We start from the raw sequence: 72,089 nt of genomic DNA, 5'->3' as shown, positions 1-72,089 counted from the left end.
GGTTTCACAGGCATTCATCACAATCAGCCGGCAAGCAGCTGGCTGTGGTTTTCCATATCCAGCAGAACAGAGTTTTCTGTGCACAAAATGCAATGCATTCAAATAGCATTCATAGTCTGTGGACCCACTGCTGAGTTACATATTTTGTTCCTACATGGAACATTTGTTATCCACATATACCCTAAAGTAGAGGTTAGGGCAGGTGGACACAATAGCAAGAAGAGATTGGAAAACCTCCAACAATAGTAAGAGTTTTGGTAGCTTAAAATAATGCACCAAACAGGGAAAGATGTAGCTGCCATTATTCATGTGAAACATCCTGTTTCTAATAGATACAATTGGAGTTTTGCTATGAGATCGTGAGAGAATGACTGTGAACTGTGAAGAGCAATAAACAAACATTCTTATTTCATTTACTCTTTCCTTGGGAGGGATAGTAATGGGGCGGGGGAGAGGTGGCTTGGTGTGGCGGTACTGATGTCAGAGCCTGATGCTTCCTAGGCAGAATTACGAGACTAATTTTGTATTTGAAATGTGCTTACAGCAGGACCAGGCAAAGAACAAACCTGATAGAAGTAAAAAGGTAAAAGATTTTATTGTTTTGTGCCAGTCCTAGGTGTTGTTCTTGAGCTTTTGTGCTCAAGGTTAGCACTCTACCACTTGAGCCACAACTTCACTTCTGGCTCTTTTTTTTTGGAGGGGGGGATGTTGTTTGATTTGTGGGGGGCAGGGAAGTAGTAGCTTATTGGAAATAAGAGTCTCACAACTTTTCCTTCCCAGCCTCCTGTGTACCTGGTATTGCAGGTATGAGCCATAACTAACCTGCTCAAGGTTTTTATAATGAAAAGGGCTAACCCACGCATAAGGAAATCAAAACATAGATTAAGTGTGAATTTTAACTTAAGAATGGAATTATCAATCATATAAATGTAAAAGCTACAGGGAGTTTTTATTATTAACAATATTAGGTATCTGAAATATCACTGAAACTATTTTAGAAACACAGATGGCCAGACAGATGTATGCTGTATGTGAATATTTGAATAGTAAGTGACACAAATTGTAGCTGTGATAGTCATCTTAAGATCTACACGTATTTTTCAAACTATGACATTGGCTGGAAAATAGATATAGCTCCATAGAATACAATTTTTATTTATGAGCATGATTATGACCAGGTACAAAATTATATGGTTGTATGGTCAGAAATTACAGCTATTGAGTAACTGATGAAGCATATGTAAAAAAATAGTTAACGGTTCATCAGTTACTCATTACCTCATGCCTATAAGATACATCTGTATACTGAATTTTATTGATTAAAAAATTTATGCTGAATAGTATTAAGCTGCTTTGATCACCAATTAAAATGAGTATCAATTAAAAAGATAAGCCTATCTCACAAACCAAAAAAAATAAAAAAGAAATTACAGCTATTTTTATACTTAATACTTTTGACTGTTTATTACATGCCAGCCACTATGAAATTATATGTATTCATTTAAGCTTCACAGACCCTATGAGAAAAAAAAAACACTGACATCTCCATTTTACATGCAAGAAAGCTAAGAAAGGACGAAGTCAAGCAACTTGCCTTTGGTTGCAAATTCAGTAAACGCAACAGCAAAGATTGAATCCAAGTGGGTTGGCTCCAGAGCCCATGCAGTGAGTCAGCTGTGATGCTACATTTCTTCTCAATTAAGAAGGGGGAAATAAAAAGGAAACTAAAAGGAAAAGCTTCTGCTACCCTCAGTGACTTGTCACATTCTGCTCAGGAAAAAAAAATTGTGTTTCTCTCAAATTCAAATGTGGAAGCCTTAACTCTTAGTACCATACAAGCACAAAGAAATGTCTCTGGGAAGACACAGCAGCATGATGTCCATCTGCAAACCAAGGAAAGAGACCTCAGGAGAAATCTAATTGCTGAGGATTCCAACATTATTAGGATTACATTTCAAAAATGCATCCGGAACCAATGCAACAGCAACATACACAAGACAATAAGATGGAAATGATCTGTACAACAAGGATGTACAAAGGATGAAGAGTTAGAGTTCCCTCTGTCTAGCTGTAGAAACCTGAATGTTAGAGAAGTAAGCCACTTGCATAACTAAAACAGGCAATTTGGAGAAGAGTGGTGTAAAGACAAAGGTTCTGCAACCTTGCTCATACTACGTGACTAAAAAATCATTTGGTTTGAAGTACAGAAGAAAAGAAAAAGGATCCACTCAACAGTTACTGTCCTCAGCCTAAACTGGGAAGCAACGCCCAATGCGTTTCTCTTTGTTTAATGCTCATTAATTTTCTTCCAAAATAAAGGCTAAAGCAGAGGGAATCCACTCTAATAAATTAAGAGTAAAGGGAGAGAAAGGTAGGAAAAATATTAGAAAGTGAAATATAGAAAAATGATTTAGCTCAACTGGTAAGTCACATTGCAGATGGGTAAAAAAAGATCAAATATTAAAATAAAAAACATATGTTTAATTTTAATATGCAGCCAAGTTTAGAATGTCTGGAAAACAAGCAAAACACTTGACCATACTAAACAGAAAGGGCTTTTGAGAATGGATTTTTCCATTGTAAATTACATTTTAATACCCCCGTTAGTCAGTATGCTAATATTTGATGTCTTTCCAAATGGGTGTAAAAAAGTCACTATGTCCTTAGTCATTTGTCACTCACGCTGCAAAATTCAAGGAAATATAACTTTTTAAACTGTAAAATATGAGTTGACTTTTTGGCCTTATTAAAAATGAAATGAGAAGTTATGTGTTTTCTTATTGCTCCAAGTGTTTTTGAAAACACTCTATTTAATCACGAGCACACAAACTGTTGACAAAATTTAAAGATAGACATGACTTGAGACACACTCTCTCTCAAAGCATTTTATTGCACCTTCAATTAAGTTTTGTGTCCCTATCATGCATCTCCATAAAGACAATGTATTCATCTCTAATAGAAAAATAAAAACAGGTCTAATGTATATTATATTTTCTATACGAGTGGCAGGTAGAAGAAAATAGTATAAACTTTTAATATTTGGAATTTTAGATACAATTGTGATGCAGGTTGGAGATGTATTTTTTAAAGCTGTTTTTTCAACATAACGAGAGTTTAAGAAATTTCTTTTACGACAGAAAAGCTTTCCTAAATTAGATTTTCTTTTAATACTTCAAGACACTAAAAAAAGAGAGAGAGAACAGCTTGCTTTTGATAAGGATCTTTCTTTTAAATATGACACAGAGAGGTCCCATTTTCCTAGCTAAATGGATTAGAGTAATCCTAAATAATTTAGCCTCCATTTATAGTCTGGGCAAGTTCATTACACGTGAACTTAGAATCTCCTCTCCTTGAACTCTTTGATCATTTAAGGCACACTTCTAACTAGGAAATTTATACCATCTCCACAGACCATTATGTAAGTTATTTCCCTCTTAATTTTATATATGCCATTAGATTTTTTTTAAGTATAACATTCATTGAGACCTAGTAATCTGTTCAGGATTATATCAGCTACTAACCATATAAAATCTCCTGACTTCAATATAATCCTTGATGGTAGCAATTTTGTGATTTTTTTTTTTTTTCGATCAGTCATAGGGTTTGAACTCTGAGCCTGAACCCTGTCCCTGAGCTCTTCAGCTCAAGGCTAGTGCCTCTACCACTTGAGCCACAGTGCCACTTCCAGTTTTCTGGTGGTTTATTGGAGATAAGAGTTTCATGGATTTTCCTGCCTGGGCTGGCTGTGAGCCATGATCCTCAGATCTCAGCCTCGTGAGTAGCTAGAATGACAGGCGTGAGCCACTGGAAATTGTGTGAATTTTATCTTGCTTATCAATATTCCCAAATTCCTAGAACAGAACCTGGATAATAGTATATGTGTTTGATTTTTTTAATATAGTATTCCCTGATATAGATGTAGTGTATAAAGCATCTTAAAACATTAATATACTAGTATGTACAAAAATATAAAGAAATAAGTATCACTTCTTTTCATAAGTGAAAAACTGCTTCTCACTGAGAGAGAGCAAGGGAAGGGATGGGACTGTACAAAAATAAGTGTACTCTTTACTTGACTTATTTAACTGCAACCCCTCTGTACATCACCTTTATAATAACAATAAAAAAATTTTTTTAAAGAAAAACTGATTCTCAAGGAAATAGGCAGGACTTCCCAAAAATCTTTCCGGTAGAAAGTAGTGTTAATGTAGTTAGACCCAGACTTCAGGAATTCCCAAGCAAGATGCTGAAATCTAGGTTATATTAAACAAATGTAAATTCCACTGAATCTCATGAACACTATCTCTCCATATTCATGATGTAGGAATCATTTTCCTACTTTTTTGTTCCATACTCTTGATTCCTTAAAAATGATGATCATTGGGGCTGGTAAGGTGGCTCAGTGGTAGAGTGCTTGCCTTTCATGCATGAGGCCCTGATTCGATTCTTCAGTACCACAAAAGCAGAAAAAGCCAGAAGTGGCACTGTGGCTCAAGTGGTAGAGCACTAGCCTTGAGCTGCAGAGCCGAGGAATAGCACCCAGGCCCAGGACTGGCAAAAAAAAAAAAAAAAAAAAAGATGATCATCTTCGTGTGTGTGTGTGTGTGTGTGTGTGTGTGTGTGTGTGTGTGTGTGTGTGTGTGTGTGTGTGTGTGTGTGTGTGTGTGTGTGTGTGTGTGTGTGTGTGTGTGTGTGTGTGCCAGTCTTGAGGCTTGAACTCCAGGCCTTGACACTGTCCCTTAGCTTTTGTGTTCAATGTTAGCACAACTTGAGCCATAGCTCTATTTCCAGCTTTTCAGCATTTAATTGGAGATAAAATGTCTCACAGACAAGCCTGCCTGAGCTGGTTTCAGACCACAATTCTCAGATCTAAGCCTCCAGAGTAGCTAGGCTTGTACACATGAGCCACTGGCACCTGGCTCTGATATGATTTTTTTTAATTTTTATTTTTTTATTGTGAACATACTGTACAGAGGGGTTACAATTACATGGGTAAGATAATGAGTACATTTCTTATCAAGCATTGCAGCCTCCTCCTTTGTTTACCCTTCACATCCCTTCCCAGCCTCTCCCCGCCCCCCCACCTAATCCCCCACCACCACCACCACCAAAGTTGTAAAGTTCGTTTTGGACATGACAACTTGTACTTCTCATTGTTATAACGGGCCCACAGTTATCCTTAAACGACTTGTTTTTCTCCTTCTCCTCCACAAATTATACCAACATCAAATATAGTGAAAGCAGGGGTTATACTAGTGGGGGAGGAACATACAAAGCAACAAAGAAATAATCTTATCTAATATGATTTTTATATAAAGAAAAAAATGGCAACTCAGCATGATTTCCAGCAAAATGAATTATTTTATTATTCATAATTAAAGGATTTATCTAAGATTCACAATAGCATTGTTATATAAATAGATAAGTTGCATCAAATTTGGAAATTCTGTGTTTAGAGCACAAAACTGGTTTTTACACCAAGGATATAAACAACAGTGGTATTGTACACCTCAGTCCTTAAATCTGGATTGTGTCACGACTTTTTTTCTTGGCAGTAATGTATCTGAAGCTTAAAAGCTGCTCTTGCTAAAAAGCACTTGGCATCCTTGACTGCATTTTGTATCTGTCTTTGTCTAAGACTGTCCCCTTACAGTCACCATGGAACTCAGGAAGGGCAAGTCTTACCCATAACATGTTTACAAGGAGAGATGGAAGAAACTGCCTCAAAGGAAGAAAACATCAGAGCCACTCAGGACCAGAGATAGTTGCTTTTCTGGAACCCCTCCTGAAGGCTGGAGATGTGCTCTGGGGAGGGACTGGAGTGTTAGCTTCCCATGGCATACTTGTGGCACCTAATCAACCTTTTCCACTCTACCATTACCACCTCTTTATTTGTTATATAGGTATGGGTGGCTAAACTTGACACATAGAATCACACAAGTTTGAGCCTGGGGCCTAATACTCTGGTTTCAGCATAGTAGCATGAGCTCCTTACCATATTAAAAGTGCCTTACCAGTAATATGGAAAAAAGATGAGCCACCTGAAAATGTTCCAAGCCAAAATGCTAAACATAGAATAAGACTTTTTTGTCTCAAGTCAATAGAACTAGGGAAGTTTCTAACAGTAAATACCTGACCCACTATTTCTAAAGTTTCTTATATAACCATTACACACACACACACACACACATATATATATATATATATATATATATGATCAATCCTTATAGAAAATACTAAATATCTTGCCTCATTTATTTTGGATACATTCTTTTCAGATTGCATTTTTCTAGAGGTACATCCATTTCTTGTAGGTAATGTTTCTAAGGTCACTACTTCCTTCCTAGTTCTCTGCAGTTTTATTTCCATAGATTCCGTTATTCATGGTTTACCACAGCCCAAAAACATTAAAAGGAAAACTTCAGAAATAAGTTTTAAATAGCACTCCATTCTGAGTAACATAATAAAATTTCATGCCATCTAATTCTGTCCTACTTAGAATGTCACTCATGACTTTGTCCAGCATATCCACATCCTACATACTACCTACCCAGTATTCACTTAGTAGCCATCTTGTTTATCAGATTGACTGTCAGAGTGCTGCAAGGTTTGTGTTTGAATAATACTTATTTACTTAATAGTGGCTCTAAAATAGCAGAATAGTGATGTGGGCAATTTGAATGTGCCAAAGAGAATGTTTAAAGTGCTTCCTTTAAGGGAAAAGGTGAAAGTACTGTAAGATATTCAAAGAGAGACTCCTGGAACTCCTTTCACTATTTAAATCGATTCATTTAATGGATTCCCATAATTTCTATAGATTTTCTTTGCTTTTTACATTCTATTTTCTTTTCCTCCCTCAACTAGCAATTTTGAATGACTAATCATCAAGCTTATTAGTTCTTTACCTAGTCAAATGTGCTAAACTTTCTGCATAATTTTTCACTTCTTTTTTGATCGAGAATTTGTTTTATTCTTTTCTATGGTTTCTATTTTTTAACTTTTTAGTGTGCTCAAATATGCTTTTGATGATTCACTTAGTTGTTTTTATTCTTTTGAGCTCCCTAAGCTTCTTTAAAAGAGTATTTTGAGTTATTCACCAGGTAATCATAGATAGATGTTTTTTGAGGCTTGTTACCAGCATTTTATTTTGCCTCTTTAGTGGTGGCATTTATTATTATTTTTGTGGCAAAGCATTAATGGATTCACATTTGAATAAGTAGGCACTTCAGATTCTTACAAATTGGTTTGGTATAGAAATGTCTTCACCAGAAACTCAGAGGTGCAAATGGCTAGTGGGGACTGTAGGCAGTCTTGTATGATATTCAGGTCAGTGTGTAAGTGGGCATAAAGCCTAGATCTAGAGGGACAAGCCTAACACAGTGGGGTCTTTTATAACAGGCCTGGCCCAGAACCAGCTTCAGTGGCTCAGAAACCCTAGTTCACAGCAATCTGGAGTCCCAAAGGAATACCTTCAGCTTTACGCTATGAATATAAGTTTGTGTGATGTAGGCTTGATATTCTGATTATTCAAGGGTGAGCATGAAGCCTGTAGCCATAGTGGTTGGTTTGGCACTAAGAAAATTCTAGAACCTATGAGAGTCTGTGAAGGTTGAACTATAATGGTGTGATCCTAGAGCCTAAGTCCACATAAGTAAACCTGAATTTTAGGACTGCAGAAGCCAGGCTTGTCCTGTGGTGGAACTAAGTTTACATTTGTGTGATTCACCCCATAACTAGGTATACAAGACCCAAACTGGCAGTACACCATACCCTGAAAAGAAGTTGGGTGTTCACTAATCTCTCCTTCCTCCGTGGAAAGGAATCCCTTTGTAGTAAGCTGTGCAGATTCAGTGAGGCGTTGACATGGATAATGTGGTCTGCCCTTTTTACACTCTTCAATAAGCTTTCTCTTACTCTGTGCTTTATCCAGGTGTTGTCATACCTTTCCAAGTTTCTTGTGAAGGTATTTTTTGTACAGGGATCATGATTTAAATGTAGTTTCTTTAAGGAGCTAATCACTAAAAACTCCTAATCTCCAACTTGTTGATATTAGCATATTTTGGCTGATCACAATACAAGGGCAGAATGTTTTCCATAAAAGTATATTGTGTCTCTTTAAGTCTTTAGCCCACTTATTTATTGGGCAGTTGTTTCTTTGGAATACTGGTAACATTGCACTTCTTGATTTAAGTTATGATTATTCAGTGATTTTTACTCTGTGAAAATTATGACATGCACTTTTCTGTACGTCACATTTAGTGTTTTTATTTCATTATTATTATTTATTATTTGAGATGGGCTATGAGAAGTACAAAAATGAGAGGAGTGTTTTGGAAGCTCTCAAGTTATCCATGATGTGGAAAAGAAGAAGTAGACAGATTTGAGAGATGTTTAGGTGAAAGTCGGTGTATGATTTGGTGACTGACTTAATGTGGAAGTGTTATAATATTTGAATATCAAAAACTATTTGAAGTTGTAGCTGTTACCTCAGAACGTGATGTTATTTAGAAATGCAGTTGTTATAGATGTTATATTACCCCTTAAGTCAACATGACTTTCAAGAAGAGGAGAAAAGACAGAGAGATCAAGATTCATGCAAAGAGAATGCCACATGATAACATTTGAAGATTGGAATATAGTTAGAAGAAGCTTCAAGTATTGACCACAACCACTAGAAAGGAGGAAAAGGTAGAAAAAGACTTTAGTAAAAGAAGTCTCAGAGGAAGGAACATCTGGAAGAATGATGCTCCAAATTGACCAAATTGCATTTTATGTGGACCATCAAATTAGAATTTGAAATTTTAATTAATTCTAGATAATGCTGTCAGCTGACAGTAGAATCTAGTTGGACTTTTTCCCCCTCTTTTCAAGAGCTAGCTATGAATTCAGTTTTCTTGTATTCTCCCTTAGCTGTCTTGCTCAGAACTGGTGCTGTACACTTGAGTCACATCTCTATACTGGCAGTTTTGCTGTTTAATTGGAGTGGAATTTCTTAGGTTTTACTGCTTAGATAGCTTTGAACCATAATCCTCATCTCAGCTACTAGGATTATATGGCTAGGATTATAGGCATGAGCCACTAGTACTCAGCAAGGATTGAACATTTTGAAAGAACATTTTGTTCCTCATTGTGCTCACTGTATTTGCTTCTGGTGCCCCGCATCTTGTATATACATTTTTTTCTAATTTGGGGAGGAGAAGGGTAATAACAAAATGCTGAAACAAGGATAAAGGTTGACCCATTGTAACAATGAGATGTACAAGACACTGTGTTGAAAACAAACTTTACAACTCAGCGGGGGTGGGGGGAAGGAGGAGTTGGGGAGGCAGGGAGGAAAGGGATGGTGGGGGAAACAAAGGAGGGGGTAACAACACTCCATAGGAAATGTATTCATTACCTTACTCATGTAACTGTAACCCCTCTGTACAGTATTTTTACTATATATATATATATATACATATACATATATATAAAGTATATTGTGTCTCAACTGCACAATCTCCAAAGCTCTGTCAAATAGTTTGCAACAACTTCAATGTCACATATCCTCTGAAAAATTCTATCTCGACAATTTTTACCCACCCCCCCAAAAAGGAGGAAAAACATAAATTCATATACTATACTATTCAATATATTCCTTATATCCCTATATTATTCCTACATTAAGGAATACTTTTATATTAGGTAAGAGTATTGATAGGAACCAAATCATCCAATTACAATTTACACATCTGGCTATGAGAAATTATTTTTCCACAGATTAAACTTCTAGACCTAAACATTTCAAACCTTATTTCTGCTAAGCAGTCAAGACACATTCATATCATTTATTTGTACTACTTTGGCCACATACCAGTAAATCATAGCATTAATCAAGTTGGTGGAATGGACAATAGGCATATACCTGGAAGCTATGACTATGCCAGAATATGGAAGTCGCAAGAGAACTATAAGGCAAGTGATAGCGTGAAAAACATAAATTTATTCCACTAAGCTAGAACAAATACATTCTCTACTCAAATTTCCTTAGCTACATCTCAAAAACATATGGAGCTACTACAAAGCCACCAAATAGAGAAGAAATGCAATAGAAGATAAATCATAGTAGGAGGATACAAGCAGATTTAATTGGCTGTAGTTAATAATCTTGCTCAAATATCAAAAACATGAGGTCAAGTGAGCCCATTGCTAGGGTGTTTATCAAAACCTGGGAATTGTTTCTAGTATGTAAAAGACCCTGAAACTTAAGTTTTGTTAGCTTCAAAGAAGATTTGCCTCCAATTTGCCTCCTCTTTCTCATGCCTCTTCTTCTTTCATCCCTGTAAATAGCAGAAAATTCTTCCCCTTATACTCGAGCCTGTTGGAAGGCTGCTTTCCTTACCTAAGTACTGTTTTAGTTTCTGATCACATCTATATTTTTTTTCCTTCTCTTTGCCTCCACACCTCAGAACCTGAATTTCATGGCTGGCAATGCAAGCCACCAGAAAAGATAATTGCTTGAGTGTGATAATGGTGACTGACAATTTCATCTACAAACTATTTATCAGTTCACACTCCATATATCAGGAATCAAGAGAACATGACACCTCTTGTCAGTGAAACAAAAGAAACTTGTGACAGCATTTCAATTGGATTTTTCACCTGGCACTCACCACATTAGCACTCCGTTAAAATAACTCCATTTATTATTCCAAAACAAAAATAAAATCTGATGCACTAGACAAGGTAAATGAAATTATATATATATATATATATATATATATATATATATATATATATATATATATACACACACACACACAAAAGCCAACACTGTACCTGATCCTAAGGTTTCACTCCCTTCCAAAGGAGCTGTCTCCATTTATTATAACTTTTTTTCATTTGTTTCCAACAACAAGTCAATCACAGGTCATTCTTTTATACAAGTGAGTCATTCTCTTCGGCAGAGAATGACTGTCTTGAGAAACAGTAAGTAAAACATGTCAATCTCAAAGTTCAACTTGAAATGTCTCTCAGCTACTTTCTAAACACTGGAAAAGTGTAAGCCCAAATCTCTAAGTAAACCGTCAATTGTCTGATGGCCACTTTTGTAAAATGTTACTCTCAGATTTCTGACAGTTTGTGTAACTTCCCAATGTTACTTGAAAATAAAACAATCCTCTTCAAAATCCCTCTCCTATTTTGTCCCTATGGTCATTTCTTAGCCTTCAGGAGACAGCAAAGTATGGTAATCCAGGTTAGATTGTACACTAAAAAATCAAATGCAAGTTTGTTCACACCCTGCTTCTGCCATGACTGGAGGTATTTAAGAAAGTGCCTCAAATCCTCTTAGCTTCAGTTTTCTTGCTTATAAATTACAGATAATAATGTCATGTTCTTTATAGAGTAGTTGAGTGAATTAAATGAACGGGTATATGTTAGCACACTGGCAAGAAAATATAATTGCTCCCTATTATGTTTCCTATTAATATTTTCCATTATGCATGTCATTTTATTCTATAAAAAATCATTGGAGATTGGCCTGCTCATCATAGAAAAACAAGTCAATCTGTTCTAGGACTTCTATTTTACTATTTTAACAACCTGGGTTGAATCACTAAATGACAAAAGCTTTATGTCTTTCTTCCCTTGTATACCACTTTAGTTTAAAAGGGCATTTCATGAGATTGACTTTATCTTCATAGTTCTGTACACATGTTTTATTCTAAATGTACTTTATACATATGCTCTTCCAAAAGAGCAAATGCAAGGTCAAAAAATTAAATTTAGAGTTGGATGCTGGTGGCTCATGGCTATAACTCTAGCTACTCAGGAGGCTGAGATCTAAGGATCACGGTTTGAAGCCAAGCCAGGCTGAAAAGTCCCCATGAGACTCTTATCTCTAATTAACCACTCCAAAATTGGAGATGACACTGTAGCTCAAGTAGTAGAGCACTAGCTTTGAGCACAAAGAGGCTCAGGCCAGCATGCAGGCCATGAGTTCAAACCTTACAACCAACAACGACAAAAAAATTAAATTTAGCACATCAAGTTATAATGAAATCATTTTTTCTTCTTTGTTCTTCCTTCCTTCCTTTCTACCTTCCTTTCAAAGACTGTTTTTATTCATTTAATTTTTTTTAAATGTACATTGTAGCTAGGTACAAGTGGATTATACCTATTATCCTAGCTTCTTTGGAGGCAGAGATCAAGAGAATCACAGTTTGAAACCACCTTGGAGGAAAGTTTGCAAAGCCTCTCAACAATGACATAAAAGCTGTGCAAGGTGGTACACACTTGTTATCCTAGCTAGACAGAAAGCATAAATAAGGGATGATGGTCCAGCAAGACTATCACAGAAAAACCACAGCAAAAAAATGGCTGAAGGTATGTCTTAAGTGATAAATTGCCTACCAAGCTTGAGAGCTTGAATTCAAACCCCAGTACCACCACCTCCACAACAACAAAAAGTCAAGTATAGTGGGACATACCTATAATCCCAGCACTACAGAAGCTGAGACAGGAGGCTCACAAATTCAACCTCAGCCCAGGTTACATAGTGAAACTTTGTCTCACTATCTTAGTTTCTGATCTGCAGTGGTTTTAATGAACTTTACTGGGAAATTTTGGCATCAAAATTTCCTGTATGCTTATCCAATGATGAAAATTATGTTGAATTCTGGAAATTCAAAAGTGCCTGCCCTGCAGGAGCACCATACAAAGTTAACAACACAGGGCCAAAAAGAAAAACACTCTGTAGAATCTGGATTGTTTAAAATCAGTAAGACAAATAAAAGAGTCTTAGCAGATAAGATACAGCAAATTTAAAGGCATAAGTAAATTTTACACAAAGAAGATAGACTTAAGGCATGATCTCCACTAAACTTGCAACTGTAAACATGGACACTTTAACCACCCACAGTAACCTTGACAAAGGCTGACAATCAACACAGTGACTCTTGTTGGTTACTATGAGTTTTGGGTTTTCTTCTCCTCTGCTGTCCACCTCCTTTATTCCCCTCTATCCCACTGCTGAGCTAGATGGCCAGGCTCTGCTTTCTAAATCCAGGCATAATGTAGAATTCAATGAGGTCAAGATCACACAATTATGTGATCTCTTTGCTTTACAATAAGCGTAAATTGCAATAAGGAATGGAAAAGGCTGGCTAATTCTCACCTTTCTCACTTCTGTCTTCCACAAGATGGCTGAAATTTCCAGCTGTCTTTATATTTCACACTTTAGTACTGGTGACTAGAGTTTTCACCACATGGAAATGCTTAGATACACATGTAACTTACATACTAATGCTCAGAATATTTCTATTACTTTTTAGCCTTTATTTCATTGAGCCTTCTTCTTTCCCAAGTAATTTAAGCCAATTGAGTATACAAAGTTCACAAAGTTCTGAGGAGTTTTGATTAGTTCTCTCTTGTTCTGCTTGGAATCTGAGAATTATATCCAGCAGTCTTTAGGTTCAATATCAACATCCTCTGTTAGTGTATCTAACATACATACTTGCTCTGGGGATTTCTGAGATAAAGATAGCAAGTGAAGCCATCTCAACTTGTGAATTCTCTGGCTAGACTACACACACACACACACACACACACACACACACACACACACACACACACACACACACACACACCCCATATTGACATTAATTCTTTTTGGATTTTTTGTTTGATTTTTGTCTGTGACCAGGACTTGCACTCAGTGTCTAACACTTTTGCTCACTGAGAAGCCCTCTATCACTTGATCCATGCCTTCCACCCGAGACATTAATTCTTAACAGCTCTGTTCTTTTATTTTGAATCTCTATGCCCATCATGCATAATAATAAGTAAACAGGAATATTATCTCCTGTTATAAGTGTAACCTCTTTATGCTTTTTCAAAATATGAGCAATTTGGGGGGCAGTAGAATTGAACTCTCAATTTTCACAACAAGGAAAGCACAGTAATCTGAGAGACAGATGTTCTTCTATATTATGTGATTACACATTGACCAAAACAGGAGGGGTTTTACCTCTCCTGAGAGAGACATTTTTCTCTCCTGAGAGAAAAAAATGTCAGATTCATCTGAAAGATCATAGTAATTTCAATGAATACATTTTTGAAAGGGAAAAAAGTCAGTCTTTCATGTATCTGGTCACATGTTCTCAGCATTGAGGAAGGAAACGTGGGAGGATGCAATTTGACTACACATAGGCTCTATTTCTCCCTCCTGATGGGAAGCCCTCAAGGAGATCATGAGCTTTGCCTGCCTTCATTACAATGTGAGGGATTTAGCAACCCTAATGATTAGTTTTTGGTCTTACTAAAAAAAAATCTAAGACAATGTGAAAGTCCCATTTAATAAACTATTAAATTTATATCATCATTCCAAATTCTATAAGCATCAGTAAAAACAGTGATCACAAGACAAGCCCTAGGAATGCTGAAATTATCAACGAAATAGCATAATCATTAAAGTTTTCTTCACAGTTGAAAAACTACCAAACCTCTTTGCTAAAGCAGTTCAGATTTTCTTCTCAAAGTCTCTCTGACTATTAAAAATATGTACGTATAATACATCCAGAGATGTGTATCACACTCAGAAGATGTGCCAGATAGATATGCCTACCTAGGAAAATGATCATATTCACAAGTCAGTTACTGGCTTGTGCTTTAAAATCTCTGGGCTCACAGCGATACTCCCAGCCTTCTGGAATCTCCCCCCTAATACAGGATGGCTAGGAGCCTGCAGATATCTCACAGACGTTCTCACCAGCTGCTTTCCAGTGGGATTCTGCCAAAGGGAAGAGTGTCAGGAGTTTGAAAGGCAAAAGGAATGGAGAAGACGTCGTGTGTTTTTTCCTCGACTTCTCATGATACATGGAAGCATCTTGGAATGGAATGGCGTGGGAAAGGTGGTGCATTCCTTCTATGCAATGCAGTTCCACAGCAATGTCAATCATGGTTCTCTATCAGCCTTAGCAGCATGGTGTTACAGGGTAAGGCTGTACAGCAGCAACTGCAGCCCTTCAAGCAGGGCATTGTAGCTTGCCTGATTTTTGTAGCTAAGTTGTGGTATAGGCTGCAAGTGTCCTGTAAATGATGGTGATAAGTTGCAACAATAGAATCTCATCTACCTCCAGGATAGTAATCCTCAACTCATGGTAACCCTATTTCATCTGTTGCTACTCCAGTCACACGTAAGTAAGTAGAGGTAACCTCATCAACCCTTCTTTACACTTTTCAACCTTCTAACAATGACAAAACTAATACTGTCCAGGGTTTTTCTAGTCTTCCTCACTGAACACTTATTACTATACACTATCTTTCTTAAGACTAACAAATGAAGCAAAAAACAAAAAAAGACATTTTTGTTGATTTTTTTCATAAAGATGGGCATATACATAATAAATGCCTCAAAATCTGATGACTTAAAAATAAATTACAGAAGCATAATTGATAAATATTGAAAACAAAAACCTGAAAAGTTAAAGACACAGGTTAAATATATACATTCAATCTTGAAATACCACTAAAATAAGAGTAAAGAAATAAAGAATGTGCTGGATACCAGTGGCTCAGACTTGTAATTCTAACTACTAAGGAGGCTATGACTTCGAGGGTTTTGGTTCAAGCCATCCTAAGAAGGAAAGTCTGTGCACAAACTCTTATTTCCAATTGACACCAAATGCTGGAAATGGAGCTATGGCTCAAATGTCACTAACCTTGAGCACAAAAGCTCAGAGAAAGTGCCTAGGTCCTGAGTTTAAGCCCTCGTATCAGCACACAAAAGAAATATAGATAGAAAGGAGGGAAAAAAGAAGAAAAAGAAAGAAGAAGAAAATATGAAAGAGGAAATGAGAGAAGAAGGAAAGCAGGCAACAGATATCAACAAAATTTCTTGAGTAGGAAAGCACATGAACTAATGTAAATATTGGCAGAGCTCAAAGGCTGAATTTGAAGATTAAGTAACAACCCCTTTATTAAAACATATTAGAAATGTGTAGAGTCCAGGTAGCTGTGAAAGCAAGAGTATGAGTTAGTGTAAAAGGAAACAGAAAGAGAGATTGAAAATCTACATAAGGCATAGTTTGCTCTCTCATATTATCTACAAGAGCCGTTGTGTTTATGGGCTTCAATTACATTTAATTACATAGAAAATATGGACTTATATTTGTGTAGTCAAGAGTAATAGCATAATTGACTTCAGGCCTCAGGCCTTATTCTGGATATGATATTAAAGTGATATTTTATACTGAACATTGGCATCCCCATTTACACTAACCAACAAACTCTGTGCTCAGGTTGAGTTCATCTAGGTTTTATCCTCCAAGAAATTTGGGAGATTACTCAACAAATAAAGTTGCTTATGGTAAATAGTGCTGTGATGAACGTGGTTAAGCTGGTGGCTTTACTGAAGCCTTGTTTGTGCTCTACTTGCTACAGTCTCAGAAGTGGAATTTCTGGGTCATAGGCTAGCTCTATGCTTAACTTTTGTCAGTCGTGGGGCTTGAACTCTGGGCCTAGGCACTGTCCTTCAGCTCTTCAACTCAAGGCTAGCGCTCCACCACTTGAGCCACAGTGCCACTTCCGGTTTTCTGAGTGGTTCATTGGAGACAAAAGTCTCAAGGACTTTTCCTGCCCTGGCTGGCTTTGAACCGTAATCTTCAGATCTCAGCTTCTGGGTAACTAGGATTCCAGTTGTGAGCCACCAGTGCCTGCTGACCTGCTGCCCTCCATAATGCTTTCTGGAGTGGTTGAACAAGCTCACATCCCATGGAGTGTTTTTGGCCACATCCTCACCAGCATTTGTTATTGTTTATTTTCTTGATAATGGCTATTCTCACTAGGGTGACTTGTATTTTCTTTATGACTAGAGATGGATGGATCAAGAAAATGTGATATGGGGGGGGAGGGGGGTATAATTGGGTGGGGGGAGGGGGGAGGCTGGGAAGGGAGGTGAAGGGTAAACAAAGGAGGAGGCTGCAATGCTTGGTAAGAAATGTATGCATTATCCTGCCCATGTAATTGTAGCCCCTCTATACAGTATGTTCTCAAATAAAATTAAATTAAATTAAAAAAAAAAAAGAAAATGTGATATGTCAGAAGTGGAGTTGTAGCTCAAGTGGTTCTATATTAGCTTTGAGCACAAAAGCCCAGGGACAGTGCCCATCACCTGAGTTCAGGCCCCAGGATTAGCACAAAGAAAAAAAAAACAAGAAATAGACATCAATTCATTTTAAAATCTTTGTTAATTTCGTGACCAGAAATACATGAAATTCATTCCTTAGGCCAACTCTTTTCAAAGTATATCTATTTAAAACTAAAATTTTATGGGATGTCTGGTAGTTTAATTAAAGAAACTGAACATACAAATTTTAAAAAAGGAAAGAAAATGTGGCATGTATACACAATGGAATTTTACTTATCCATTAGAAAGAATGATATTGTACCATTCATATGGAAATAGAAAGACTTGGAAAATTTTATATTGAGAAGGCAGACCCAGAGAAACAAAGATTGTATAGTTCCCCTCTTTTGTAGTAGCCAGAATGTGTTTATATATCTATAAGTAAACACACTGGGTGGTATAAAAGTGGTTGTAAAGGAATTAACTAAAGTATAATAGACTCTATGGAGAGCTCAAATAGTATAAATCATTAGAAGGACTAAGCAAAAGACCAACAAAATAGCCACCAAGAAATGGGCACTTACATAAAAAGAGGTAGGGCCAAGGGAAGATAGGCAAATAAAAAGGGGAGAAGGGTAGAGAATGCAGTCAAGAATTCATTACATTCATCTATATACCACAAAATTAAGAAAATTAAGAGAAAGGGTTGAAGGGGGGGATGAAAATGTTGAAGGGAGGTGACACAGATTCATATGTATTCATAAACTGCATTGTTAAATGGCAAAAAAATCAATACTTACACTATAAAATTTTTAAAATGAAGGAAGGTTGGGAGGGATGGGTGAGAATGTTGAAAGGGATGACATTGACCAAGATGACTGTATTCATAAGCTGCTCTGTTGAATAGTCACACCTTTGTACAACTATCAAGAATTATAAACTATTAAAAGAAAGTGGCTAACATAAGAGAAAAGCTCTACAGAATTAATATTTTGGGAACCCTCCCACAATGGTTTTATAGTGAAGTCTGTGGTTCTACAGTTCTATAGTTCTATGCACTGAGGGTTTAAGATTTAAATTTTCTACCTTAACATAAAAGGTTCAAATGGGAGTGGATGACTGAATATTGAAAGGGGGAAAAGTCCCCAAAATTAAAAAGAAAAAAAATCAAAAAAAAGAATGGAAAGAAAAAATTGGAGGAAACAGTGTAATGCAAAAGAGAAAGTTTCACATATAGTATGAGTATCCCCAGGAAGATAAGAGAAAACATTGCATACATGGTAGAGATACTTTAAATAAAAAGAAAGGCACATTCACAGAAAAGGAAGATATGTAGAAAATTAAAAATAATTGCAGACATTCAAAATTCAATAGAATTTGGTTGGCAATGAACTGAAAATGTTGATCCAAAAATATGAAAGATAAAATAATAAAGCTTTTGTTATCTTCAAATTATCGTACAAGTTTGTTTCAAAGAATATTTTTATAATAGGTAATTAGTAATATTCCTGATATTCAACATTCAACTGGAAGTTTGCTAAAGAGAAAAAAATAAATAGTTGATAAACGTAACAAAAATACAAACATTTCCAGTAATAAAGAATATAAGATTTTCATATAAAAATGTATCATTCGTATCTAACATAGGGAATAAAAAAGAATCTTCATAGAACTACATAGGAAAGTTTCAAAACACAAAAGATTTTCTAAAGATGGAAATGTAGTCATATACAAAAGTAATTATCTGGTTAGTTTCAGGCTTACCAGTTCTGTCTAGAAATCAATAAAGAAATGCTTGAAAGAGTGGGTAACAATGTGTGACAAGAAATGCACTCATTACCTTATTTATGCAATTCTAACCTCTCTGTCATTGTACCTTTACAACAAAATAAAATAAAATTTAAATAAATAAATAAATGCTTTATAAATTCTAAGGGAAATATTTCTTTTTATTTTTCCTTTTTTACGTTGTTGTTGTTGTTGTTGTTTGCCCATGCTTGGTTTTGATCTAAGGGTCTTGTGAATGCCTGAGCTTTTTTGCTCAAAGCTGATACTTTGCTGCTTGATCTGCACCTTCTCATCTGGCTTTTGGATGGTTTATTGGAGATAAGATTACCACAGACTTTTCCTGCCTGGCCTGGTTTCAAACAGCAATCCTTAGATCTCAGCCAACTAAATCACTAGCATGCATTATACAAAAAAAGAAAGAAAAATCTCAGGGACATCAGAGAGGTCCCATGTTCAAGCCCTTGGATTGGCACACAGGCACACGCATACAAAGAAAACTAAAAGTTTAAAAGTAGACCAAAGTATATGCACATGGTAATTTGACATATTTACACCATGCATTCACTGAGTCCTGAGTCTGTTTAAATTTGCAGAATGCCCTATGTAATTTGTATTGTGTATTATGAGGTCTCTGTTTATAGATAAAGAAACGGAGGCTCAAAGTGTCTAAATTATTTTCTTTTGAAAAATGTGAAAACATTTCATCTCAAAATAGGAAAATTGATACTTTGATCATTTCTAGTTGACATTATACGAGGAATTGTAACATTAGAAAGGGTCATTTTTTTCCTTCTGTAGGGCAAAATTCATATTTTTCCTATAGACATCAAGCCACAGAGATTCCTTGGGGACCAAAAGATAACCATTTCCCTACAAACTGTAAGTGCTCCAGTGAACCTGAACAAGCGAACTGTGAAGTAACTTATCTCCCGCCCCCTTCCACATCCCTCACCCATGCATCTCTTACTAACAGTCCTAGAACAGACTTCCTAATTCAGATAACCACCTGCTATCATTACTTCACACTATTCTTTGTCTAATGCTATAAAAATATCATTCTTTGGGCATTTCTTTGAACTCTACTCTCTTGAGAAGATCTTTATGTATATGATAATTTAATAAAATCATTATACTTTTCTCTTTAAAAAGATACATTTTGCTTATAAACTGATCCATTGAGTGGTAACTCCTTTGTACAACTACTTAATAAAAATACAAGCCAGATGCTAATGGCTCATTCCTATAATCCTAGCTACTGAAATCTGAGGATCTCAGTTCAAAAAGCCCTGGAAATAAGTACTTGTAAGGGGTAGGGTGGATTCAAGTGGAGAGGGGTAAATAAATGAAGAAGAAAAGCAGGGAGAATGCAGTGAAGAGTTCAATGTATATCCTACAAAATTAAGAAGAGTGAGAACAGAGGTGAGTTGGGAGAGATGGGTAAAGGTTGAAAGGCATGATATTGATCAAGATGTGTTTTCTTCATAAACTGCTTTGTTAAATAGCAACTCCTTTATACAACAACTTAAAGATAATAATAGTAATAATAATAATAATGGGGAAAAAGATAATTTTCTTAAAAGCCAGCCAGGCAAGAAAAGTCCATGAGGCTCTTAACTCCAATTAGCTACCAAAACAAAAAGAAAGAAAGAAAAAGAGGGAAGGAAAGACAGAGACAGAAAGAAAGAAAGAATGAAAGAAAGAAAGAAAGAAAGAAAGAAAGAAAGAAAGAAAGAAAGAAAGAAAGAAAGAAAGAAAGAAAAGGAAAGAGGGAGGGAGGGAGGAAAGGAGGGAAGTAAGGAGGGAGGGAAGGAGGGAGGTATTGCTTAAGTGGTAGAACATTATCCTTGAGCAAAAAAAGCTCGGGGACACTGCCTAGCACCTGGGTTCAAACCCCAGAACTGGCACACACACACACAAACACACACACACACACACACACACACACACACACACACACACACACACATGCAGACATACACACACACACAAAATAATAAAAATATAATTTACAAGAAAAATGGCAAAATAATGCATTTGTTAAAAATTCATAATAAAGATTTGACAAAATAAAAAAACCTTACTCTGTAATTCAATGTAAAATGAGGAAACAATAATTTTCAGCATATATGATCTCCAAAAGTCTTTTATCTTTTATGTAGGTTGGTCAGCAAATGCTGGAACATGTGGTCCATCAAGACAAAGAAGTAAAGAAAAAAATGGCATATAATTCATTACATGAAGAATTCAATATTAGAGAAAATGGAAGGGAAAAGAACATTCCCAGCAATAAAAATGGAAAATGTCAGCAAGGGTACTTGGCTTAGAAGTAGGTTTTCATAGGAGAGCAGTAGGTTCTAGAAATGATAGATCTTCAAAAAATAAAAATGGAAAAAAAGAAGAAAGGAAGAAATGGAGGTAGAGATAAAGGGAAGGAGGGATTATATGTTCATTTTACCTTTATTGAAAGTTGTTTCACAGTTCTATGAGAAAGTTTGAGTCTAAAATAATCATAGAGACCTAGAAATCAAATGAAATGGCACAATAAAAACTGATTTAGGGAGAGGGGAAGGGGAAACAAAGGAGGAGGTAACAATGTTTGATAAGAAATGTACTCATTATCTTGCCCATGTAATTGTAACCCCTCTGTAAGGTATTTTCACAATAAAAAAAAACTGACTTAATATTGAGAAGGGAAAAATGTAATCATATAGCAGTACAAATATAGTCTGTGAGTACTCTATCGAACAGAGAGCTATTTAAGAGAGCTATATAGCAAAGAGGAGGGGAAACATGTCTACATTGAAATAGATTGAAGAAACAGTATAAAAAGGATGAGTCTAACCTCTACAAAAGAGGGCTAAGAGATAATATCAAAAACTGAAAATCAGTCACAACAACAAAACCACTGAACTAAATGTGATAGTAAAACCTGAGAGGTTGGGCTGGGAAGGTGGCTCAGTGGTAGAGCGCTTGCCTCACATGCATGAGGCCTTAGGTTCAATTATTCAGCACCACATAAGCAGAAAAAGCCGGATGACGATGGCTTAAGTGGTAGAGCACTCTCCTTGTGCTGAAGATCTGAGGTACAGCGTCTAGTCCCAGAATTCAGGCCCCACAACCGACCAAAAAAAAAAAAAAAAAAGTCCTCAGAGGTAAACATCTTTTAAGCTAACAGAGATTAGAAGTAATTATCTGTAGAAAATGACAAGACAGGGGTTTGCTTTTCTTATTTGCTTACTTATTGTTCCAACGTTAATTGGCTTTTGTGTGAGGGCAGACGTGTACATACACAGGCACACCCACAGCTTGAATTCAAGGTCTGGGCACTGTTCCTTTAGCATTTCGCTCAAGGCTAGTGCTTTACCACTAAGGCCAGAGCTCCACTTCTGGCTTTTAGATGGTTAATTGGATCTAAGAGTCTCAGGACTTTCCTATCTAGGCTGGCGTTGAACCACAGTCTTCAGATGTTAGCCTTTTAAGTAACTAAGATTACAGGTGTGAGCCACTAGTGCTCAGACTAATTGCTTTTAAATAAAGCACAAATATTTCTTTGAAGATTAAAGAAAAACTTTAAAGGAAATAAAATAAAGATAGGGAGTTCAGATAATTACATTATACACTCAGGACTATAGCTGATAATAAATTGGAAATTATGAAAATTTCAGGCTATAATGAACTCAATCAATAACCATTTGATATATTGTAGTATTCACTACTAATGGACTTTATAATTTCTATAATATTCAGAGGTAAATACTAACAAAAATCAGGTAAAACTTTGTGAATTTTGAGTTGTGTGCCCATCATATTATTATGGTTACTAAGTCTAACAGATCAGGACTTTATTGCTACATAGTAAGTCATCTGGAATATAGCATGTTTAAACACTGATAATTGGTTTTGTTATCCTCTCTCTTAGATCCTCGGTCCTTGATCGGAATCTCTCATGCAGTGGTATTCAGATGTTTATGATGGCTAATCTGTTAGATGTATGACAAGCAGATGAGGCTGGCTGTTGGCTAAGTCCTCAAATGATGGTATTATATAACTATTTGTAGCATTTCTCTGTACTCTGACTTCCTTATAGCATGTCAGTTTAGTTCTAACAGTGAATATCCCAAATTGACCAGGTAAAACATCATCTTTTATGATCAAGCCTTATAAGCCACATAATATCACTGTCTCCATAATCAAAGGCATCCCTAAGTCCAAAGGAAGGGAAAAGATGTCCCTACTTCTCAAAGAGGATTAATTGCAATGTCTTACTATAAGAAGGCCATATGGGACAGGAGATTTTGCTACAGCTATTTTGTAATATATACAGTCATGGGTCTTTTTGTTCCAATATGTTATGCAATACACATTCTTATATTATTGAGTAACAATTAACTGTCTTCCAAAGGAGCCAGGATCAGACCAGCAGATTTTATACTGGGATATGTATATTTAAAGTGATAATTTCAAAAATGCTTTAAATGCACTCATTCTTCATATTTAATAGCATGGAAATATTCACAATTTGAGACAAAGGCATGTCTTCATCCATTTTGCCATCTTACTAGGATGTATTGACCCTGCATATAAAAAAGTCTCCAGAGTTACAGACAATAGGAGAACTCAAAATATTGGAGTTGATACTGAGAAAAGTAAATGACTCTTGTAAAACTGAATAATGAATCTGAAATTAGTTTCAATTCTTCACTTTTAATAAAATTGAAAGCAAACCTAATTGAGATGACAGCTGGTGATCATTAAAAATAATTTTTGATGATAGATAACTATGTGATTTTTGGCATATAACTTGGAAGCAGTTCAAATATTTGAGTGACATTGCTAAAACAAAACCCCATTCCTATCTACTTATTTATGGGAATACATTTTCTCAGCTTTTACATCCACAGAAACCAAAATAGAATAGATTAATGCTGTGCTTTGTCTCATTCTAGCAATAAGTGATATTTAGTTCATTTATAAACTAAAAAATAGCCCAACCATCAGAACTGTGGATAGATTTGTAATATATTTTATGTGTATCTAAATGCAAAATTATATATTTGATTTAGATTGTGTGTTAGTAAGTATAATAAAATGTAATTCAAGTGAAATGTTAGCACCTAACAGCTTGTGACCACAAATCCTTAATTGCTTTTCAATTTACATGCATATTTTCAAAGCAGGAAAAAGCCTATCAAAAAAATTTCCAGGTGAAGGAATGTAATAAACCAGAATAAAATTATATCACAAAATTTGTATAGAAAAATTCAGGGTGAGAAAAAATATGATGAATAACTTCTAACTCATACAGATGAATTTGTCAAAACATTTTAATCTGGACTTTGCTGGGAACCAGATATTTTCAGATACTTTCTAGGTTTGAGTGATTGAGTTTAATGTCAATATTTATAATTTCATGTAAACTATATGTTTTATACTTATTTAAGCTATGGTGATAAATTTTATACTTCAATTTAAAATATGTATGATAGCATGTAAGTGTTCAAAATTTGCCTGATCAGTGATTTATATTCTTAATCCTTCAAAACACATGAAACTGGAGCCTAATTTAACAGCATTGTACTGAATATTTTCATATAGTGTTGAACTGTGATGTTTCTTGTAAAGTAGATGTGTGATATTGAGTCAATTGAGTAGCACAATTAAAAAGAAAATCTTATTTCTTGAGCCTGGCAGAAAATTGGTATGGTTGAAATTTATTATTTTGCCTAGAACTAATCTTAAAAACTGATATTTCAGCTTTTACCAAAGTTTCATTTTGCATTTTGCAAATAGAAAGGAACATGACTACAATTACATATACCTAAATTCTTTACCTTATTGAGGAGTATGGGATATAGAAAAATACAGAAATAAACGTTTGCCCAATTCTTTTGAGGATGATGATTAATATTTACAAGACTTGAAATCCAGCTATGTGTTCTTCGCTCTCTTCAAGGTCTTAGTGTCCCCAAGTAGCAAGATGGAACATACATCCCCAAATAGTTGTAATGATACTGTTTATCCCAATCTCATTATGGTGCCTGGCACTGTATAGATGTGCAATATCTGTTTGTTGGATTACCAAATGAATGAAGGCACTGAGGTTCAATCATTTAGTGAGTCTGTCAGTCCCAAAAGCCAACACATACTCTGATTGTGTCAGTGTCAACCAGAGTGTTAAAAATTTATCTTCCTGTTCCTTTACCCCACACTACTAAACTGCTTACCTCAGGGAGATGAAGCTGAGAATCTTCATTTTTAACCTTCTTTCCAGTTTCGAATGACATGCACAGAATTGACAGAAAGCTGAAGAATCTGTTTTGGAAACAAGATAAATCTGGGCAGATTCATTAATAGATTAAAATAACAGGAAATAGCCTAGCGCCATTTGCTCATGACTATAACCCTAACCACTCAGGAGGTTGAGATCTGAGAACTATGGTTCAAAGGCAACCCAGGTAAAAAAAAATAAAAAAGTCTGTAATACTCTTACCTCTAACCACCAAAAAGCCACAAATGGAGCTGTGGCTCAAGTCATAGAGTGCTAGCCTTGAGAAGAAGAAGAAGAAAAAAAGCTCATGGACAGCACCCAAGCCTTGAGTTCAAGATCCAGTGGTGAAGTCTCAGGGGAAAAGTAGTTTGGTCTTAGCACCACTGCTGTAAAAGAGCAAGGCTAAACATTTTCCACTGTTCAAGATTTGTATTTGTGAGACAGAGTAACTGTTGTCTACAATGTGTCAGTCACATTGTTCCTCCTGTTCAGGATGAGTTCAGGGCCCATGATTGGAAGTTATACCAGACTGCAACTGGTGGGGAAGAAGTTTTTCTTTAAGCATAATCAAAATAATGTTAGCAGGAATGTTTTATATGTTGCCCCAAATAGAAGTTATAAATATATGGCTACAGGGAGAGGACTGGGAGGCCCCCTGAAGTAGGACATTTTCTGTCAACAAACATTTTTACTAACTCTTAGCACTACAGAAAAGATTTCTGTACTATGAGTGACTGGATAAGCCTTGATAATTTTTTCCTATTTGAGTCTGTGAGTCTGTATTATTAAATGCATTCCAAAATTATCCAACTCAATTTGGAAGACAGTCAAACATTACACATAATCCCTTAGAAAAACTGAATAATTGACATTGTTAACTTTTTTTTGCTGTTATACATTTTAAGTTGTATGTAATGACAGCATAGTAGGTAATGTATATTACAGGAAAAATAATAATTATCTGCCCAGCATTCAGCCCTTTCAGCTTGTCTGGCTCCACTGTTAAATGTAAACATGTTCAACTTTTCTGATCTTTATCCCCTTGTATTGTAAATGAAGAAAATTGTCAAGTTACCAACTGTTCACTCCCAAATGGCTTTTTCTCTTTTCATATCTCATTTTTCACTTAAAATTTCAAATCTAGATTGGTGTGATGGCATATACATATAGGTATACATTGTGTAATATAAGTACTGAGGAAACAGAAGCAGAATCATTACTAGCTCAAGGTCAGCCTGAGATACGTGCAACTACTTGACTCATCTTCCCTTGATGCAATCGCCATTCCTTTGGTTCTCAGCATGTTCATAGTCTTAGATAACAACTGTGTCCTTTTCCACATCCTGGAACTTAACTGGTAACCCTACTTTGGGCAGCTTGGATTATGTTGAATGAACCATTCTCTAACCACCATCAAAGCAGGAATATTTAATGTGTTCATAAATTTGTGAATAAATGGTCAAATGTGTAAATTTTCACTACTTATTCTGGAAGCAAGCATTGAAAAAATACAAATAATTAAATAACTACATGCCCTGCAGCATTTTTCAGGAACTCAAATACATATGTATTCACTTTTTCTGATTCATGTCATTACTCTTTCAGTGATAGAATGGACATGGTACACTGCTCTGTGAAGAATACCTCATTACTTGTCACAGTTCTCTGAATTTCATCACGTTGACTAGAAGTGCCTAGAAGAACAGCACTCAAGAGAGTCGCATTTCCATTCCACTAACCTTAGTCAGTAGACTGCAGTGGGTGATTGAGTGGCACAGTGCTAATATATCAACAGACATTATGCTTTTTCTCACCTACATTTTAGTTTTTCACTAAATATCATTTATTGATATTTATTTATTTTCATTAACTATCAACCAATATTTAATATTAAGAATTGCCTTTTCTCTCTTAAATTTGTTTTGACTAGTGTCTTTAACATATTGACTAGTGGACAACCTCTTCAAAACTGCATACCTGGTCATGATCTATGGAACAAATGTAGGAGAATAATTTTATTTCCCTCAAGAAAAAAACATGTTGCATATACATTGACTCAAGTTTTAGATATTGTAAAAACCAACTTTTTGACAAAAGGATCAGGCTGTAGTTGACACTTTTATTGGCGCTATAATGTAAATGTAAAATAGCCCTGTAATAAAGTTCAATGATATCTCCCTGAATAATATTTGCACAGTAAATAATATTGATACTGTTCAATTATTAGTAAAGCAAATTTTTAAAAGATGAAGTAAATCTTAGTCTCTGAAGATTAACCCATAAGAATCATCAGATTCCAGAAAGTAAGGTATCATGCAAATTTTGAGAATTTTTGCTTTCTCACAGTACTCTACATGGGAAATTCTTATTTAACAGATGAGAGATGATGGGAAATCAAAAACAAAAGTCAGATACAAAAGATAATGAGAGCAGAGGCACTGCCAACTAAAAGTGACACTGAATCTAGCATTAGAAAAATCTGATTTCATCTTCCACAACTCAGTAGCTGTGATACTATGGGCGTCCTTGAATGTACACTTCTTGATCTATAAAGTGAAAGTAATAACACCTCACTCATAAGATGGTGAGAGAGTAATGGGAGATAATAGAGGTAAAAATGCTTTGTAAATTTTAAAGTAGCATGGAAATAAGATTCTATTAATTCTGTTCCTTGTTAGTGCCAAATCATGAGCTATGATGACATAGGTAATAGTCCTGGAAAGTACAAATTTAAGATGAAACATTTGTCAAAGCCACCCCATTAGAGAAGCAATATAAACAAGTTTAATGAGTAGTCGTGTGCTTCTGGATACAACAGCAGATAAAATATTACCAAAGATGTTAAACAAAAGCCTCTATTGGGAAGGCTTGTTTTAAAAGGCATGTAAAGCCCATAAAAGCCATTCCATAGAAATTCTTATGACAGGAAATCCCAGCAGTAGCTGGACTACTATCCAAACAAACTGTCTCAAAAATTAATTAATTAGGGGGTTACAATTTGCCTATACAGGTGATGATGAAGAAATATTGGTTCTAGAATATCTACATGTTTTGCATACTCCTGTAAATTCCCAGTGAAACAAAGAACTCACTAGAGATGGAAAAAGCCATTGCTTTGATCAGTGTAGGATAAAAATCTATCAAGAGCTACAGGAAGAGTTAGTGAGAAATGTGAACTAAAAGTTATATGGACTTAGGTTCCCTCACAAGTCCCAGACCTGTCATTCTCCTAGCTACTAGGACGCTTTAGACCAAAGCTGTCAGGTTGAATAATAGAAAAGTTTCTGTTGCATTCTGTGGCCACTGGGTTTACTGAGAAGGAGGCAATTTCACCACCCACTCTACACTTGGTTCTTTCTTCCTTGATAGATTGAACTTCTTCCAAGAATGATCTTCCACATTTAGAGCATCTGCTGGTACAGATATTTTTATAGCTTTTGATATCCACTGCAAATTTCCTTTATGAAAAAAATAGAACAAATGTATACTGTAGGTAACAATTTGAAATTGTGAGTTTGTCCACATTTCTACAACTTTGGCAATTGTAGTTTTTCTTATATTACAATTCTTCAAATGCATATAAAAAGAATGATCTTTCCTGGCAATGATGAAAGAAGTTGAAACAAGGGGTTGGTAAATGGTTTAATAAGGCAAGTAGTGTAGTTTTAAGTAAAAACAGTTAACCTAAATTTCCTTCCAAGCCTTCATATGATTGTGAAGACTTAACTGCTTTTGATAGTTACTTGCAATCAAGAATATTTGATATGGGCTGGGAAGGAGGCTCAGTGGTAGAGCGCTTGCCTTGCATGCCTGAGGCCCTGGGTTCGATTCCTCAGCACCACATAAGCAAAAAGAAAAAAGCCAGAAGTGGCGTGGTGGCTCAACTGGTAAAGCGCTAGCCTTGAGCTGAAGAGCTGAGGGACAGCACCCAGGCCCAGAGTTCAGGCCCTACAACCAGGCCCTCACCCCCCCCCAAAAAAAGAATATTTGATAGTCTTTGCTGCATTTATCCTCACATTATTCACAGTATCTACACAAGCTGGACATATACCTTCACTTGCACAGAAAGCAACGCCATCTAGAAAAACAAAATGGTATGCAGTCATATAACTGAATATCATAAAACAATAGAAATATAAAAGAATGTCATCAAGCAATAGAAGTAAAGGGACTACAGATACATTCAAATCTCATCAATGTTAAAAGAAAGAAATAACACAGAGTATCTAATGATAAGCATACAGAATTCAAAAAATGCCATATTAATCTATGGTATTAGAAGTCTCCTTTAGGGAGAAAAGAAAAAAATAGTGTTTGAGAGCAATATATGTGGGTTTCTGGTATTTTGGGAAACATTCTATTTTGTGATCTGGATAGTAGTTTCATGAGTCTGTCAATTTTTTAATAATCCACTTAGTTGTATCCTTACATTTCATGAACATTTTAGGACAGGTTTTCAGAAACAAGAGTTTTTAGTTTGACTCTTAAGGTTGACTATGATCCCCCTACTTGTTTTTCCAACCTTACTCCTTCTAAAAACATTATACTCTAATTATATTGATTTATTCACATATCCAAACTCTGTTTAAATTATCTTTTGATATTCTTTTTTGTTCACACAGTTTCACACTAAAAATATTTATATTTATTGATATCAAATTCTATCCATTTTTTCAAAGCTCTGATATGCTATCTTTCATATTTGAAGATTTCCTGGATTGCAGCATATGTTCTTGCTCCAAGCTGCAATAATAAATTAAACCTTTCTAATCAAGTTCATTGTACTTGTTTTTTATAGTTATTATTAATTTGTCTTGTCCTCCAATGGATGCATAAGTAGGTAGAGATCTGGGAACTAAAACATCTACCCTGATATTTCTATTACTTTATATACTACCAGCATGTTGTATTAAGTCAATAATTAGATCATTTTCTGAAATTATCAAGCTATTAAGCCACTGAGTAAGCCTTACAAAGCATCTATAATCATTATGTAATTCCAAGATGACCCTTGAATTAGCCTCTTTCTAGTCCAAGAGTACAGATGGGTCCTCCAGTGTCATCTTGACTCTAACCAACAAACTAATAGATGAATGGTAGAAATTTATATAATGGTTTGTCTCCTACTGAGCCTCAGATTAACAGATGAACAGAATGATGAAAGCCTGGAATTGGTAAATCTATAATAGCTCAAGGAAAAAAAAGGATATTCTTTCTTACTCACACTTACTCATATCTTTCTCCATTTACACATCTCCCTCTTTTCTCCCCTTCATTTTCAGGGGTTAATAATAATATCTAGGGATTGCTTTACTTGTCAGCCATGAAAATGGTCATGTATTTTCAAGATTTTCTGGTGAAATTAAAAAAAACAGAACCAATAGGAGGTAGGACATACATCTATTAGATTTATGATGAGGCATTGATTCACAATGCTACAGATGCTGAAAAATCTCAAGATCTGAAGTGAGCAAGATGGAGACCAAGGAAAACCTGTGGTGTAATTCCAGTCCAGGATGGAAAAAGTGAGAACCAGGAACAGACTTATTATCAAAGAAAAACTGAAGTACAGATAAGACTGATGTCTTAGCTCAAATTTATTGGTACAAGTCAGGCTTTTTGCTCACTTCAGGCCTCCAACTAATTGGATAAGGTAGGTCATAACCTACCATTAAGTAGGTCAATCTCCTTTATTCTTTCTTTCAATTCATGTTTAATCTCATTTCCAAACATCTTGACAAGTGTATCAAGGCCAATATGAAGCCAAATATCCAGGCACCAATGACAGAGTCAAGTGAACATAATAAAATTGACCATCACAATACTAACGGGATTAACAGGAAAGTCTTTAAATGATCAGAAAATTCTATCTACTTAAACACAGTGCTTGGTGGGAATGTAGCACAAAGTCAGTGGATAATAACAATCGATAACAAACATGGAGCTCTTATAATGCTCACAAATATTATGCATCTTAGCCAACACAGCAATGCACTGTGCTTCTAAGAAATGTACTTCTAGGAAAACAAAGCTTCAACAATTAGGCTGGATTTTGTAAATAACGGTGTGATAACTGTAACCTCCTTAACCTTGAGACTCACAAGGAATGTCAACCTGAGGATACAGAAGCAACCCAGAAGAGGCGCTGGATATCATGTAAGCTCTGAACCAAACTGCACAAGGATTTTTCAGTTACATGAGCCAGCAAATTCCCTACTTTGATTTAAGCCAGGTTGAGGTGAGTTTATTGGACTTTCAAGAGTAAAATTCCTAACAGATATAAAAATTGATACCAGAAATAAACCGTCATAAGGAGCACACCTACAATGTAGATATCTCCTAGTCAGGTAAGCAGAAAGGGAGGGGCTGAGAGTTCCCAGATGCAACCATAGGATCAGAGCCCAAGCCAGCCTACTCAAGTGTGGAATATTGGTAAGAAAAAAAAGGTGTTAAGCCATCAAATAGATTTAATGGTATGAAAGTTTTTGTGCGGTTTTTTTTTTTCAAAAAGGCCCAAAAAGTGGTCCAGCTAAGGTAGAGACAGCAATCGGAAGCACAGCCAAGACATTGATCTAGTAATGTATTTTGAATCCAGAGACAAATTTTTTATCGTCTAGATCCAGTCAGAAATTGGAACCCACACAGAAAGATAAATAAGGTGAGTTTGATAAGGAATTCTTAGAGTATTGTAAGAGCAAACATAAGATATACTAAAATTGTATATGGTACCCTAAGACTACGGAGAATACTTAAGGAAGGACACATTTGGAAAGGGGTTTTATCCATAGGCTGTGTGGCTTACTGGATAGCATTGAAATTAATAAATTTTTCCCAAGGTTAGAGTTATTTTGTCATCATTGACCAATCAGAAAAGAACACTCTAGAGTGCTGGTGAGGAGTGGACAATCATCAGGCGTGCAGAACGGTGGAAGGCCCGCAAAGTCCTTATTAACAGTCAATCATTTTAACCACTAAGTCATGTCTGTGCAAAGGCCTTATTAAAAAGGTCCAGACCCATTTGCAACAATGAGATGTACAAGACGCTATGTCGAAAAACGAACTTTACAACTTTGGCGGGCGGAGGATAGGGGGCGGGGGGAGAGGAGGCAAGGGCAGGGAGCGGGGGAGAGGGGAAGATGGGAAGGGATGGGAAGGGGAAACAAAGGAGAAGGCAACAATGCTTGATAAGAAATGTACTCATTACCTTGCTCATGTGATTGTAAAACCTCTGTACGGAAACTTAGACAGTATGTGGTACTGCCTTGGTGGGAAGCCTTGTGGGAAGCCACAGGTTTCAGAGTCCTAAAAGTGAAATGGGCACTGATGCAGACAGAAACCCTTCGAGTACCAATTTCTACATTCAGAACACAACAGGTGGGTACTTCCAGGCCAACGCAGCAAAGTTGGAGAAGAACCACGTTCTTGGCACATAGCAGAGGCAAATCTCCACCAGAGGTCTTTACTTGCTTTCTGCTTGTCCACAGAACAGAGCCCTTCTTCTGCAGCGTCCTTCCAGTACTCCCTATGATAAAAACTTAACATAGGTCCCACTTTTTTAATAGAGGCACTAAAAGGAATTACCTACAACAGAATAAATAGTAAAGGGTGAACTTGGACCCAAAAAGAAGTAAATTGATAACTGACACAAAGACTGTATGAGCTTACATTAGCCAATAAATTATGTTTTCATTTTAGACATTTTAATCTGGATTTTCTGAATATTGCAACTGAAAGATGGTGGGTCCCAATCTTAATCCCATCTATAACTAAACAGTTTTTTCACTAAAAATTGGGCTTTTCTGGGCAGCCTTTCAGCTAGTAGTTTCTGTTTTAAAACATTGAGACTTGGTCTCTTTGTCTTTAGATTCCGAGGTATTGTCCATGATATACCTGTTAGCAGCCTATCAGTAACATATTGTTGTTGTGCATTCAAGAAAGCACAGGCTTTAAGATAAAATGATGATGGCGTTCTTATGTGTCTCAAAAAGTTGAAAAGTTGATCAAATATATTTTTATGGCAACTAGCAATTTGTGTTCTCCTCAAATAATTAAGCTACTATCTGTAATAATAAAAGGCAGTCAAAACTTTCCATTGAATTATGATTGCGCTCATATTTAGTGGTTCTAGAATTCTACAGTGACAAAATCAGTCTAATAAATAAATACTCGGTTTTCTCAATCTCTCTCCCCACCCCATGTGTGTGTGTGTGTGTGTGTGTGTATTGTGTGTTGTGTGTGTGTGTGTGTGTGAGAGAGAGAGAGAGAGAGAGAGAGAGAGCGCTACTGAGGGGTGGAATTTAAGAAGTAAAATCTTCATTCTTTATTCAATACTCTTGATGGTAAGATAATTACTTTATGGAACAGATTCCCAAAACAAGTTTATAATGCTGGCTCTTCAAAAAGCTTGATTTTGAGATTAAGACTAATATATCTTTTTTTATAAAAAATTTATCTTTAGTAACTTTTCCTAAGTGTCTCAACAGTCTTATCTTCCTTGGCTTTTATAACCACAAAGTTTATTATTAAAGTTTGGTTCACCTCAAATATGTGCTACTGGAAAAAAAAGAAAGAAAAGAAGTATCAAGGGGGGAGTTCATGTAAGAAGAGTAAACTCAATTTAACAGAAAACTGAAAAATTGTTGATGAAACGCTTTGTGTGTACAGCCCAAAGGAAGCATTGAACTGGCTCTGGGAAAGGGAGGTCGGGTGAAATGATGCAGTATGTGCTGGCTTGTGCTGGATAAATGGTTCCTTTTATTGTCAGCTTGCTTGAGACTGAATGTCAACATTATACAGAAAGGTCTCAAAGGTATGCAGCAGGGAGGATGTGATACCAGCTTCCTTTACTTGGTGCTGTTAAATGAGCTCACACATTGTACAATAAAAGTTAGATAAATTGAAGGCCAATAAGTACCTAGTTTTATAGCTGTAGCTTAAGTTCAAACTCCTCATGAGTTTGCGTGTGTTTCTGTGGGGAGACTGCATCTAAAACAAGATTCTAGCAGATGAAATTGACCAGAGAAAACAAGCCATGTGAATTACTATCCTCATTTGTGGTCTACTTTTTTTTTCCTTTCAATAGTAATAGCACAATAGTTGGCTCTAACAATGGATGGTATATTTGATTTAAAAACAGAAGAAATATATTCTATGTCTATTTAAATTTTTCTGGGTTATCTATCAGGAGCACTCATCCATTCATTCCACAAAAATGATTGATTACTTTCTGAATACCAGGAAACCATAGTTGCAGCTTTGGAAATTGGTCTAGCATATGAGAAAGCTTTGTTGTTGAAAAAAATCTATGAATATTATGTGTTAAGTGGGCACCACACTTGAAGTGGGATATGTAACAATCATTTTTATATAATGATCAAACCTCCAAAACATTTATGCATGTAAGCTTTCCAAAATGTGCACAAATGTGCACCCACACAAACACACATAGACACACACACACACACACACACACACACACACACATGCACATACACAAATGGGAGAAAAGAAGGAGGAGAGGAGGAGGAAAATGATAGAGGAGACACAGAAAGAGAATGCTAATATTAAGTTTATTTACCAAGTATCACAGCACAGCTTCCAAGAAACCAAATGTAAACGGAGTAAGATTGAGCCAAGTTTGGTAGCTCAAATGTGTAATCCTAGCCATTTGAGAACTGAGGTAGGGAGGATCATGGTTCAAGCCAGTGCAATTAAAAGTTTCCAATGTACTAAGGGCAAGTTCCTCAAAATGGAACTGATCACTTTTCCATCTCCATTACCAGTGAGATGAGGACTAAGAAATAAAGGATCATATCCTTATATATCACCCTGTACCAGAATCAACTCCAAATAGATCAAAGACCTATAAGTAAAAGCAGATACTCTGAAAACATTACAGGAAGGAATAGGAGAAACTCTAGGGTTCCTTGGCACAAGCCAAAATTTTCTTAATAAAGACCCAGAAACATAACAAATCAAAGAAAGGTTGGACAAATGGGATTGCATTAAACCTCAGAGCTTCTGCATGGTAAAAGACATAGCTAGAAAGATCAATAGAAAGCCCACAGATTGGGAGAAGATCTTCACTAGCCATATAACAGACAAGGGCCTCATATCTAAAATATGATTAGAACTCAAAAAATTAAATCCCCCAACAACAAATCCTCAAAGAAACAATTGCCCCATCAACAAGTGAGCTAAAGACTTAAAGAGAGACTTCTCTAAAGAGGAAAGAAGGATGGCCAATAGACACATGAAGAAATGTTCAACTTCTCTAGCCATAAAAGAAATGCAAGTCAAAACAACATTGAAATTCCTCCTCACCCCAGTTAGAATGGCTATAATCAAGAAATATAATAATGACAGATGCCGGAGGGGATGTGGCCAAAAGGAACCCTACTGCACTATTGGTGGGAGTGTAAACTTGTTCAACCACTCTGGAAAGCAGTATGGAGTTTCCACAAAAGACTATACATAGAGCTCCCCTGTGACCCAGCAATCCCACTTCTGGGCATTTACCTCAATGACCACAAACAAAGGCCATACTAAAGTTACCAACACAATTATGTTTATCGCAGCATTATTCACCATAGCTAAGATATGGAACCAATCCAGATCCCCCCCAGTAAATGAACAGATCATGAAAATGTGAGATAGATATAGACGGATAGATAGATAGATAGATAGATAGATAGATAGATAGATAGATAGATAGATAGATAGATAGAGATACAGATATAATGGAATTCTATGTTTCCATAACAAAGAATGACACTGCCCCATTTGTTAGGAAATGGAAAGACTTGGAAAAAATCATATTAAATGAAGTAATCCAGGCCCAAAGAAACACAGGTTTCGTTGTTTCCTTTATTTGCAATAACTAATATATGTCTAGGATAATTTTACCAGACAAGCAGAAAATGTCACAAGCTATGTACATATGACCATATAAGATGATACTAAGTGAAATGACCCACAAAATATAGACATAAGAGATTTTTCTTTATTGTTGTTATTTTTAATGTACTACGTAATTTTTTGTTTCTTTTGTATGTTCTTCCCCCTATGGGATATCCCCTGTTGTCACTGTATTTTGGATATACATTTACCTAATTTGGGGAGGGGAAAGGGAATAACAAAGTGCTGAAACTAGGACATAGGATGACCCATTGCAACAATGATACTCACAAGACACTATGTTGGAAATGAACTTTACAACTTGGTGGGGGGAGGGGAGTTGGGGAGGTAGAGGAGGGAAGGGATAATAGGAGAAAAACAAAGGAGGGGGTAACAATGCTGGACAAGAAATGTACTCATTGCCTTGCTCATGTACCTACTATAACCTCTCTGTACAGCATAGTTAAAAAAATAAAATCAGAAAGAAAGAAAGAAAGAAAGAAAGAAAGAAAGAAAGAAAGAAAGAAAGAAAGAAAGAAAGAAAGAAAGAAGGAAGGAAGGAAGGAAGGAAGGAAGGAAGGAAGGAAGGAAGGAAGGAAGGAAGGAAGACAGGCTGTCAGAGATACTGTTCTGACTTTAGCCATCACCTATTTAATAATAATTCCTAAAATTTTACTTCCTGAATATTTCCTTCATTAGATTCAGGACTGGACTCCTATTTTGAATTCTCTTCTGAATATATCTACAACTTTCCCTACAAAGTATATCAAAATGAGATGTTATAGAGCAAAATAGATTCTCTATAAAACATGTTTTTCATCCTGTATTTCCTGGTTCAACAAATGGTATTACATCCTTTAGGGTCATTACAAAAAGAAAACATGCAGTGCATAGGAGCTTGGATTCTGGAAACTGTCAAGCAGCCATGCTCAAACCTAGCCTCCATAAATTACTAATGGTATGGTACTTCTAGTCTGATCAGGCTACTGTAACAAAATACCATTTAAACCACCTAGTAGTTTAAATAACTCTCATAGTTCTGGATACTAATAGGCCAATATCAGGATTTTGATAGAGACCTGATAGAGAGAGAGAAAGAGAGAGAGAGAAAGAGAGACAGACAGAGAGGTATTTCTCTAATTTCTTCTTATAAGGACACTAACACTAATTCCATTATGAGAACTCCACCCTCATGACCTTCTCCAAACTAAATTACCTTTCAAAGGACCCATCTCCTAGCTTTAGAGTTAGGGGTCACCTTATCAGTTTGTCAGCATCTATTTTAGTTCATAGCAATATAGCTGGTAAATTACTTTGTAGAGTGTCAATTTTCTCATCATCTGTTTTAAATTTCAAAAGTTTTTAAGATGATTACACAACTGCTTTTCCAAACCACAAAATTAATCTTGTGAACTAGACATCTGAAAATTATTTTCAGCTTCTTTCTTTCCCTTAGTTTCTGCCTCTCCTTAGCAACTGACCTCTAACGTTTATCAGTTCCATTTTTAAATGCATCTTAATATATGCATTTGTCCTTTGTCACTTCCACCATGTTAATATAGGATCTGAACAGACCTCAACCTGCCTATTCCCAGCTCCATTTAGCTATCCTTCAGACTGTTGCTAGAGATAACTTTAAAAAAAAAGCATAAATCAGACCATAGCTTTTGACTCATTTTCAAAGTTTTGCAGTGGCTTTCTCTATCCTACTAGTCACACTAAACTCTTTTGCATCTGATAGGGATAGATTTTCCTGGAATAACCTTTTTAGTGTCACCCTATATCATTTCCCATCGTTCTTTCATTTTATACTGTCATTCTCTGAGAAAACTCTTTTGCCTTTATGACTTTCTCTTTCCCCATATCCTCAGTCCCCACTTCTCCTCTGAGAATTCCTGATCAAACTCCAAGGCCCAGCTCTAATGTGATTTCCTCTCTCCTGTCATTTCAGAACCCCCAAATGACACATGCATTGCTCTCCATCCATTTCCCACAGGACTGAATACCAGCCTGTCATAGCTTATATCACACTCTAGTACAGTTATTAATTTACTTATCTATCTTCTCAGCTAGACTCTGGGCTTCTCCTTGGAGAAACAGATAGTGAAATATTTATTCTACATCAGCAGTCCTAACATACTTCCTGAAGCATACGAATGCATAGGATATACTTTATAGACATCTGTTGTGAAAAATGAATAAATAGGGGGAACTTTGTAACGACTACTTGACTGGCACCTGCTATCATTAAATATAATGCTAACTAAATCCAAATTCAGGTTCATAGAAAAAGAAATTCTTTCAAAGTAGGTACTTGAAAGACATTATGTTTAGTTATCTTTGCTAACCCCAAAGTTCTGTCATTTATTAAGAACAGAGCTAAAGTTTTCCTCCAGGTATGCATATGGTTAGGTAGACATAACTTTGAGAATATGATCTAGTGTGTGGTTAGAGTATAGTTTTACTGTCTTCTATCATATTAACCTGAATAAATTGTACTTTGTGACTTTTATTCTTTTCAATTAAACAAAATTGAAATTATGCACAATAGCTGATCTTTCAAAATGGTAACATAGTAAAGGAAGTGTCTGATTCTAAAACCTTATCAGCTTTCAGTTATATGTGAGTACTCAGCACTAAACATCTATTAGGGAGATCCTATCACTCTGTGTCTATTACTAGAAAACAGGAACAAATATATCAAGGCCTGAACATTTAAACCGTTATGATGTGTTGTTTTTTAAGGCTGTCCACAGAGGGCTATTTATTTGATTAAAAAATTATTAGCAAATGACATTTATTTAATGCTTTTCAATATATAGGTGCATTTCATGTCAAAATTGTGTCATGTATTTGTGTAAAAACTCTGTCAGGCACTGGTGCCTAAGAAAGTAAGGTACCATGGAGAAAATTTCTTGCTGAAGGATACAACGTATGCTCAATTAAACAAATACAACATGTGTAATGATCTGATTCCATCTCAGGAAGAGCTGTCAGCTTTCTGCTCTGGGATCAGAACTTTCCTAATATTTGAACTCCTCAGTAATTCCCATATCACATCACAAATGATGCAATCTTTGAATTGATATTTCAGAGAAAGTTAAACTTTTCTTTATCTTTTTGCTTTGACACTCAAAAATTCTTGGAAATGTCACCCTTACATTCTCATATACTATGTCTTTACTCCCTTTCCATACCTCTCTAAACTTGTAAAATTTCTTAAGTACAAGTTAAAGAAACTATGTATAAAATACAAATACCATAGCCAATTTTTTCCAGAGGAATCAGTTATAGTTTTGCTGCTAATTTACTTGAGAAAAACTTTTCAAGTCATTTATTTTTTTCAAATATCAAATATACCTATATATACTTCCAAATAAATGTGGTGATAATGAATATGGTGGGAAATTCTACCACATTTTTTTCAATATATATATATTTTTAATTTTGACTTAATTTTACTACTTTGTGTCGGGGGAGAGAGGGCTTTGAATACAGGGCCTGGGTGCTGTCCCTAAGCTTGGTTCCTTAAGGCTGGTATGCTACTTGAGCCACAATTCACTTCCAATTTTTGATGGTTAATTGTTGATAGGGTATTACAGACTCGCCTGCCCAGGCTGGTTTTGAACCACTCTTCCCAGATCTAACTTCCTGAGACATACCACTAGTGGCTCACTCCTAGAATTACACGCATAAGCTACTGGTATCCAGTATGTCATTTATTATTTTTAAATGGTTGTACAAAGGGAGTCTCTCCTTATCTTTCACAATCCCACTCAATACCCTTTTGATAGTCTGTTTTTGACAAGTTTATAACAATTGTGAGTTTCCAAGAGAACAGAGATTATATACAGACCTGGTACATACTAGCTTTTCCACAAAAAATAGGCAACAATAAATATGTAACACTTAAGACATTTTTCTATATATTCTAAGGAAAGATTGTTTCTGAACATGAATTCTCTGCCATGACATAATAAAATGATATTCTATGTTAATAAACTGCCATCTACTGGATTTGTTCATTTAATACACATTACTTTTATAGACATCCCTTTTATTACTGATGATTTCTTTTTCAGCTGTTTCTTGACATTCTTTGTTTCCCTGTTCCAGCAATGTATGCTCCTATAGACCAAGGGGGAAAATGTTCCAACTAATTATAGTCTTACCAAATCCTTTCACCTCATTTGAGACTTAGATTGATTATTCACAATGTCATGAAGGCATGTCAGTTTGAGACAAGAGGAGGTTTAGAGAGGTTTAGACTTTGCAGAGTGCCACCTGTTTCTAAAGGGCATATTCATTAAAAAGCTCCAGGTGCAAGTAGTGGAAGCAAAATGGCATAATGAAGTCCTTCAGCTCCTTGTGCACCTTTGAATTAATAACATCCTCCTTCAGCTTTAGCAGATTGGGCACCACATTTGCTACAGAAAACTTAGAAGATTCTACATCTTTCTCTGAATAAGGTAAATTGTCATTTATCTGTGACCAGAGTCAAAAGAATTAACAAAGACTACATACTTCTGGCACAATCTGCTTTAGGAGAAAAAACTAGCTAAAAGCCAATGCATTAATAGTTAATCAATAAGCAATTACTAATATGTGCCACTGATAAAATGTTGTCTTTTTCCTCTGTCCTATATCCACACATAGAAATCCAATCAATTCTCATACTGATATCTGAGGGCAATGTGAAATTCTGAGTTATATAAACACATGGGGTGGTGAGTAAGGGATTACAAATGAATTCACTGAAATACCATAGACTCTAAGGAGAGTGCAAATAGTGAACTTCCTTTAAAAGACCAAATCAAAGCACACCAAATGAGTACCAGGAAATGGGTACTTTCAAGAGGGGAGGGGGGAGGCCAAGGAGAGAGGGATAGAAGAATGAAGGGGGAGGAGGGGAGAATGCAGGCAAGAGTTCATTGTATATACCACAAAACTGAGAAATACAAGGGAAGGGGTAGGTTGAAGGGAGGTGAAAATGGTGAAGTGATGATACAGATCAAGATGCATTGCATGCATAAATTTCTTTATTAAAAAATTAAATACATAACCTAAAATTAAGACAAGTAAGGGAAGAGGTGGGTTGGGAGGAGGAGGTGACAATGTTGAAAAGGGTGACATTGATCAGATGCACTGTATTCATAAACTGCTTTGGTGAATGGCAACTCCTTTGTACAACTATTGAAAGATAATAAAATATATTTAATGGGAAAGGAAAGTTTAGAGTTAGCAAATAACTGCTTTTATTAGACAATGTCATGGGTATTTCATATTTTACCTACAATACAGCTTGAACAGGTAGATATCATTATCCTCATTTTGATATTAACTATGACTGAGGCTCAAAGCAATATTAAAAGCTAGTATTTATGGATTAATTATTATTTTCCTATCATTGTCTTCATTACTGTATAGATATTGCTGCAATTAATCCTTAGAATCACAATCAGGAGGTGATATTGTTACCACCCTCATTGCGTTAGAAGTAATTATAGTAAATAACCTACCCAAGATTATACAAATTAATATGCAGTGCACATTGGATTTGAACTCAGTTCTTGTTTACCCAAATGTTAGACTATGAATATATGTGTGTGGTAGATGTGGGCTATAATGTTAAATATATATTAGTATTTTGGTTTTGAAAATTGGCAACTGTGTATATATCATTTTACAAGCATTATCTCATTTATAATTCCTGTAGCCATTACTATATGCTGTACACTCTTCATACAAACACTTACAAATATAGTACTTATTAAATACTCCATCAACAACATGATGCATTATTATTCCTATTACACAGATAAGAAAACAGAGGGGTAGAACAACCTTAGTTCCAAAGGCCCGTGATTTTAACCATTAAACAATTTAAGGTAATCATTCTTGGTTTATTGAAGCAAATGTTTGCAACATTCATCATAATTAAACATTTTGTTGCCTATCAAGTAAAATCATTATGTACATTTGAAAAAGAGTGGGTGGGAATCAAGCCCGTACAATTTCACATTGGTCATATGTGTACCATTTCAATAATGGAAAAAAATACAATTCCTCACTTTATTTGTTCTAAAAACTCTAGCACTGACTACTTTCCAGGTGCTAGAGTTATGAAATAAGACTCACTTCCCATCTGTGAGGAAATGGAGAAACATAAATAGGCAATTAAAATATAAAGGGATAATTGCTAAAGTAGAGGTTATATGATATGTTGCATATAATCTGAAGAGTTCATACATAAGATAAACTAGCGCATATAATAAAAGTCAACAAATAATGTTCTATAATAATTGCAATCTTATTTAAAATGCCAATAATATTTGTGTGAACCAAAGTTGGAATTCCATACAAATTTTATGCTATGTCTATTTTTTGTTTCAGAAAAGCCTTATACATGTTTTTTTTTCCATCTCTGAGATTTTTAATCTCTGCAAATTACTTCTTATTTGCTAGTCCTGATTTCCCAGGCCTTCTCAATGGGGTCTATCCATACAAAATCCAGTCCTAATTAATCAGAAATCTGGGTTGCAAATAAAGAGACATCAGTGTGGTTCAGCTTAAGCAAAGAAAGAACGTGCTGTATGACTAGGGATTCCAAAGAATAGACTGATTTAAATAAGGCTAAATTCAGAGGTTCAAATTCACAGTTCACATTTCAAGCCAGGTGTAGTGGTATATACCTTAATTCCAACAAGTAAGCAACTGAGGCAGGAGGATTATTTGCTCAAGGTCAGAGTTGGCTAAGTAGTAAATTCCATGATAAGCTGAGCTTGATAATCAGAATGTGTCTTAATGAAAGAATATCTCTTTATAGCTACTCTTTACAGTACGCCTTCTCCCTCACTAATTTTCTCCATGAGTTATTGTTTCTTCTTACCTTCTGTAGATATTCTCTCTATGTGTACAGTCATTTTCCCGTATATACAGCTTTGTAACTCTAAGGAAGAGAGAACTTCTTTTTTTGGGGGGGAGGGTCCGGTCGTGGGCCTGAACTCTGGGCCTGGGTGCTGTCTCTCAGCTCTTCAGCTCAAGGCTAGTGCTCTACCACTTGAGCCACAGTACCACTTCTGGCTTTTTTTTCTGCTTATGTGGTGCTGAGGAATCGAACCCAGGGCCTCAGGCATGCAAGGCAAGCGCTCTACCACTGAGCCACCTTCCCAGCCCCAGAAGAGAGAACTTCTGACTCCCAGTGTTCCTAAGAAAATCTTCATAGGATTTTGATTGGTATTTCCTTATTTAGCCTTTAGCCAATCTCCATGATGATGGAAGCTAATACACAGGATTGACTTATCAAAATTTTTAAATTGCAACAAATTTTACTCATCATTTCAAAAGTACAGGCAATCAAGAGATCAATATTGAGCAGAAGAAGGTCTAGGGTATTCTATCTCACTTGCCAGATTCTTCCTTTCAGAAGGCCAGGTTAACAAGTTTTCTATGGGCCTTTGTACATTATATCACAAGGCAGGGGACTGCAACTTGTGAAACATCTCTGTTTATGACTCAGTTATAAAATTATGTAATATCATATGACATCCTCTAGTAAAACCATATCCTAGAAATAAATAAATTATGTAATATTACATGACATCCTCTAGGAAAACCATGTCCTAGAAATAAATAATAAATTTACTATAAGTAATTCTTACCTAGGGAGACCCAGGTTTAGGCTTTCTGTTAAATAAAAAAGGTTTCCTCTCCCTGTTTAAAATCATTATCTTATTTATCTAAATTTTCAGTTGACAAGAGTATTACACCAGGCTACCGATTTTCTTTTCTCTAGTGTTACAAAAGGAAGTGAACAGTTCACAGACAAGTTAATTTACTTCTTTTTCTTCAGGAGATTGGGCATTTGTATTGGAAAATAAGAATCCCAAATTATGATAAAAGGTTCCCAGAAGCACCTGAAGCAGGACACAAAGAGGAAAGCATGCCAACCAGATATGAATTGTGACTGCTCTTATTTAGTATACTGCTGTTGTTCAGACAGGAGATGTTAAAGGTTCCGATGATGTTACATCTTTGCTATTCTGAACTTTGTTTACTGTCTTAGTTTGTTTCTGTGAAATAGCTCCAGCCACGTTCTATAGCTCACAGATTACAGCAGAAGAACAATAGTGGCAGTGAAGAATGGAAATTGGGCCAAGTTTGGGGCTGTTCAAACAAAGCCAGAGAAATGCTTACCAAGACCTCACAAGAGACATTAGAATGCAAGTAGAAGGACCAAGCCTGGTATTTCATGCCTGTAATCAGTTCCACTAGAGGTAGAGACAGGAAAATCACAAGTATGAGGCTAGTCCTAGAAAAGATCTCAGTGAGACTTTGTCTCGATGGCAAACAGAAGTATAGCACAGTGCTAGAAAGTTTGCTAGCATATATAAGGTTCTGGATTCCATCCTCATCACATCAAGGGGAAAATGGAAAATATATAAATATTTAAACTAGGCTGTTTTCTATTCTAGTCTCAAGTCTTTGCATCTATTTCCTTACAGAAACTTCAAATTCTAATAGAGCAATGGAATCTCTTTTGCAAGCAAACAACCACCCTACTAACCTAATGCTCCAACTGTGCTATAATATCTAGGCCTGTACCTGCTGAGTGAATCAATTAAAAAATGAGTGTGTTTTTAGAATCTATTATCCCATTTCTTATGTACAATAAACCTAATGAAGTCTTTTGTTTAAAAAATCTTTTGTCTCATCATATATTGATGGCAAATTTCAGTATGTTTTATTCTAATTACAGTATGATTATTACCATAAATTTGCACATCATTTTGTATTGTTCCAATGTTTATTTTTTCTTTAACATATATACACAAGAAAACACTGCAGAAAATTTGCAAATGACACTATATATCAGCTTTGTCTCTCAGTCTCTAGCAGGGCCAGCCTCCTTGACCTAATTAGAATTTTCCATTCCCATATGGCTAGTAAATACTATAATTAATTTATAAAGGACTCTGCAACACCAGCTGGCAAAAATTTCCAACCAATGCTTTCCCCAGAAAGAAAAAAGCCTGTAAGATGAGATCAGATAAGTATGTGCTCTTGCCTGTGTATTTACCTCTTTTAATCCAGTGACTTTCTAAGAAAGTGAAATTGTTAGACATTAAGGAAACACTGTTTAGTAAATTCTTGTCATTTCTTCCAGAATGTTTCTTTAAATTGTGGAGGGTGGGGTGGGGGTATATATGACAAAATGTGCTCAGAAATGTATATTTGAGGTTTGTGAGACTTGAGTATCAAAGAATACTTGCAAATGTTCTGATCATGCTAATAAACTAGTATGCTGTTTTCAAAAGGAAGTCAAAGAGAAAAAGATGGACAATTAGTTTAACCAAGATTTTTCAGTACTTGACAATTCCACAATAACACTGGTCATCTTCATAGCATCTACCTACTCAAGAGCCTAGTCAAGTTGGCAAGATTTTAAGATGGCTCCCAAGATCATTACTGCCCTGTGGTAAACCGTCTTGTGAACATAAAGGGATGCCACTCCATTAAGTTATTAGCAAAGGTGGTGAAATACTTCCTGGTATAATCTCATTATATTAAATATAAGACTGTAGCAATAATAATAGTAGAAATAGTGAAGGTATCACCAGTAGCAGATTATAAAGAAACTATACTGTTAGCTTTGGAAAAGTAAACTATATGTTTTCAAAAGGCTACGGTGATCCAGACCTGGGGTCAGTCTCTTGGAGGAACAGGAAAGCCCTGGGAAATATCAGAAAAGCCTGTGGAGAGTTCAGTGCTGTAGCTCCAAGGACTATGCTCAGAATATGATATAGCAGCCCTCTAAACCTTGATGCTCACTGGTTAGACTCTGAGTTCTAAAATCCAATTTAAACATCAGCGAACTTGGCACTAACAGAAACTGAGAGATTCGAAAAAGGTGTTGTTTGGAGCTGGTAAATTTGTGCTAATTTCTTACACAGCACAAGAAAACCATTACAAGAACCGGGTACCATATCTTTTCTCCTTTTCCCAAGGGGTGCCTCCTAGCGGTCATGGCCATATATTAGACCATATCTCTGCATACTTCTCATAAGGAACTGCATCAAAGGTGCACCCAGGCTAAGAAGTTCCTGTAGAGATGTCTTAAATAAAAGAGACGGAGAAAGTTGGACACTTTAGCAACACTATCTTCCATCCAGGGATGCTCCTATGGCATTTAAATCCATCATGAAAGTAGCTAGACAGGAACTATCTATAACAGTAATTTGTTCACAAAAGAAACTACAGAGCCATGAATGGTGTCTCAGAGCTGTAATTTCAGCTACTCAGAAGGCAGAGATCAAGAGGATCTGAGTTTGAGACCAGCCCAAGCAAAATGTTAGTGAGACCCCATTTTAATCAATATGTTGAGTATGATGATGTGTGTCTGTAATCCCAACTACTTGGAAGCATGGGAAGAGGATCATTCTCCAAGGCAGGCTCATAGCAAAAACTCTTAAACCCATCCAAAAAGAAGTGAAAGACAAAAAGATCTGGGTGCATGACTTAAGTGGCAGAGTCTAGCAAGCATGATATCTTGAGTTTATGCCCCAAACCCTACAAGAAAGAAAGGAAGAAAGAAAGAAAGAGAGAGAGAGAGAGAGAGAGAGAGAGAGAGAGAGAGAGAGAGAGAGAGAGAGAAAGAGAGGAAGAGAGGAAGAAAGAGAGAAAGAGGAAGAAAGAGAGAGAGGGAGGGGGAGGAAGGGAGGGAAAGGAAGGAACGAACGAACAAAGGAAGGAAGGAAGGAAGGAAGGAAGGAAGGGAGGAAGGAAGGAAGGAAGGAAGAAGGAAGGAAGGAAAGAGAGACAAACAATTGACAAGTCATAGGGTAGTCCTTAAGGGTAGACTTAGGGCAAGGAACATGTACTAACATTACACATGAAAACTTTTCTTAGTTTTCCAGTACCACTTCTTCATGTTGCAAGACAAAGTTAGCAATCCTGTTATTTACAATGCCATAATTCTTTGGATGCTTTTCAAAATGGAAACATCTTTTTCCTCTCAAGTTTCCTAATACCATTTTTTGCTCTTTCTTTTTATTGTTAAGGTGATATACAGAGGCATTACAGTTACATAAGTAAGGTAATAAGTACATTTCTTGTCAAACTTGGTACCCCTTCCCTCATTTTTCTCCTACTTTCCTTCCCCCCACACCCCAAGTTGTACAGATCCTTTCCAACATGTTGTCTTGTGTATAACACTGTTACATCGGTTCCCCCCTTGTCCTTTGTCTCACCATTCTTTTGTTCCCCTTCCCTTCCCTAATTCAAATAAACATATATACAATACCAGGGTACCAAAATCAAATACAATGACAACAGGGGACATACCATAGGGGAAATAACATACAATACAAATGAGAAATTACATAGTACATTAAAAACAACAACAGAAAAGAAAAACCTCTTGTGTCTTGGAGTTCATTTCACTTAGTATCATTTTATCTGGTCATATGTACAGTGCTATTGAGGTATTCTGCTCATCTCCTAAGATGATCCTAGACATATCCTAATTATTGTAAATAAGGGAAACCATGGGACCTGTTTCTTTGGGTCTGGCTTACTTCACTTAATATGATTTTTTTCCAAGTCTTTCCATTTCCTAACAAATGGGGTGGTGATGTTCCATACATATAATATATATATTATATATACATATATATAATCACATTTTCTTGATCCATTCATCTATTGAGGGGCATCTGGGTTGGTTCCATATCTTAGCTATGGTGAATAATGCTTCCTAAGCCATTTGTTTAATGTTGATTATGTCAAAACTTACATCGCTACAACATCTATTGTACAGCCTGTTAAAAATGCCTTCTAATGACTCTCAAAATGTTGTCAATGTGTTTTCCATAAGAGAACGACAAATGCAGGGCTATTCAGAGAATGCAGGAAAGCCCTAAAAGAAGTCAATGGTTATCTGAGATGCCAGAGGAGCCTGTATAGGGGTGATAGGACTATCCTGTTTATTAGCAACAGGACTGGGGTGGGGAGATTCCAGGATAAAGGACTTTGACAGCCCCTTTGCCTCCCTTAGGTGCTCTTGAACACACATTCACATAGGCAACTCCAGCCCAAAGATAAGAACTGGAAAACTGGAAAGTGGGTAGTACAGAATTTATCTTGTGCATAAATTAATGAAAAATCACCTTCACATCAATGACCTAGTTCCTGAGTGCTGTATGCATAGAATACACACCAAGGAGAATAGCAAAGGCTTGGCAAAGCCAGTTGACATGGAACTGATATGGACAAGCAAAAGTGAATAAAACTTACGAACTGTTTGCTAGAACAAAACAGTCAACATTTCCCCAAAGGTATTTTTTTGTTTTTGTTTTCTCTTGATTTGTGTCTTTATCAAGACCAAGGTGGATGACACATAAGATTAAAAATATACAAGATAAAATTCATAATTAGCCAACATAAAAGAATTTGAAAAATATGCCCAATTCTTACAAAAATATATAATCAACAACTGGTAGCTATCAGATAATAATGAATTAAAATTTTCAAAAATGTTAGTTTAAGAAATTTTCTTATATACACACATATGTGTGTGTTTCTAGATAATTTCTTGGTTTATGTACCAGAATCCATACATCAATGTTCACACTAGGGTTCGTTGTAATGGCAAACCTAATAAAAGAAGGGCTAGAGGATCAGAGAGCACATTACATGTATAGAGAACTAAAAGACACTAGAGCTGCATGTAATTACATGTCACCACTCAATATTAATTTTAAAACATTAATATTATATGTAAAAAAAAGAAAATCTTACATAATAAACTATCCTATGTGGCACATCAGTAATTAAACATGCAACTACATAAATTAAATTTTTATTTTTTAATATGTATGAATGTATGTTATGGGGACTTGCTATGCTTTCCAGACTAGGTTCAAGTTAATGACACTCTGGTATTACAAAAAGGCACCACTACACCTAGCGAAGCAAAACTTTAAAAGGCAAAGGAACAAATTCAAAAGACATAACTGTTTTCTACTTGAAAGAGGGATGGGATAAGGAATGACAGCAATTTTCACAATAGTGCCAAGATCCTAGTTCTCAAGTGACTGGTTGGCTCCTTTATTACACTGCTTAGCTGTTATATCTATGTAGGGTTGTCAGAAAATATTAGGTTTCAAAAGCCCAGCACCAGTGGCTCACACCTGTCATTCTTAACTACTCAGAAGGGAGAGATCTGAGACTCAGACTTCGAAGCCAGCCCAGGCAGGAAAAGTCCAGGAGACTCCTATTTCTAATTAACCACCAAAAGCCAGAAGTGGGTCTATGACTCAAGTGATAGAGTTCTAGCCTAAACACAAAAACAAAATAAAAAACAAACAAAGAAGAAAACCCTCAGGGACAGCACACAGGCCCTGAGTTCAAGTCCCAGTAATGGCCAATACAACAACAACAACAAAGAAAGAAAATAAACTAAAACCTTGAAAAGAAATTTCTCACAATAAACAAAATGCTCAAGGTTGGTACTCTGCCACTTGAGCCAAACCTGCACTCCCTTATTCACAGAAAGTTTTATGAACTTGTTGTATGCTATACCATTATGAGGCTAATTAGAGAATGAATATAGAAGGTGAAAAATAATTCAAGGTCTAGGAAATTTTTTTAAGAATTGGATACAGAAGAACTAATAAAGAGACCTTTTTATGTCTGGCCAGTTATAAAGGATTAAGATAAATATTATTGTTAGTTTATATATAATACTGAGGATAAATGTGTTAAACCTGCATAATTGTAAGTCTAGAATCCTCCCTCAGTATGAAAGTCTTTGATCATGCTGTTGAACTATCTGCCTAGAAGCTTTATTCTGTTTACTGAGTCAGGTACAGTGTTCAGAGTCTACACCCTACAATTACCAGGAGTGCATTTAAAAAAAAATCTTCACTTCTAAAAAATGTGGTAGGTTGTCTTAAGGTTATCTCTACTTTTATAGATACAAAAATATTGGCTTAAAAGGTGGTTCTCGGAAAAAGGAGTAGAATGAAAAACAGTGAGGGGAGGGGTAGGTTGGGGGTAGTGGAGTGAGAAAGTTGAAAGGGGCGACATTGATCAAGATACACTGTATTCATAAACCGCTTTGTTGAATGGCAACTTCTTTGTATAGCTACTTTAAAAATAATAACATTCTAAAAGAAAAGATATTCTTAGGAAAGTATAATTACACTGATGATTCAGCATACACAGCCCAATACTAAGAGATTTCAAAAATCAGTATTCTTAGGAATATTTGGGGGAATAATTTAATAATATGTGTTAAAATTGGCAAACTATTGAAGTGTCTGTAAAGTTACTGAAATGTGAGGCTGGGAATGCAGCTTCGTGGTAGAATGCGTGCCTAGCATGCATCAAGCCCTGGGTTCTATTCCTCAGTACCACGTAAACAGACAAAACCAGGAGGGGCACTGTGGCTCAAGTGGTAGAGTGCTGGCCTTGATCAAACCCTCAGGGACAGTGCAGTGCCCAGGCCCTCAGTTCAAGCCTCAGAAGTGGCAAAAAATAAAATAAAAAGCTACTAAAATGTGAAGAGATTCAATCAAGATGCACTGTGTTCATAAACTGCTTTACTGAATGGCAACTCTTCTGCACAACTACTTGGATTTTTAAGTTAAAAAAAAATAAAATTCCTTCCCCCAATGGAAATAAATACACATTATATGATGATGTCTAAAGAAACACATCAATCTCGGGTGGGGGGGGGGGGACTGGGTCCTCCACCCTCTCTTAAGTAACCTCCACAACTTGGACCAGCCCATGCTAGCCCACCCCAGAACGCACGCTGAGCGAACTGTCCTTCCTAGCTTCCACTTCCGCCGCTATTCCTCTAGCTCCGCCCACCTGAGCGGAAGGACTTTCCTTTAGGGGTCCTCCCGCCTGTAGGGGGCTCTCCGAAAATTCTAGTGCCACGAAGGCCGCCGGTCTAGGCTGTCCCAACGACGCCTGTTCAGTTGATGTTAGAAAAGACGTTTATACTATGACTTTGGGGCCAGGAAACAATCTCCCTGACATCTTAGCCTGGAGAGTGACGTTCCACTCAGCGCGGGTCTCAAGGGCCGGATTGTCAAACCCCGAGGCGGTGTTGGGCGGGAATCAGGCAGGACGAGGGCAGCCCCGAGGAGGAGAAAGCCCCCAACCCGCTTCCTCCGGTGAAGACGTAGCTGCGGGTGGCGGCGGTAGTAGCGTCGTCCAAGATGTCGACCAAAAATTTCCGAGTCAGTGACGGGGACTGGATTTGCCCTGACAAAAAGTGAGTCTAAGAAGGGCGCGGGGCTGGGACTGGGTCTCCTAACGCAGCCTTGCGGAGGCTTCCCACCCGACCTTACTGCTAGTTTGGGAGTCGTGTTTTTCCCCCCTCATCACGGGCGGGTGGAGGCGGCGAACTGCCGGCCGCGTCCGGGGCGGGAAGCGGCGGCCGCGCTTTCTCCTGAGAGAAGGGGTCGCGGGCGGAGCGGGAGGCTTTGTGTCGGGTCTGGCGGCCGCGTCTCCTCGTCTGTGATCCATCCGAGGTGGCGTCGGACTCGTGGGGTGCTAGGCCGGCCCCCCCACTCCGGCCGGGCCTCTGCACACCGCCGCCCCGCCGCGGCCCGGGCCCGGCTTCGGCGACCCGGAAAGCCTGCCCGGTGGAGGCCGGCGCGCGGCCGGACCTTCCACGTGACTTCGTCCTGGGAACTTTACGGATTCTCGTAGGCCAGGGTAGGGCCTTGTTTTCCCTGGCTGGGCCTTTTCCCTCCTGTCATTTCCCGTGTTTGGGTCCTTTTTAGGGGGTGGGGGTGGGGGTGGGATCAGGTTTTTCCGTTGCTTATTCCTTTACCCTAATGCCTTTGGTTGGGGAAATTCGGACTTTCTCCCTTTTCTCTTTCGCGCTGTGTTAATTTCTTCACAGGGAATGGAGCTCTTTCCCCTCTTCAGAGCTTTGATTTTTTTTTTTTTTTTTTTTGCCTGCTCTGCCCTGGAGGTGCCTGAGCACGTGTCTGCCTTCTATTTATTTTTTAACATTGTTGCTCTTACTCAATCGTCTGTCTGTCAGATCTTTCCAGGAAGGGTCAGCAGATAGATGTAACTGTTTGGGAACAACCAAAGAGATGGTAGCCAGGCGCTGGTGGTGGCCCATGCCTGTAAGTGATCTTAGCTGGTCGGGAGGCTGAGATCCAAGGCTGGGGATTGGTTTAAAGCCAGCCCAGGCAGGAAAGTCTCTGACCTTTATTTTTCCAGTGAACCACACCAAAGCCGGAAGGAGTTGTGGAAATGGTGGAATGCTAGCCCTGAATGAAAAAGCTAAGGGACAGCTTTCTGGCCCTGATTTCAAGCCCCAGTCAGTACCAGCACCAAAAAACAAACCAACCCACTTCTTGTTCCTAGCCACAGATTGACTGAAGAGCAAAAATTAGAACTCAGTTCTCTTGGTTTTTTTTTTTTGACCACCTCTTTATGTATTTCATCTTTACCAAAAAAGGAGAATTGCTGTTTTAAAACGAACACATGAAAAGTAATATGAATCGTGTATGTAGAGCAGAGAAACGAATCGATATCTATTAATAGTAGGTAGCTGTTAGGTAGGTGTTACTGATATTGATAGGTAGCTGTTATTGATATTGTTAGCCTTGATAGCTATTAATAGTTCTTCAATATTAGGACCATGAAAAAAGTTGATTGAATATAAATTATGCCGGGAATATAATTTTTGTAAGTGGAATGACACTTAAAAACCCTAGAACAGCTTCTGACTGCATTAGTGGTCACCTGTAGAACAATGTGCTATATTCTCAGTAAAGAATATTATATATATATATATATATATATATATATATATTCCTTTGTGAGATACAAGTGGCTCATTCTTGCAATCCTGACTACTCAGGAGGTTCAGATCTGAGGATCATAGTTCAGAATCAGGAAAGCAGGAAAGTGGAGTAGGCACTTATCTCCAATTAACCATCAAAAAAACCAAAAGTGTTGCTGTGGCTTAAGTGCTAGTATCTGTGGCAAAAAAGCTCAAGGACAGTGCTCAGGATCTGATTTCAAGACCTAGAACTGACACAAAAACAAAGAATGCTGTGTTCTTAATAGCACATCTAAACATTTCTGATAGCACTTTTTTTAAAATTGTTATTATAAAGGTGATGTACAGAGGGGTTGCAGTTAACGTAAGTCAGATAAAGAATACATTTCTTTTTGGGCAATGTCACCCCTTCACTCAATCTTGAGGTAACATTCATAAAGAGTGAAATGCATGAAGTCTTGTGCAATTCAATTAATTTAAAAAATAAAATATTACATCTTGACATGTATAAATCCAAGGCCTACTAGGGTCATAAGAAATACTTTTTTAGGGTAAAAAAAAACAAAAACTAAAATTACTTAGACTGATTTTGTTTAGTTCTGTACATTATAAGTGTGTTTTTTAAAATTTAAGCATTACATGTCATTCAGAACATTTAACACGTTTTATTTTAGTAGTTTTTAAATATAAAGCTAAAGACATACTGTCTTAACCCCATTCCTTATTGCTTTGATTGTAGAGCTATTTTTTTCTCCATCTCAGGTTTGATACCCCATAAAACTGAATTTCATTATTATTGTATATGTTTCTAGTTAATACAACCTTTCTTCTTTACTTTGCTGCCTTTCATCCTATTACAAAAGAACATTTTATCAGGATCTATAAAGCCCTTTATCCCTCATCCCCCCCCCCCCAACCCATTGATTCACCTGTAGAATTTTATGTTTCTTATGAAAACATCACATTATCACATATATTTTCTTTCCTATACTGACAATGACTTGGGTCTTTTACTTTTTTTAAACTCAGTCATGTCTTGAACTTCCAAAGGTTTCCATTATTAATGATATAATATGAAGATAGCATGGCACAAATGATAAATGACTCAATCAAGGTCGCATAACAAATGCATATAAGGTTGGACTTTTTGGTCTTGGATTTGTGATTCACAATTCATTTTTTTCTATTAGATTTTCTGTAATTATAATGTTAACATTATTATGACTCAAATGAATTAGAAGCACTTATATTCCAGACACGTAGTGAGGACATGTGAAAATGTATACATTTTAAGGTTCTTTCTATATTTTATTTTCAGATGTGGAAATGTAAACTTTGCCAGAAGAACCAGCTGTAATCGGTGCGGTCGGGGTAAGTTCTTAATGAAGAGTCTAGTAATACTTTATATATAGATTGCTTCTTTACTTTTGCCAGATTTATATTGTATTATTTTTCTGTTTTCAGAAAAAACAACTGAGGCCAAGATGATGAAAGCTGGGGGCACAGAAATAGGAAAGACACTTGCAGAAAAGAGCCGAGGCCTATTTAGTGCTAATGACTGGCAATGTAAAACGTATGTGGTTCAAATTGTCCATTCTTCCAATAATATATCCAACCATTAGTTATTATAGATTCTTACCACAGTGACAAACCAGTATATCTTTTCAAATCAAAGGTCTGTTGATAGTTACTCACTCTTCATGTCATATTTGTATAATGAAAAGAAATTTTAGATTCTTTTGTTTGTATCTTTCAAAGGTCTTGTTATTATGAATGGGATTATATCTACCAGTAAATGAATGTTTATGTGTTAGCTAATACATAATACAGAAGGGGTGATCGACATTATACAGATACATACCCAGCCTGACTTCCCTGTTGACACATTTCAGAAACTTTTAGCCTCTGTCATTAATGTGAAGTACATAACAAAATTGATTTGGTCTTGTTTATAAAATAACTTTAAAATAGTAAGTTACCGGTCATGAAATACCATTCCTAATTAGGTAGTTTTTATTTCTTTTTTTTTTTTTCTTTTTTTTTTGGGGGGGGGGGTCCTGTCGTGGGGCCTGAACTCTGGGCCTGGGTGCTGTCCCTCAGCTCTTGAGCTCAAGGCTAGCGCTCTACCACTTGAGCCACAGCACCACTTCCGGCTTTTTTCTTTTTGCTTATGTGATGCTGAGGAATCGAACCCAGGGCCTCATGCATGCAAGGCAAGCACTCTACCACTGAGCCACCTTCCCAGCCCCAGTAGTTTTTATTCTTAAGTAAATTTACTTCTGTACTGATTTTTCTAACATTTTTTCTATTATGCAAATGAATCCTATATAAAAGAGCACTGAATCAGTGAATTGTCTTATATAAACCTTCATCCTTCAAAATTTGTGTTTTTATAACTTACTTAATTCACAAGATTTGGTGTATTAATGGAATTTACTACTTAAAACTGATTCCTTGATGCAAGAGAATATTTTAAGAAGATCAATAAAATTTTATTTGAGATGAATTCAGAGACTAAAAAGTGGTAGGAAGTTTAAGGTAATACTTCTTTCCTAAGGTGGCAAAATCTGAACTAACTATGTATAGTTAGTTTCTCAAAATCACAAAGGCATTTTATATACTGAATAGATTTTGTTCTCTGCCTAAGTGGTTCAGTCCATTGTTGGAACCTACATTCTCATTTCCATTATCCTTGAGATTCTAGGATGTCTAATAACATTTTTCTAATTATTACGGCTTTCTGATCTGGTATTTCTCTTTGCTTTAGTTGCAGTAATGTGAATTGGGCTAGAAGATCAGAGTGTAACATGTGTAATACTCCAAAGTATGCTAAATTAGAAGAAAGAACAGGTAAGATAAAGGCAAAATTTACTTCTATGCAGAAGGGCTTGCCATTGAAAACCAAGCAGTTTTAATTAACTTAGTTATACAGAGGGGTAACTTCGTTGTTGCATTTCTATATAGGTTTACAATGTTATGATCAGTCTCGCTCAGATCACTTCCTCCCTCCTTTCCCAATACAATTTAGACAGGTTTCTTTGTCCAGTTTTCAAAGTTGCAGACAGTCTCAACCATATTCAAAATATATTTCAAAATTCTTCACCCTCTATTCTTTTTTTCTTTCCCTCAATCTTTTCCTAAGATGTCCCTTAGTTGTATTCAGGTTCTGTGTTCATATACAAATATCTGAATCTATAAATTGGCATATTAGTGTATATATGTGAGTATGTGTGTCTTTTATGTTTTAACTTCCATCAGTGAATGATACATTTTGTTTTCTTCCATAAGTGGATGATAAATTTTGTTTTCTGAGTTTGGTTGTCTCAGTATGATAACCTCCAGTTACATTAATTTTCCTGCATATGACATGATTGTAATATTTTATCTTCTTGAAAAGTCATAGTAATAATGGAGAGTTCTATTTTATTTTTTGGTCAGTCACAGAGCTCTCTCTGAGCTTTTCTGCTTAAGGATAGTGCTCTATCACTTTGGTTTTCTGGTGGTTAATTAGAGATAAGAGTCCCACAGACTTTCCTGCCCAGGCTGGCTTTGAACCATGATCCTTAGGTCTCAGCCTTTTGTGTATCTAGGATTACGGGCGTGAGCTAACAGCACCCAGGCCCCCCCTTTTTTTTTCCTGCTAGTGGAACTTTAACTTAATATCTGAACTCTACCACTTGGGCCACAGCAATACTTCCAGATTGTTGGTGATTAACTCAAGAAGAGTTCTGCAAACCTCAGATCTCAGCCTCCTAAGTAGCTTTGATTATATATGCAAGCCCTTACCTGGCTACCCTTAAATTTTATAAAAGACTACATTGTTAGGGATCCCTTTCCTAACAAAGATGCGAGTAATACCATTTATTTGATATCCTAGTGTGACAAAAAGGACAAACCTTTATTTAGTTTTCCTCTAAATTCTAGGCAGTAATAGTTATGTGTTAGACTCACTTGAAAAACTTTAAAATACAAATTCCCAAGCATAGAACTATGAAATCTTTCCAGGTAGGTTAACTGTCAAAATCTTTGGAGGTGAGTCCCAAAAACCTGTAGAGTATTTCAATGGTGTTTGGTAACTATTGGCTTAAATAATGTCTCTTGTGTGTTGTCAATGTTGAAATTAAAATATCAGATAAAATCTAATTTTCCTATTAATCTCTTAACTGCTTATATTTTACATAATCAAAGTTGGTAGTGAACTACTTGTCTGGCTTCATTTTCTTAATTTCACATTACCTTCACAGACTATTTGGTTTCTGGGGGTTATGAGCCCATTGATGAATTTTGTAGGCCCTACCACTTTTAGACTTTAAGAGTTTTAATGGCTTTCCAACGTTTATATTCTGTCTCATTCTCAGGAAGTAATTTTGACTGTGGACTGTGAGGATAAAAAGGGCTGTTCATTTTTATTCTTTCATTTCTCCGTGGTCTGCCTTTTGTTATTGTCTCCTTTGTAAATTGATGTCTTCAGTTCAAACTTGAGTGACATATGTTTACAACTGTTTCAATATAGCTGTGTAATGTTAACTTCACTATATTCTAAGCCAGGTTCATGATTTTCCCCCACCAGGACATGGACCTCTTCCAACTATCTCTTTTTGTTTGATTGGTTTTATTCCCCCTAAAACAGATGAGTTTTTGTTTTTGTTTTTGTGGGGTTTTTTGTAAAAACACTTTTGAATACTTTAAAGATTGAATCCAAAATTTTCAAGTTTTTAAAATTTATAGAAGCTGTAATCACAAACTGGTTGGTAGGTAGTTTGTTTGATGCCTTCTCATTTTGCTCATTCATTATCTTTGCATCATTCTGGTGTCCTGAACTTAGCTGGCTACACTATCTGTCTTGGCTGGTAACAGCTGAAGGTATCAAGTAACTTTTATCTAAGATTCATGTGACCATAGGACACTGAGAATAAACAGAATCTTAATGCACACCCTCTGGGAAAGATTACTGACTATTGCATAATGCCGTAACATTGTGCAGTAACTTACCTCTCCATTATCCTGTCTTGGAATTTATAGTTGTTTTTATCTGCTTTTTTAAAAATTTATAACCACTGAGACTTACTTCATGGAAGCAGTCTTAATATAATGGAATTGTTATTCTTTCAGAAATTGAATTCATTGTTCAGAAAATAGAATCAAAATTTCCAACTAGTTCTTTAAACTCATCCTCCCTTTTCCATTTCTCTCTTATCACCCTAATCCAAATTTGCATTTGATTCTTTATTGGTTCTTGCTCAACTGACTTAAGTTTTAATGAGATAATTTTGAAAATACCTTCCCTGAAGGTTTTAGTTAAACAATATTTTTGTTTGCTTGTTTTAGCTAAACTGTAGTCCAAAGCTTTTTAAAGAAATTGAAATTCTCATAGCCGGGCACCGGTGACTCACACCTGTAATCCTAACTACTCAGGAGGCTGAGATCTGAGGATCATGGTTCAAAGCCAGCCCGGGCAGGAAAGTCTGTGAGACTCTTATCTCCAATAAACCACTAGAAAAACTGGAAGTGCACTGTGGCTCAAGTGGTAACACAGCTTGCCTTGAGCTGAAGAGCTGAGGGACAGCCCCCAGGCCCAGAGTTCAAGCCCCACGACCAACAAAAAAGAAAGAAAGAAAATGAAATTCTCTAAATGCTACCATAATTATGTTCTATATTCATTGAAAAATATTACCCAGTGTGCATTGTGCTTGGTTACATGGGTGGAAAAAAATAAATACATATAGCCAAGGCCACTGAAGTCTTCTTTGAGAAAGCTGTGTTTAAGCAAGATTTTGAAAGATGAGTTACTAAATAATGATTTGATGAAAAAATTGAAATAGGAACAAATAACCCTTTTGGAAACTCAGTTAAAGAATTCCTAGTTAGCTCCAGAAAACAAAAAAGATGCATGCAGCAACCACGTATAGCATAGAAAACAGATTATAGTTAAAATAGATATTTAGTTATAGGAATAATAGGATTCCAGTTTTCTCAAAGATCTGTAGAAATTATTGTAGTATAGCGATGACAAAAAAGCAAAACATTTTACATTTGCGAAAATAATGAATGTAATACCATATCTTTAATAAACCAGTTCTTCAGTATAAATGGTATACTGCATGTGTAGGGGAAAATGAATTGAATTTGTTGTCAGCTTCTCTTAAGTAGTCTTTGTGACTACTGTTGTGTTAAAACAATGGTTTTACTTACGTATCCTTACAAAATTACCTACATAAATTATAGCTCACTTTCTAATCGTCTAATTTATCCTCTAGGTTATTTCATCTTTTTAAATGATATATTACTAAATGTAAGCATGAAACTTGCTCACATTCTACATTATGAAACTATGAAACTACACTGTTCAGTTTAATAAATGTTTCTATCTGGACAACATAGATTTTTTTTTTAATTTAATCATAGCCTACTTCTAAGTATTTTAAAGTTTTCACTAATCTAAAATGCAATGGAGTCAGCACCAGTGGCTCATATGTGTAATCCTAGCTACTTAGGAGGCTGAGGCCTGAGGTTAGTGGTTTGAAGCCAGCCCAAGCAGAAAAGTCCATGAGACTCTTATCTTTAGTTAACCACCCAGAAAAAGTCAGTGGAGCTGTGGCTCAAGCGGTAGAACACTAGCCTTGAACGAAAAAATTTGGATAGCATGCCCAGGCCCCAGATTCAAGCCCAAGGATAGGCATGCATGCACGTGAATGCAGTTTAGGAAAGGAAAGGATGTATTAATGTAATTATTTTCAGAAAGTAAAACATGAAACATTTTTAAAATTTCTATTTTTGGCAAGTTTAAAATTTTTCTTGAAGTCTTCTTGCCTAGGAATCACTAGCTTTGTATTGGTATTACCTTAAAATATATGATTTGCTTGCTATGTTAAAGAACCTGACTGACTTTTAACCAGGCAGTAAGAAACAGTTGCTGTTCAAACCAAATAAACTAAGACCAAAGGGTAGCCCTATATCATCATTAAATTTGCCTGTATACTATGTTGGAAATGAACTATATAACTTGGGAGGCAGGGAAGTTGGAAGAGGAAAGTCTGGGAGAGAATGAGAGAAGGAGTGACACTGTTCGAAAGGAAATATACTCATTACATGACTTATATAACTAACCCTTCTGATGTAACTCTACATCGCCTTTAGAATAAATTTAAAATTTTTTCAAAAAAATTAATGAAGTCATACAGAGTATAAAAATATAAATTTGCCTGTATAGTTCAATTTTCCAAGTTCTAATTAACTTAGCAAAGTTTGAGTTTACCAAAAGATTTCAGGCTACCTACAACTGGTAAACAGGAAATTTAATTTGTGTTTTTTTCTAAACTTAGTTTACCCAGACAAATTCTGATAAGACATGAAAGGTGCTTTTTTTGTAATTATCAAAACAAAACATGGTTATAATAGAAGTTTAAATACGTTGGCTGTTTTCTGCTCATATATTCTATGAATGATCTGTGAATCAGCAAATTTTGGAATTGAGAAGAGTTATACAGTCTTGACTTTCTAAGATAATTAACTTTGAGTTTATTCTCTATAGTGAATTTTAATTTTTCAAAGACAATAGTTGGATAGAAAGCTGCTGTTTAGATTTTCTGTTTGGAAGTGATAATGAGATGATTTTGTTACTCTGAAGATCTGTGAAAATAATTTATGCCCTTTTTTGAAGGATATGGTGGTGGTTTTAATGAAAGAGAAAATGTTGAATATATAGAAAGAGAAGAATCAGATGGAGAATATGATGAGGTAAGTTCTACTTAGGTGTATAAACAATATAAATTATGGAAATATTAGAAAATATTCTATGTGCAAAGGAATATTTTTAAATAACTTACTTTTGTTAAGTACAATAGTACTAATGCATTTTCAGCCTACAGAAATAATTTTGAAATTGTTTCTCTATAGTTTGGACGTAAAAAGAAAAAATACAGAGGGAAAGCAGTTGGTCCTGCATCTATATTAAAGGAAGTAGAAGATAAAGAATCAGAGGGAGAAGAAGAGGATGAGGATGAAGATCTTTCTAAATATAAATTAGATGAGGTAAGCAATATTTTATTTACTTTTGTCTTGAACTATTACATAATATGAATGCTTTTGGCAGCTTTGGACCTTGGTAAAGTTATATTCTCGATATAATGGTGACTAAGACAAAACCATCCTTCTCACTAAATTTTAGCGGAGGGCAGATGTAAATGAACAAGATAATTTCCAGACTGGTCGTGTCAGGAAGACACAGTGTATCTAATGGATAATAAAAAGAGATGTTTTGGTTCCACTGGGCAAATTCTGAGATGAAATCTGAACTGAGAATTGAGTGGTAAGAATAGCTAGAGAAAGAAGCTGGGGTGAAAGCACATTCAGGCAGAAAATTAAATGGAAATAACCCAGCAATGTTTTTAAAAAATTCAGCCGGGCGCCTGTGGTTCACACCTGTAATCCTAGCTACTCTCCTTGAGCTGAAGAGCTGAGGGATAGTGCCCAAGCCCGAGTTCAAGCCCCACGACCAACCAAAAAAAAAAAAGATTCATATAAATAGGCCACTGTAGCTAGATCAATGTGGAAAGAATAATAAGTCACCTTAGTCTGGTAATATTTGTTCTATAGGATTTGATTGTAAATTTTATAGTCTTTTTCTAGAGATACAAATCGAGCATTCTTTGGAATCTGACCTTAAGAGGCAGAATAGTTTTCCAGAGTTGGAGAGACCAACTAAGAGCTTAATGTGGGAGACAAAAGAAAAAAGAAAAGTTCTAACATGAGTCGTGTGTGTCTGTGTGTCTGTGTTGAAACATTGCATTCAGGGCCTCAAGAGCTCACTGGATTTGTTATTACTCTCCTATTTTGAGCCACTTCACCAGTCACCATTTGGCTAGTTAATTGGAGGTAGAATCTTAAGATTCCCAGGCTCTCTGCCTGGGAACAGAAAGTTGGGGCATCGTACTCTGTCCTCTGGGTCTCACCCTCCTGAATAGCTAAGATTACAGGCATGAGGCATTAGCATCCACCTGAGGCTGAGGCTCAGCAGCTTTTAAGGAGGACAAATTGAAAGGGAGTATTTGCATATCCATAGGGAGGTGGTAGGTCTTAGGATTTGAATTATGGGCCTAGGCACTATCCCTGAGCTGCCCAAGGCTAGCAGTCCACCATTTGAGCTATAGCTCCACTTCCAGCTTTTTTAGTAATTGACAGTCTCCTAAGCAACTACATGCCTAAGCCACTGATACCTAGCAGAATTTAAATTCTTGACAGCTATCTTGCAGTACATTATAGTAGGAAGAACAGAAAGGAGTACAACTCAAGGTAGTTATCAAGTGTGTATAACTATGGAGAAATAGGTGAATTATAGAATTGAGAGTCAATTTGCTTGGAGCTGTTAAATACATCCATATGAAAATATCTAGTATACAGACCAGTTTGTTTTTTTCTGGTAGGTGACATTAATAGCTAATTATGTAATTATGAATTGAATTTTATTAGGATGAGGATGAAGATGATGCTGATCTCTCAAAATATAATCTTGATGCCAGTGAAGAAGAAGATAGTAATAAAAAGAAATCTAATAGACGAAGTCGCTCAAAGTCTCGATCTTCACGATCTTCATCACGCTCATCCTCCCCCTCAAGTTCAAGGTCTAGGTCCAGGTAAACGGGTACAGGTCAAGGGTAACATCAGTCAAAATGTCAGTATCTAACTTCTTTACTTATAATTTCTTTTAACTAAATAAGCTTTTCTTTGTATTTTAAAAAACATTAGTAAAGTCATCTTTTGAAAGATTTCATTTTGGTATCATATAGTTATGTCTGTTTTCAAAAATGCAAAATGTGAAACTTCTTTATCCTACTTTAGCATAACATTTACTAGAACAAACTTAAATTTTACGTATAGTTATGTTTAGTTAGTTCACATTGACATTTTTTAGTTAATGATAGGGAGAATTCAATATGTTAAAGTAACAAATTCATCAGTACTTGTTCTTTTATGTAATGCTAATTTGGAATTCCCAGAAATAAGTAGAGCATTGAATTGATGTTGGATTTGAATATTCTTTTATAGTGTAAAATACATATTATCTGTGATTTTATAGTTAACATTAATTATAAATATTAGTTGAGAAAACTGAGTCGTAGAATTCAAATAGGCCATCTCGCATTGTCCCGTATTTTCCTGTATGCTTTCCTTTAAGCGGTCTGTGCTGAGTAAATAGAAAAACAGAGATCAGATGTACACCTCAACATTTAAAGCTCAATGCTAGCTAGATAATAAGGAAACAAGTTTATACATGAAGATGGTAAGAACATTCCAAAGAATTTATCTTCCTGGATACGTTAGTGCTAGGTGACTTCTAATGAATTATTGGTGAATATAAAGTATTCATTGTCTAATAAACCGATAGGGCTCATTGTTTGCAATCTAGTGGTTTTTTCGAGTAATCAGGTTTGAAAAATGATAGCTAGTTTTTTCTTTAACTTTTTTATTATAACAATAAAAAGATTAAGGTAATTTTATTTTGAAACTAATTTGCCTAGATACCTTTTTATATGAAAATGAACTCTGATTTTTTTTTTCACTGTTCATATCACAAAGTTCAATTAAATGGTCCTGGAAAAAAAATGATTCCATGTTGTTCCAGGTCCCGTTCAAGAAGTTCTTCCAGTTCGCAGTCAAGATCTCGTTCCACTTCCAGAGAACGTTCGAGATCTCGTGGGTCGAAATCAAGGTGAATGAGGTAGCAACTCTCTGGAAAACAGAGAGGAAAAATACTTAAAAGCTGCAGAAGGTGTTGCTGCTTCCCCCTACCCACCCACTTATTTTGCTTCTGTCAATTTTATTTTAGCCTTAGAAAACTAATGCACTTACCTTGGCTTAATTTTCTCACCATGAAATGTTTCCATTACCAGCAGTGTACCAAGACATTCCCATGATTGAATTAAGGTGACTACTTCGTGTTATAGAAGATTTGTTATTTTGTAGCTAGAATATGATAAATCAGAAGGTCTAGCCGAATAATAGCACTACAGCACTAGTATATTAAGATTTCTGTAGTAGTGGAAGAAAAATATTTCCCTCAAAACAGGATACTTACAGAAGGCGGATACTTACAGAAACAACTTTGCCAATTGTATCAGATAAGATTTCTAGGGAGTGCTGTATACATTTCACTTCTCTGATTTTAAATGGCATTATAAGTTACGCTTGTAGGCTAGACATTTCTCTTAAAGCAAAAATAGTACATTAATTTCGTTATTTTGTGGCCTTAGGCCTTGCTGTAAATTTTCATATTTAGTCAAAAATGTAGAGGGAAACAATTTCTAAAGAAATAAATGTAATACTAAGTTTTGCTCTCAACTTTTTTGAGTGAGTGTATTGATTAATATAGCATTTTAAATAATTCCACTTACCAAAATTCACATTGAAGTTTAATAGTAGCCCTTAGCTGTTAGGGAAACTGCAGTTTAGTCATACTAAAGATTATGTGCACATTTGTATTAAGCCAATACAAATAGCAAATAATGTTTCAGTATGTATTAGTATTGTAGCCCTTTTATTACTTCTTAATTGAAAATTCTTAAGTTTTGGTATTTTCTTTGAGAACCAGTCTTTTAGATGTGCAGAATAGCCTTCGTATTCTAAGTATTTTTAATTGCTTATAACTTTCCAAAGAATTCTCCTTTTGGGCTTTCTGCTTTATTAAGCCCAAAGGTGAATTTTTTGGGAAGTTTGAGCTAAATTCCTTCAGCCAAAATATGTAAATGAAGAATATTTGCATTTAAATACTGCATATTTACTTCTACCTGAAACATGTGAATGTCAACACTTCATACTTCATGAATATTGATATTTTCATGAAGATAAATATCGTGAATATGCAAGTTTAAAAGTAACTCATTTTTCTTTGAGTATTTAGCTATTTGCTTCACCTACAGTTCTTTCTTATTCCTATACCATATCCTTTATTTTTTTTATAGCAGTGTAACTAATAAGTTGCAGAGTTCCACAGGGAATTATATTTTTGTTTCCCTGATTGTGTAGAAGATACATTTTTTTCTCCCTGAATGGAAGAATATAATTTCTAAAAATGAACTTACAGAATTTCAGTTACCTGCTGATTTTACTGTTTATGCATTTTAAATTGCAAATCATAAATAGAAAAAATTAAATTGTATGTTAGTACAGTAAGCCAGTTTTCAGTTACAAGGGTAAACACTTAGAATTTTTTCAGAGATTAAAATAATTTTATTTAAGTAGAATTTTTCATGGTTGATCCTGAAGTCTTCTGTTGAGTAAGCTGTAAGTATTCCTTCTTATAAAATTCTAATAGTCATGAGTTCTTTTTTTTTTCTATTTTTGGAAATTGAATGATCATCTATATTTCTTCTTTTAATGAAATGTCTGATTTGTTTCTCAATCAATGAAGATCCAGCTCCAGATCCCACAGGGGCTCCTCTTCCCCACGAAAAAGATCTTATTCAAGTTCTTCATCTTCTCCTGAGAGGACCAGAAAGAGAAGTCGTTCTAGATCTTCTTCACCTGGTGATCGAAAAAAAAGACGAACAAGATCACGGTCACCCGAAAGGTTTGGGTTTCTGTAGAAATAAGAATGGGTGTTCTTAAGTGTATTTTATTTAATACATAAATTAAACTTCCTAGTCAAGAGTTAGATTTTTATCTCCTCTGTTCCTGTTTTAAATTAGATGTTTCATCTTTTTTAAGAATTGGATTGCTTTGTTTAGCCTCTTACCTGAATGGAGTTATTCATAAAAGGTATAGATCAAGCCATTCTCTGATCATATTATTGCTGAAATTTTTATTTCCATGTAATTATTATAGCCAACTCTCGGTTATTTTTTATATTTTATATGCTATTTTAAGTTAAATATAGTAGAAATTCTAGGCCATCTAATATTAACATTCAAGATCATTAGGACTCTGTCCTTATTTAAGTATGTATAAATGCATTTCCATAACATTGTTTTGTTCCCTTTATAAGAATATTTTCCTTAATTGAAAATACATTTCTTATCTGCAGTCATAAGTCCATTTTTTCTTCTAGAGAAGGATCTCTTTTGGTTAATCTCTGTATATGTATATTTTATATATAATATTACATTTATTTACTTATTCATGTGGCTTGATCTAAGGGCCTCGGTCCAGACCTTTGGTAACTTTTTCACTCAAAGCTTGTGCTCTGTCACTGGAGCCATGCCTCCATTTGTCACTGGAGGATTTGTCTGGCTAGACTAGTTCCAAACCTTATTCAGATCTCAGTCAACTGAGTAGTAAAGGCAGAACCACCAGTACCTAAAAACATTTTTTAATTTTGATGGTTGTAATTGTAATATGTCAGTATTTTCTGCAACAGGCTTATACAGCTTAATTAGTTTTATCTCGGTTCTCCATATCTAACTATATTATTTTGCTGGCTCATTTGTAATCTTGGCAAATTTTACACGCCCTTTTGACTTGCAAAAAATTTAGGATTATGAAAATCTAATAATGGATTATCTCATTCCTGCATGTACAGAATGATTTTATTTTGAAGTAGATACAAAGATTACACACAATTAGACTTTGTTTTTGTGCATTTGTTTCTTTGTAAGAAAATTACTCTGTACTTGAGTGCAATTTATTCTGTTGCTTTCTTACCACTTCTGCAAATTTTTATCTTAGCCACATATAATCCCCTAGTTTTGTTGTCATCTAAACTTAATAAACATGTTCTCTATTCCATAAGCCAGGTGATTGGTGAAAACACTAAACAACCCTGAGCCCAGGGCCAACCCCTACGGAACACCACTACTTTACCCAGGTTGATATTCACTTATTCATATTAGCTGCATGAATATAACACTATAACTAATTGTACATTCATCTGTGTGATCAGATTTCCCAAATTTCATTATTTGTGAATATATTTTTCCATACACATAAGCCTTGCTAAATCTGTTTTACATAAGAACTTACTGCACTTTTCTAAGTGTATCACTGATTGGTCTACACACTTCATTGCCAAGTTTTATATGCCTTTGTTTTAGTTTATCTGTAACTATGCATTTTGCAAGGCTTTTCTTCATTGCCTTAAATAATTGAGAGGTGGCTATATTTTGAAAAGAATATATTTTTATATTGCAGAGTTTTAAAATTATACCATTATTGTGCTCACATACAAAGTGTAAATAGCAGGTGATTTTATGTGTGTAAATTTGTTCTTAATTACGGTTTTTGCCAGCATCAAGGTTTTAACTTTTTTAAGTCATAAAGAATAGTGAAATCTAACTGTTGCTTACTGCATTGTTTGCTTTTTCTCATTATGTCTTCCAGGCACCACAGGTCATCTTCTGGATCATCCCATTCTGGTTCCCGTTCAAGTTCAAAAAAGAAATAGTGTATTAAAATTTACATCTTACAAAAAAAAAATCCACTACAGTGCATGAAGCATATTTTTTAAGAAATTGATGTCTTACTTTGTCAGAAGTGCTAAATCTGCTAATAGAGGTGCATGCCTTTATTGATTTTTCAGAACAGAGCAGTACAACTGTGTTTATTTGTGAAAGTAAAAGTAAATTGCATTTTAAGCCATAATTTCTCCCAAGTAGATGCTCTATTCATTATTTTACAACCATTTGCTTCATTTAAAACCATAAGCCATACTTTGTTTCCTGATTTAAATTCTTCTGAGTACATCCTATCCTATTGCCTAAGGCAGGATTTTCTAAGTTAGTCTGAACTTATAGGCAGAACTAAACTACTTGGAAGCTAGGTTTGTCTGGCATACAGGCAGGACTAAACTAGTTGGAAACAACCTTATGTGGAGCTGGGAAAAGCCTATTTATGTTATTAACCTATGTCAGAATGGTTTTTAAGTTTTAGAGCTGCCAACTGAAACTTCTTTATTTTAAATTCCCTATATTCAGGGTGCCTTAGCATCATTTTCTTTCTTTTATCCAGCTTTATACCAGTTTTGCACCACCATCTATAATGCAAAAACAAATTGTAGAAGGAGAATGGTTTTCCTTTCTGACCCATGGGGCAAGGAAGACCTAACAGTTCATCTGATATTGTCGACTGAAAACAACATCTTATTCAAAATGTTTATCTTAAAACTTTAAGAAGCTTTTATTGATAACCTTTAAAACTCCAATTGTCAAATACAATAGGGTTGAAAAGGGTAAATCATAGTGAGCCGACTGAAGAACGCTTTTGAGGTGTACTTCTGGTGAAAGGCCAACGAAGACATTGTGAACTTAAGAGAATGTTTGCCATGTTTAATTTTCAATAAGCTTTGTAAAGTTTTTTTTGTAATTACAAATGTTTATTTCTATACAACTTAATGAGAAAACCCATTATTCGCTCAAAAAAAATTTATGGCTTAAAATGCTTTCAGTTTTAATTCTCAGAATTAGTATCTGGTCATTTGGACTCCATTTTGTTTTTCTGGCTTAAAAGTAGAAAGGTTTCTCTTAACAGTATCTTCAAAGACAATGCAAGGTAAGTATCTTAAGGGATATCAAAAATTGTGCTTGGGGGCTCTTTTTATGGGGTATTAATCTCCTTTTCTTGTTATTCCCCTCCCTGCTTAATATTGTCTGCTGCAACTTAAAGGCGTTTTACGGTGTTTGGTAGACAAACCAAAATGTTTTTTATTTCAAAGTGAGTGGTTTTTTTTTTCTCTTCACCTGATCTAAAGATGAAAAGATATGTAGAAATATTTTGATAATATTTTTACAACAAGCTTTCCCATGTTTTTATGTCTTAATTTTCCTTGCTACATGTATTGTAGGTTGCACAAGAATTTTTATTCTCTTGTAATTGTGCCTCAACTTCTTGAAAATCACCTTCTAAGTTGCCCAGGTGATCTTCTAAATGATACATGTTACATTGGTTTATTCTTGTGCTTTCTGTATTCAGATTTTTGGCTGTACTAAGCAAATGCAAGGTTCTAAATTTAGCTAATAGTTTACAGACAATTCAGATGATTATGATTTCATTTGGCTTAACTGAGTTGTACTAGTTCATTTCATAAGGAAATAATACTGTAGACAAATGTAAATAAAATCTGTGAGTCAAGCATCAAGTGGTGTTTGTTAGAAATAAACAATTTCTGAGCTGTGATTGGATGTTCATTTTTAAGCTAAGAACAGTTTTTCTTGAGTTTTTAAGTGGTAGCTTTCTATATGAGTGGTTGGTTTAAAAGATTCCAAATGATCACTACAACCTTATGTGCTCTGATTTTTTTTTTCATAATAACTTCCTAGAAGAACATTAGATGTCTTATTCCCTGTAGTAAATAAAATATGAATATCATTGCATGCTTCCTAAATTACTGCTTACAACTCTGCATTTAACTGCCAAGTTTTTGATGTTTCATTTTTGGAATCCTCTGATCTGAACAATATTGAATGGAGAGAAGAATTATGTACATTAATTAGGATATTATTTACATTTTATCTCCTCTTGCTGTCTAACATTGATATCCAGTTATTGTAGGTGTTGTAGGGAATTTTTCCACTGCCTACTTTGTTGACCAAGGGGAGGGAGTGGCACAATGAAGTTTGATCTCAGGGCCTCACATTTGCTAGGTTGGTGTTTTACCATTATAGCCACACCTCTAGCCCTGATTTTTGCTGCTGATTATAGTTGAGATAGGGTCTTCCCAAACAGGCATGCAACTGACTGGCAGTTTGCCTACTTTAGACATCCAGTTGTTGCATGCCACCATCTAGCTTTCTTCCATGGAAATGGAGTGTTGTGGACTCAATGCCTTGACTGGTCTAGAACTTCAGTCCTCCTCTATGTCATTCTCCCATATAACTTTTGATCATCCATGCATACCCTTGCACACAGTTTTAGATTGAGAAAGGGACTTACAACTTTCTGTCTGTCTGGCCTCCCAAGTAGCTAGAATTACATGTGAGAGAGACATCAGTGTCCATCTGAAATGTTTTGAAATATAAAATCTTTATAGTTTTTTTTTTTACCAAAAAATTGTATTGTTTTATGTCTAGAAAAGTACACAATTTTGATGCACTGTTAAACAAGGAAATTAAAATTTTGCTTAAGGACACAAATGGGAATTTACCCCTAAGAACATAGATTCCGTTTTATGTTGCTGGGCTTTTTGGTGCCAGTTCTGGAGTTTGAACTCAGGGCATAAGAGCTGTCTCTGAGCTTTTTTGCTCAGAGCTAGTGCTGTACCACTTGAGGCGCAGCTCCACTTCTGACTTTGGTGGTCACTTGGAGATAAGAGTCTCAAACTTTCTAGCCCATACTGGCCTCAAACCACCATCCTCAGATCTCAGCCTCCTGAGTAGTGCTGAGGATCTACCAGTGCTCAGCCAATTAAATCTTTTTTTTTTTAATTCCATTTAAAACTTTGACCATCTTGAGTTCTGACCCCCTCTCTTGCTTGAATATTACTGGATTTAGCTGGTTGTTCACAGTAGGGAGTTGTTGCGGGTTTTTTATTTAATGTATTAGGGACTATAGGTTTAAGAATGCCATACAAGTAACTTTGTGACCTGTGAGTGGTGCACATTATATAATATCTCTGGGGGTGTTAATGGTCAGGGTAGGATTTGCTTGTTTTTCCTTAACCTGTTCCTTTGAAACAAGTTACTAAGTGTACTGACCAGTATATGAATAAGGGAGTTAAGGTTGAACCATTGTTGTTAAGGGTAGATGTCTACACCTATTTGGAGTTCTTCAATAAAGATTTATCTCTCCGTTTGTATCTAGATTTGTTAGTTTACACTGTTCATTTTACTGACCAAAGTGTTCTGGCTTTGGTCATTGTGAGAATTTTTTCAGATTGACTCTTATGTCCTTTGATAGGCCTTCCTTATCAAAGAAGTAGATCATGAAAACATAGAAGAATTGCTGAAGAATATCAAATAAAGGAATGAATAGGCCCTTCAGTAGTGGTGATGGTGTCTCAAGTAAGCCTTGGTAATATCAGAAAGAATGGACACATTAGTATCAAATTTGTCATTATTGAGAGATACCTTTCAACCATGTTGGAGACTGTTTGGGTTCTTAGAGTATATTGTATTATTGCGGACAGATATAAAAGAAAAATAATTCCTAAATGTTAATTTAGCAAAGTACTAGATAAATGGTTTAATACCTTAATAGTTAAAATTTTGAGGAAAGCTGAAACGTTCAGAGAAATTTTTCAGAATCTACATTTGAGACCAAAGATAGGAAAGCCTTTCTAAAATACCTCATAGTAAAGTTAGTCTCTGGGAAATGAGAAGACTGAGGGTGGGTTTATAGGAAATAGCACTACTGTGACTCTGAGGGTGGGCCTAGGGGAAAGAATGATTGATCTTTGTAATAATAGAATTAAACATTAAACACAACAATAATGATTTGAAGACCTTAGTGTTGAACTCCAAACCAAAGAAGTTATTATGTGCCCTCCATAAAATAGAACATATATGTTCTATTGTTAAAAACTAGCTTATCCCAAGGTTGGAAACCTCCAAGCTGAATTGTATAAATTATCCCACTGGAATCAAAATTACTTGTCTTGAATTTTAGTCCATGATGACTGGCCCCAAGTATGGTCATTTTGCATAGGGTATCATACCTAAATGAAAATAATGGGGTCTACCTTGTAGGAATTAGAATTTTCAGATATGTGCTTCCCTCCCTCTGAGAGCACTGGATGTATACACTAAACTTGTATGTATACATCAAAACGTCAAATCAGTTCACTGTTGCAGCACATTTCACATTGATCTAGCATCCACAAAGAATCCCCTCATTTCCTTTTTACCTTCTGACTTGAAACAAAATTTATTTACTTAGAACTGGCAACTGCAAAACCAAGCCTACTGTGCTTTGTTAACATTGCCATTGTTTTATAGAGCCGAATGCCATTTGCTTCCTAAAATGCCCCTCTAGGATTCAGTAGGTTATCAACATTCTCTAAATAAGTGCCTACTCAAACACTGATTGTCTTTCATCACTGTCTTACCAAGTCACAGCCATCTTTTAATGTCATTTCTTTGCTTAGTACTTTCTGCATGTTTTCAGTGTTGACCACCAATTTTGTTTTTATTTTGTGTGTGTGCTAGTACTGAGGTTTGAACTAAGTTCTTCCTTGGGTTTTCTTTGTTTTTCATAAATGGGAAGATGTTTGATGTTCCAGTACAGTATAGATTTCCTGTAAGTAGCAAATGAATATGCTGTCAATTATACTTAAGGTATATTGTTGAATG

The 72,089-nt window shown here is 35.8% G+C and overlaps 1 protein-coding gene across 3 annotated transcripts; it reads left to right on the top strand.

Annotated features, from left to right (window-relative positions):
- Positions 1 to 51,165: 51,165 nt before the first annotated feature.
- On the top strand, positions 51,166 to 68,977 carry Zranb2 (zinc finger RANBP2-type containing 2). 3 transcript variants are annotated; one of them, XR_011368731.1, is made up of 11 exons: positions 51,170 to 51,345; positions 54,197 to 54,249; positions 54,343 to 54,451; positions 55,646 to 55,728; positions 60,539 to 60,615; positions 60,775 to 60,909; positions 62,347 to 62,510; positions 63,500 to 63,586; positions 65,285 to 65,443; positions 66,606 to 66,676; positions 67,189 to 67,284. XR_011368731.1 is itself a non-coding variant. In XM_070007075.1 (11 exons), the coding sequence occupies exons 1-10, from the start codon at positions 51,290 to 51,292 to the stop codon at positions 66,633 to 66,635; spliced, it is 957 nt and encodes a 318-aa protein (XP_069863176.1). In that variant the 5' UTR covers positions 51,172 to 51,289; the 3' UTR covers positions 66,636 to 66,676; positions 67,189 to 68,977. The 3 variants fall into 3 exon arrangements, 2 of the variants coding, with proteins under 2 accessions (XP_069863175.1, XP_069863176.1); XM_070007075.1 differs by having other exon boundaries at positions 51,172 to 51,345; positions 66,602 to 66,676; positions 67,189 to 68,977; XM_070007074.1 differs by lacking the exon at positions 66,606 to 66,676 and having other exon boundaries at positions 51,166 to 51,345; positions 67,189 to 68,977.
- Positions 68,978 to 72,089: the final 3,112 nt, after the last annotated feature.

This window comes from Dipodomys merriami, unplaced genomic scaffold, assembly GCF_024711535.1.
Source record: "Dipodomys merriami isolate MVZ:Mamm:240054 unplaced genomic scaffold, mDipMer1.0.p SCAF_7, whole genome shotgun sequence".
NCBI classification, from domain to species: Eukaryota; Metazoa; Chordata; class Mammalia; order Rodentia; family Heteromyidae; genus Dipodomys; species Dipodomys merriami.
The sequence above is the reverse complement of the archived record's forward strand: the minus strand, read 5'-3'. Positions and strand labels throughout refer to the sequence as shown.

Coding starts and splice junctions, on each gene's coding strand:
- Zranb2 (XM_070007074.1), top strand. CDS start 51,290: ATGTCGACCAAAAATTTCCGAGTCAGTGACGGGGACTGGATTTGCCCT. Junction 60,616..60,774: donor CAGATGGAGAATATGATGAG/GTAAGTTCTACT, acceptor GTTTCTCTATAG/TTTGGACGTAAAAAGAAAAA. Junction 63,587..65,284: donor TCTCGTGGGTCGAAATCAAG/GTGAATGAGGTA, acceptor CAATCAATGAAG/ATCCAGCTCCAGATCCCACA.